A 72,089-nucleotide genomic window follows, 5' to 3' on the forward strand; every position below is an offset into this window, starting at 1 on the left:
GACACGCTTTCAAGACACAATCAGGCATTTTGGCTTAAATTTTTTTATATTTCTTTTATTTATTGAATAGGTTTATTGTCAAAATTAGTATAAAACTACAAATGGTTTGAACACGTATAATTAATAATAACGTTCCTACTTCTCTAATAAAGTGAAAACTCATGTTTAAAAGAGTTTTTTATTTATTTATTTAATTAAATGTCAGGTTCAAGTCAAAACCCGGCTGGTGGTTAAAGGACGACTAAATACACGTTAAGCACGACTGATCGTTTAGGCATGAGTTGAGTGTCAAAATTTTAAAGGGCTCAAGGGACATTACGTGTATAAACAGGTCGATAGTTTTATTTAAAGAAACCGAACCTGTTCCTATATTTACGTAAAAGCATTTTGAAGCAAAACATTTTTATATATACTAAATAATGTTTTATCTCAAGAGGAAACGCAGTCTTACTTTTCTTCATATAAACGTATTCCGTATTGTCTCCTTAGATTATGGCACTAGAGTATTGTTTTTTTACACACCATAGATATTTACTGCAATATTTAAGCCCAGTTTTATCTCCGTTTTTTGGGCGCACGGTATACAAATATAATAAATATTATTTATTTATTTTTTGTAATTTATTTTATTATTTATTTATTTCTCAGTCACAAATAACTATCGACGTGCTTAAAAACATGCTGAGCTTTTGAGCGATCACAACGAACAATAATGAACATGAAATTTCTTGGTTTAATTTTACTTTTTATTATTTTGACCATCGAGCGCTTTCACCGAAGTAGGCATCTTCAAGACTGGTGAAATGTTTACAACATTTACAGTTTGTATACTATTCTTAACATATTTTGGAGATAAGATCAAATAAGTATTTTAACAGGGGACAGAAACATAAATATTTACAACTAGTTTGCTAAACAGTTCATTTTTGAGAATAGTATAAAAACTGTAAATGTTGTAAACAATTCACCAGTCTTGAAGATGCCTACGTAGGCGAAAGCGCTCGTTAGTCCAAATAATAAAAAGTAAAACTAAACCAAGAAGTTTCATTAATGAGTTTATTTATAATTTTATCATCATCACTAACTATGGAGTTTTATCAAGAAATATCAACTAAATCATCAATATTATTAATAATGAATAATAATAATAATAATATTTGGCTGATTTATATCGCGCCATTTTTGTTAAAAATCACCTCAACGGCGCTTTACAATTGTATATCTAAACTTACATTCTAACTAAACTTAAGTGATACATTATATTTCCAGATTTAAAATTGAGGGTATGATAGTTTAAAGAAGTGGGATTTTAGTTGGGATCTGAACTGACTGGGACTGTCGATGATTCGTAAGTTTGAAGGCAATTGGTTTCAGGCAGAGGAGCCGGCGGCGGCAAAAGCACGATCTCCAAATCTAGTGTTTGGGGAGCGCCGGATTTCGACAAGTTTTCCTCTTCCTGAATCAAATGCTGACCTAAGAGTAGATTTTCTTTGACATGTATTTTCCCTAATACAAAGGTCCGATAGGTATTTTGGAGCCATTTCATGAAGGGATTTGAATACTGTCCAGCACAGCTTATATGTTATTCTCTCTGGGCTTTTTAACCAGTGCAAATCTCGAAGATGTTGTGAGATGTGAGAATATTTTTTTACTCCCGTAATAACATGCTTAAGTTATCGTAGTCATAAATCAACGCGTGTGTAATTTGTTTTTTGTTTTCTTCGTAAATAAATGCAGTTCACTGGCGAAAAATCGGCGTTTACTATAAAAAATTAAACAATATATTGCATTTGGAAAATTTAAGAAGTATCTAATACAAAAAAGTTAAAATTAAATTACAATTACTATGGAAACTACTTTTCTTGACATTTGGCTTGCCAACCGCCGACTAAATGCAATAAATGGCATGGTAAATAATAAATAAATAAAAATAGCAATGTTGGAATATTTTCTCGGTGAAATTAAAATATGTGATTGCGCAGCAGGATTATACGTCGCGAGACGTAAATATTTTAACATTTAATATCAGGTGTTCACGGATGTTGGATTATAATCGCGAATACGATAAACAACCATGGTGAAAAATTTTAATCACCTCGCTTATTAGCACGTCGATAGTTATTTGTGATTGAGCTACTGTTTATCAAAATTCGCTGTCACCGCATAGCCTCCCAATTTATGTAATCCGAAACATAAAAATGATAATGTAAATGTACATATCTAATTTTAATTGAATACAATAATTGATTTCAAACGGTCGATTGAGTTAATTTAATATATATCCGTGAGTTGCGGCTCATACGACGCAGCCTAAAAGTCAGAGAAAAGCGGTAGGCATATCCAACATAATTTTGGCTACAGTCCTCATAAGTAACTAGGCCTTTTTACTGTCACAGTACAAAACCACGATTTCGTCAATATCATCCCTTCCCTAAATATTCAATGCTGTTTGTATTTGACAGTCAGATAAAATATATATTAAGGGTTGTGTAAGAATTATACGGATATGATCTGCATTCGACATTATAATGACAAGTAAGAAATATTTTCAGAAGAAAAAGCCATTCGAATACATTGCATAATTATGTCTCTTTGCAATTTTATTTAACGCATATTCAGAGTATCCGCGAAATAATTTATACATAAAAATAATTTATTAATAAAAATTGTTTCATTTTTGTAATTTTTTCTTTATAACTGAAGTGTTAGCGTTCTTGTAATTTAAATTTGTTGCAACAGAGACGGAAAACATTTTTGAGATAGGAATATGGAAGTCTAGGCATTTACAGAGCTTATGAACTGTCGTTGGCTGGTTTAAGTGGCCACTTTACATATTGTGTAATATTCGCCATTCTGCCCATGTTTGAACATCCACATTTCCTCAGCTCTTCCATCTGTTGACTTTTGTGAAGTAAAAGAGCTAAAAACCTTTATCACGTGGGTATCAGGCAACGCTTGAAAACAATTTTCCAATTTTTGTACTTCTTCTTTTACCAGGTAGTTAATTCAATTTAAATACCTTGGTTACTTTGAATCTAGTGTCGCTCAAGCTTCAAAAACCTCCTACATCAATTATTTATTTATTTATTCATATTTTTTGCTTACAAACTATAATTAATAATAAAAATAATATGACCTCACTGGGGTTTCCCGTGCCGAGGACCCTTAACAATAAACTTTTTTTAAATTACATTTGAGAATAAACAAAGGAGACTAACTTAAAAAAACGAAGATAATTAACAAATATTCAGACAGTTTTAAAAACAAGGTATTTACATTTTTTACATTTTTCTTTTTTTGCACCACAACAGGCCAGGAGGCCTAATTACAGTGGTGAATTACATCACAGAGCACCCAGGCTTGAGAAAAATCACATTTTAATTTTTGTGTTCTCACCGGGAATCAAACCCGGAACCTTCTGTGCGTGAGTCAAGCGTCTTGACCACTACACCACGGAGGCCGCCATTTATGTACATCTATATTATTTATATTACAAAACACACAATGAAAATAACAAAAACCTAACATAAGCTATACACTTGTGGAGCAGTTGATTCAATATTGGTTATTATACCTGGCTCAGATTTGTCGCCTGAACATAAATATTTGGATTGAACATAAAATCGTGAAAGTTGGATATCTCTGTAAGGAAATATGATTTTATTATTCGTAACCCTGTCATACTGTATTTGTTAAAATCTTGTTTTAGTTGGTCACTTTAATCTATTGTAAAAAGCTGATTTCAGCTACAGATGAGCTGAACTGATTACCCAACGAAGAACACAGATATCTGGATTGTACATAAAATCGCGTAAATTGGATATCTCTGTGGGGAAATATGATTTTGTCATTCGTAACCCTGTCACACATTGATTTCCCACACATTCGTCTAAGAGATCGCAACCGCGTTCACTCGGCTTTCATCCTTCCTCTGCCAGTTCCATGTTTCACTTCCATTCACGAGTGTTGGGACTAAAACTCAGTCAAGCTTTAAATAATACAACAATATTTTGAGTTTGTCCAAATGTTTGTAGACAAGACTTAAATTAAAATAAAAATTTTAGGCGTTGCCTAGTATGTAGGTGATATAATTTTATCAAATGAATCTCACCCGCATAAATAAATGTTACAGCTCCTTAACTTCACAAAAATCAACAGATGAAGGAATATAGATGTTCAAATATGGGCATAATGGTAAATGTTACACAGTGTGTAAAGTGGCCACTTAAACCAGCCAATGTCAGATCATAAGCCCTGTAGATGCCTAGACTTATATTTTACATTCTCTAAAATGTATTTCATTTCCGTTGTAATATGTTAATATTAACAGCTCCCCAGGAAGTTGAATCCAGTCCTTGTCTACAAAAATTTGGACAAACTCAAAATATTGCAATAAAACCAAATGCTCCAAGAAAAAGTATAAAAATTAGAAAATCGTTTTCTGGCGTGCCTAGTATGTGAAATAATTCGTTTAGATGAATCTCTTCACAACAATAAAGTTTTCAGCTCTTTTACTTCAGTAAAATCAACATATAAAAGAATTAAAGAATTATGAAAATTCAAACATTGGCAAAATGGTGAATGGTTCACAGTGAATAAATTGGCCACTCAAACCAGCCAAAGACAGGTAATAAGCCCTGTAAATGCCTAGGCTTACATAATGAAAAGACAGGTATAATATATTTGTGTAATATAAGAAAGAGAAAATAAAATATTCTGTAAAAGATTAGAAGGTACTTTTTTTCATTTTATAGTAATTAAAAAAGGAAATAAAAAATATTTAAAAAAAAAACATAAAAATATTCCTTATTATTTAAGTACAACAAAACATATCATAGAAAAAAGGAATTTATATCTTATCTTAGTATGTAGGTGAAATAATTCCATTAAATGAATCTCACCCGCATAAATAAAGGTTTTGGCTCTTTAACTTCACAAACATCAACAGATGAATGAATTAAAGGAATATACGAGTAGATGTTGAATGAATATAAATATGGGCAGAATGGTGAATGTTATACAGTGTGTAAAATGGCCATTTAAACCAGCCAATGACAGGTCACACGCCTTTACTTCTATATTATTCTATATTAGGTGGCCTCCGTGGTGTAGTGGTCAAGACGCTTGACTCACCCACGGAAGGTTCCGGGTTCGATTCCCCGTGAGAACACAAAAATTAAAATGTGATTTTTCTCAAGCCTGGGTGTTCTGTGATGTAATTCACCACTGTAATTGGGCCTCCTGGCCTGTTGTGGTGGCAAAAAAAAAATAATTAAAAAATTAAAAATTAGCTTCTCTAAAATGTTCTTCATCTCTGTTGTAATATGTTAATATTAACAGCTTCCTAGGGAGTTTAATCCAGCCCTTGTCTACAAAAATTTACCTGGTCCACGAAGAAGTATAGAAATTTAAAAAAATATTTTTTTATGCGTTGCCTAGTATGTAGGTGAAATAATGCTATGAGATGAATCTATCCCGCATAAATAAAGGTTTCAGCTCTTTAACTTCACAAACATCAAAAGATGAAACAAATATGATTTAAAAAATACTCAGTGTGTAAAGTGGCCACTAAAACCAGCCAATGACAGGTTACACGGCCTTGACTTCTATATTACCTTCTCTAAAATGTTCTTCATCTCTGGTGTAATATGGTAATTAATACATATTTCTGATCATGCGGTTACCAGAGGAAATCCCAGCAGAATGCTCGTTCGAGGTTTTCTTGTTATTTGAATTATATTACCAAAAACACGTAGGACGCGACGTACGATCTAGAATTCGCGCATGTGTTGTGTATAAGTTTACATACGCGCGCGTGTATATCGGACGCCATCTGCAGCCGTTTCCCGCGCTCGGAAAAGTCTCGTTTCCTTGCACATGAGCGCAGGCCGTCCTGTAATATGGCAGTTAATTTTATCTACAGTTCAGTGGCACAACGGAGCCGGCCAGGGCGGTGTGTTCTCGAAATAGATCAGTTCTTGTAGGAGTGCGGACCGCGCTGCACCTCCCGCGGCAACTCGCGCTGACAGCCGCGAAGTAGAAAAAGGAAGAAGACAGCCGCCCGCATTACCGAACGCGCCGAACGTCAGTTCAAAAATCAAATAAAGTTTTGAAACGCGCCTTTGAAAATACAAAACCGCGCGTTCGCATGTCATAATCCTTTTTAAAAAAAACTTACATCTGTATTTCTAACACATTCATGTAAAAACCGGAAAATTCACGTCAAACAAACAACAGAACGCTTCTGTTTAGGCCAAGCCTCAAAATTTGCAAAACTCCACGTGTTATTTTTGTTTCAACCGTTTAATTTTTTAAACATTAATTCATAAATAAGTTTCGATAACGTTTTTAAAAAAAAAATAAACAGTCTGATTAAGCTACTGAATTTTAAATTAAAGTAACAATGTGATATTTATCGTTTTTACATGTGAGTTTTACAGGCTTTAAGTGATACGTTTATGAAGAAAAGTTTACAAACTCATAAAATATTTTATGTATATTAAGTTTTTTATTATAATTATAATGGATAACTTATACAGCGCTATTTTCGTAATATAATACCTGAAGGGCAATTTACAAAGTGATTATATAAAGAAATAAATTTAATTTTAACTTTTTTAATTTGTAATTAAAGAAAAACAAAGTACTTTGTCACCACATGCTAAAGATTTATTGAAATGATTTAGAGAACAAGTGGATTTTAAGTTTAGTACAATAAATTATTTAAATAATTTTAATTAAAGTTTCGTGAGTCATGTTTATAATATTCTAATTAAAAAGCTCAGTGGATTTCAATCAGATAAAAGTTATTTTATGTTTTTAATGGCGGAAAATATCGCCACGTGGATATGTTGTGTAGTCTCTGTTACTTGGTATTCAAAACCGAGTCACTATTCAAATATAAACGTTTGCTAAAAATGACTCAATTTATTACAAACTTTAACATAATCAAAAACTATCGGAAAGTTTTTTAATACAATTGAAAATATTATTTTTATCGTAACTTTCTAAACAATCGTTATGCTTAATTTATCTATAAAAAATACTATTTCAATCAAATTGTATTTAAGGTTAGGTCAAATAATTTATTCAACGGTGTTTTGAGATGTGTCTAAATGTTTGTACAACGTAAATTCGAATTTAAATTTAAATCTGTTGAAATATAATATTTTTTAGAAAATTTAATACGTACATGATTACATATAATATTCCTAAGGAGTTGTAAAAATTAGATATAATTTGTATCACTTTCGAACCATACTTAAAAATTAAAAAAAAAAAAATACTGTAATAATATACGCTATACTAATATCTGTGTCCAGGCGGATGAAGAATACATTGTGTGTGAAATTGAACCAAAACCGTGGACGAGTGTTTTCGGCTCGATGGCTGCTCTCAGGTAAAAATCCTGAATAAGGAAATTGAGTGTAAATAAGTATATCTAGTTGTGATAAGGTTGGCGCGTTCGCTTACAAATTTTAAGGCCCTGGGTTTGATTCCTGGCAGGGTGGACGTGAAATATTGATTTCGAAGGTGTTTCGAACTGCAATATTTTACTGCCCCTGAATTGGCACCTGAAGCGTAAGATTAATCACCTTACCTTCCTGTAACACATGATCGGTACTTTTCCAATGCACTCACCTCTCCATCGGGTGTGGATAAGGGTTTGATGATGATGATGGTAATTTAGGCAATGCTGTAACAAACTCCTTGAAACACTTTGGATTAGTAGACTCAAATCAGTGTTTGATTTTTATATCAAAAGTATTAGTCATTATTCCTATCTTGAAATAGAGTTATCTCTTAAAAGGATGTGTAGTGTCGGAGAACTTTGATGAATAAATATTTGGACCTCGGAGTAATATTACGCGACCCGCCTGTAAAGACGCCCATTCGGACGAAAACCATTATAGGATTATCAATCACGAAGTTAGCTACAGTTTACACATAGTTTTTCTGCCACTCTCTCACAGATGCCTCCCCGATATTGTGCGAAAGAGACAACTGCACAACGGACTGACCATGCCTAAGTAAAATCGACAAACAGATATTTCGTTGTCTAGTTTTCCGCACCCCAAAACTTTATCGATTTTAATGATTATGATAAAATAATAAATAAACTTATCAATGAAACTTCTTGGTTTAGTTTTACTTTTTATTATTTTGACCAACGAGCGCTTTCGCCTCAGTAGGCATCTTTAAGACTGGTGCCTACTACTGTTCAAGATGCCTACTTAGGCGAAAGCGCTCGTTGGTAAAAATAATAAAAAGTAAAACCTAACCAAGAAGTTTCATTGATAAATGTATTTATAATTTTATCATAATCATTAACTATGGAGTTTTGTCAAGAAATATCAACAAAAAACATCAATATTTATCAATTTTGTATTTGTTTTGAGAAAAAGTATCAGAAGGAAATTTTCTGTGTCGGAACTTTTTCCGTATTTTAAAATTAATTTTTATTATATTGTATACTGTAGGTTCGAAGACGGCAGATAAAACTAGGCGATTTTTTGGGTTTTCGGATGATTCTATCTCATACGAAACAATTTGTTAAAAAAGCAAAACGGTAAAGACGCTCATGATAAATATTTAATTAAAAATATTTATTGACAAACCTATTTGATAATACTACCAATAAAATAAAACAAGTGTTGAAAAAAAATCTTTTAGTTTCGATTTATAATAAAAAATCTTTGGGCCAAACATTAATAAAAAGTAAAGATCAGGTCAACAAATTTGAAAAAAGCAGAATATATGAATTAAGATGTACTTGTCCTGGTTCGAGTATAGGACAAAGCGGGAGAGCTATTAAATATAGACTGAAAGAACATTTAGCTTCACATAGATTAAATAACGATATATCAAACAATGCATGACATTTAAATGAGTTAAAATATCATTTTGACTAATCAAAAGATACAAAAAAATTACATGTAGGGCATACAATTCCAAAGTTAGATAGATTAGAATTTTTAGAAATAAATAGGATAAAAAATAATAGCGATAGAATTTTAATAAATCAGCAAATAGAATTCAAAAAGATACCCTTAGTTGGAACCTGTACATTATAATAAAACAATAAATGTTTTTAAAATAATAGAATCCTCTCTTACAGTACACCGCCAACACATGTTTCAATAATTTGTCCCACTCTGTTCAATTTTCCATAGAAATATTGCGTATTGTATCTCTTTCAACTTTTTTAAAAATGTGCCTACACTTAAGATAATATTTCGTTTTATACAAATACCCTTACACTGTAAAAAAATCACCAGTCTGAAGATGCCCATTTGAGGGTGATAGCGCTAATTTGTCAAACAAATAAGTGGAAGTGTACCAAGTATTTAAATTTTTTTTTATTTTTTTTTTTCCATATATTTATTTATTTATTTATTTATTTATTCACACTCTTTATCAAAATACAATTCCATATTCACTTTGCCCAGCTAACAAGGGTACATACCCCGTTCTAAGCTAGGCAATTTCATTTTAATATATTATAATACTTAACAAATTAATATAGAGCACAGACAAACAAAATATAAACTTATTCGGATACACATTTTGATTCATATACATACAGACATACACATATATACACACATGTATATATAAATATACACATATATAATAATGTACATACACACACACGTACATACACCCATGCGCATACACATACATACATTCATAAAAACATAGACAATTTATTTATGCGAAACTTCATGGTTGTCATCTATAAATATATATTTTTTAAATTATTCTTTATTTTTTATATTTTATTTTTGACATCCAGTAAGGTTCTCCAATCCGTGGCATGCATCAACTTGTCTGACTCCCTACGACCAATGTCATGAAAGAGCGAGGTCAACACCTTCCGTAACTTGACAACACTCCCGTCTTTCCACGATTCTGGCAAAAGGTTATGGACCTTTTTGCCTACGTTATAGTGTTGTCTCGATGCCAGAACAGTGTTGACCCCTTCACTTAGTATCAGATCCCTATTGGAGTATCTTAATTAATGACTTATTTGCAAATATAAGTTATTACATCATTAAAATATTTATAGTGTTTAAATAAAACCATGATTGTTTTGTGACCACGATGTTTACCATATTGATGTGCCATATATATGTTTTTTTAAAATATTTTTTTATAATTACTTTTTATGTTTCTAATCCTATATTTGTGGTGATATACTCATGTGTCTGTGTCATATAATTTCTCGTCCCATCTCAATACAGGACTTTTAGTCCCATGGAGTTGGGACTTATTGTCTCAAATAATGTACAAAAACCTTTTGTATGTAAATTAATAGACACATACTTCACTTTGCCCAGCTGTATGAAACAGTACTTACGATTTTCTTGTTAAATTACTTTAAAATATTTTATTATTTAAATTGTTTTTTACATTTATTCTAATTCTAAAAATTTTTAGGTTACTTTTTTTTTATAAATCTTGTATAATTTTTAGGTTAATTTTTTTTACATATCTTGGGTAAAAGGAAATTAATGTTTTCAAAAATATAAATTTTAGACCAAATATAATAATAATTATTTTAGATAACTTATATAGCGCCATTTTCGTAATATAATACCTCAAGGGCGCTTTACAAAGTGATTATATTAAGATATAAATTTAATTTTAACTTTTTAATTTAAGAAAAATAATGTACTTTGTCACCACATGCTAAGAATTTATTCAAATGATTTAGAGAACAAGTGGGTTTTAAGTTTCTTCCGAAACATCACTTCACTCTCACAGTTTCGCACCTCTGCTGGGAGAGCATTCTATGCCGTAGGGCCTGCGACCGCAAATGCGCGTTCGCCAAATTTAGTGCGCTGTTTGCGTAGATGTATAATAACTTTTCCTTTCGACGTTGATGTAGCTGATCTAAGCGTAAGACGTCTGTCAGCTAGTTCATCTGGAATGCAGAGTTCCCTTAGATATTCTGGAGCAGAGTTGTGCAGTGCCTTATACATAAGCCAACAGACTTTGTATTCCACCCTCTATGGTAAACGTAGCCAGTGTAATTCCCGAAGTAGTGGAGTGATATGACTGAACTTGGAGATTTCAAAAATAAGTCTGCGGCATTCAATACAGACTGTATTTAGTATAATAAATTTTTGTAAAAGGCAGATTTGCCGTTTATGTTAATTAAATAAAAAAACCACACTTTATGAATAATAATTCATTTATATAATTACTTGTTAATTAATTTTTTTAGTATGGTCATGCGTTTGTGAGGTCAGATTTTTCATGATTATTTTTTTTAATTATTGAGAACAAACGCGTGTTTAAATTAGAATGCTTATAAGAGATTTTATTTGTGTAAACGTGATTCGAAAACGTATGACGCCTTTCTGTGGTGTGGTATATTTTATTGACTTCGCTCGTTTTATTCATATTTAACAATAGCGTAAACATAAAATTCATAAATTATTAAGCTTATGCGATGTCGGAAGTGTTCGGGTCAGACATTTTAGTGTGTTATTTTCTTTACTTGTAGAAAATACATTTTACTGGGGTGACCAAGAAGCGCACATAAAACTGGGAATAAAGAACACGGGACCTAATGCTGGAAAGACGTCACATAGCATTCGCGGAGGACAACAAAATTATTAAAATAATTTAAACTTTACAGGACTGTTTTCTTTTTCGATCAGACATTAACTCTTTTAACCGATGGTGTAAAGTCAAAAGATTAAAACTAAATATTAAAAAATGCAAAATAATGTTATTTCATAGAACGATACAACCGATTTCCTTCTAGTACCTAAAAGAAAACTCCAAAATTGATGTAGTCAAGTCGATCCGAGATTTAGGAAATGTTCTGCACTATAAACTGACAAACAATGACCATATAGATATAGTTTAAGCTTTTCTTTTTTATGTTATTGTTTTATTATTTTTATTTAAATCTTAAAGTAGGGCGAAAAACCAGAAGCTTTTTTGCGCTTTTGTTGATTTGCAAAAAGCATTTGATCGAGTTGATAGGTAAAAATTATGGATGGTTCTATCGGAGTATGGAGTGAGTGACAACCTTGTCCGCGCTATTGCTTCTTTGTACAAAGATAGTGTAGCGTGTGTAAGGGTAAATGGGTCATTAACTTCCTGGTTTGATATCCCTAAAGGAGTCAAACAGGGATGTGTAATGTCACCGTGGTTATTCAACATATACATGGATAAATGTATGAAAGAATTGAAAAGTATGGATGTGGGAGCGAAAATGAATAATCTAACTGCCAGTTGCCTTCTGTACGCCGATGACGCAGTCCTCCTAGCTGACAGCGAAGAGGAACTGCAATCCTTGGTTACAAAGGTTTACGAAGTGTGCAAGGAGAGTGATTTGCTAATGAATGTGCAAAAGTCGAACGTCATGGTCTTTGAAAGAAATGTAACTATGACTGAATGTAAGATTGTAGTAAATGGAGATAGTTTGAAACAGGTCGAAGAATTTGTATATCTGGGTAGTATCTTTACTAGAGATGGAAATATGGACAAGGATATTGAAAGGAGGGTTAGTGCCGGTAACAGAGTTAATGGTGCCTTAAAGTCTGTCGTAGCAAATAAGTGTCTATCGCAAGAGGCTAAATTAGCAGTTCATAATGGAGTTCTGGTACCAACCCTAATGTATGGAAGCGAAGCATGGAGTTGGAAAAAAAGGGACGAAAGTAGACTGAATGCTGTTGAAATGCGATCCCTCAGGCGAATGTGCGGAAAAACAATGTATGATAGGTGCCCTAATGTCGAAATTAGAGCAGAATGCAAGGCTGAGTTAAGCATTATCGACAAAATTAAGAAAGGTCTTTTGCGATGGTTCGGTCATGTGGAGCGAATGAATGATGAAAGAACGACTAAAAAGATTTATGATGCGAATGTGTCTGGTTGTAGAAGTCGAGGAAGGCCGAGAAAGACATGGCATGATCAAGTACAACAAATTCTTGAAAGTGGTCATGTGAAAAGTCGGAATAATCGACGTGCGTGCATGAGAAGATGTATGAATGTGAAGGAAGCAAAGGAAGTGTGCCAGGACAGAGTGGTGTGGCGTTCTATCCTCTCTGCCTACCCCTCCGGGGAAATGGCGTGATGGTTAGTTAGTTAGTTAGTTAAAGTAGGGCACACATATCATACATATTGTTATGTGTGTTCTAATAATAACATTGCAAATATATTTAATTTATAAATTGTTTATCACATATGTTTTGACCATTATTTTAAATTTTGATATGTTTTTTTCTTCATAAATATTTTTTTCCATTTCGTAATACTTTTTAATTGCTTTAAATAAAATTGAATTTTATGACTTTGCCTTTTTCCTAAATGGAAGTCTAATTTTGTTCTTTTCTCTAGTATTGTGATCGTGTTCATGCTGGTTCCGATCTTTTTACAACAAGTGAAACATGCCTTAAATTAGTTACTCAACATAAAAGAAAAATAAAAATGTAATTAACCTAATTATCATCGTTAACATAATAAGCAATATATACTAAAATAATCATAAAAAATACAACAAATTCATATCGACCTGTAGACCAAATTTCATAAGCAGGACACAAATTTTTACCTATTTGGCTTGATCCACTTATCGATCCGTGCGCAACCCACCTCCACTATACATTTCTAAATAGCAATTTTATATTGCGAGTACTTACTAATTGTCCTTATGGATAATGGAAGTAGATTGTACACTTTAACCGAGTAGTAGGCCAATCGTTTGACCGAAGGTTGTATTAATTTTTTATCAGGGTGGAGTATCTAGTAGTAGTATGGAATTGAAAAAAATATGATGAAAATAGGGTAAATGCTGTCGAAATGCGATCCCTCAGGCGAATGTGTGGTACAACAATGTATGATAGGTGAGTAGAATTAGCTTTTATGTTTTACATCGTCAACATAGACTGTTTCACATTCCAATATACGGGACCAACCTGCCGATGGTTGTGCCTGTTGGAAGGGCTATCTCTGTGTTGAATAATATAACTTGAAACATTGATATTTTTTACATCTTTTAGGGAGTTTTTCGTTACAAGATTCTCTTACTTTTTTAACAGATTCTCAAGATATTATGTATACTGTGATATATTTTATAATGGGTCAGGTACTCACCATTCAATTTAGATTTACTTTATTTGCATGACAATATTTACGAACGCCTACCATAATTTCCCATTTTCTAATTGTGAGTTTTTTACAATGCTGTTCAAATTTCTGATTCTACTGCTAACGTAGAACTGTATTTTTCATCCGCCCTGACACAGAGAAAATACAAAATACAAGTATGTTTTAAATATCAAATTGTCTTTGAGCGATTTCCTGAAGCTTCCTTTACACTAAAAGCTTTTTTTACTTAATGAATGCGAAAATGTCAAGCTTGTTCGAATGTATTATGATATATTTTTATGTACAGGCGTGCGTATTTTTCAAATCTATATCTGTTCTTGTAATTAGTTTCTGAATTCGCGAACTTCACGCGCTGTCAAACGATTCAGCCATATAATTAAGAATAGTCCGGAAACCGCATACGCACATCAAACAGAAGGCGACTAAACTACTCATAAATGAGTAGGTTTACGTTTTGACCCATTAGTTTCTTTGTAGACGTCGGTCAGTACGCAACTCTTGATTCGAATTTGACCATGCCGTGTTGTGTCCTTTTCAAGTGTAAAAATACTGCTAGGATCTTAAAGAAACATGATGCAATCACATTTCATGTGTAATTATCAAATGAATGTGTTTGTCACAAATGCGTTACTTCAAAATTGAACTATTTTCCCATCTGTCAGATTGTCGAAGAAACAAAATGGAAATTTCGTTAGTGTTGCCAGGGTAGTAAATTTTTTTACCCCACTTTGCTCATATAATAAGAAAAATAATGAAAATTGAGCTTTGGATTAAACAACGCCGTGGTAGACATTTGGCCGAAATTATCTTTAAAACATAAAATATATGATATAAAAATATCCGTTTTATGTAAAATAAAATTTGTTTTATATTTTAACTTCAAAGTTCATTAGTTCAATTAATCTTATTAAATGACCCTTTATTTATCTACTCTGTAGTGTCAATCAATGTTTCCGAGTGCACAATAAAATTTTAGAAAAATTAACAAATTGTTTTTTTTTTTACCTTACATTTGTGTTATGGTTATATTCTTCGCGATCTGGCAATATTACTCGGTGACTTCAAATATGCGCGCGGCGAAAGTGTGTCTAAGTGAGGGAATTATTGGGCACAGTCCGATGTATTCAAGTATGATTCTACGCTTCTTCTGGACTATTCTTAATTCTATGGATTCAGCACATAACAGTATTTTGTGTTTTTTCTAAATATTTGTGACACGGACTGGATTTTACCACATTTGGTAGTTATCAAGAGGAAATGTGGTTCGACTTTTATTTATACGAACGTATTGCCGTATTTTCTGCCTGGATTATGGCACAAAAGCAGTGATTTTTTTCTCGAATATTTACCATTGGCGTGTCTCTATTAAAATATTACAACAGAGATGTAGAAAATTTTAAAGAAGGTAATATAGAAGTCTAGTCCTCTACAGCGCTTGTGACTTGTCATCGCCTGGTTTAAGTGGCCATTTTACACTATATAACATTTACCATTCTGCCCCTATTTGAACTCCTGTATTCCTTTTATTCATTCAGCTGTTGATTTTTGCGAAGTTAAAGAGCTGAAACCTTTATTTATGCGGGTGAGACTTATTTAATGGAATTATTTCAGCTCTTAAACTTCACAAACATCAACAGATCAAAGAATTGACGGAGTATAGATGCTCAAATATAGGCAGAATGGTGAATGTTACACAGTGTGTAAAGTGGCCACTTAAACCAGCCAATGACAGGTCATATGCCATAAGACAAGTCATAAGACCTTCTCTAAAATTTTCTTCGTCTCTGTTGTAATATGTTAATATAAACAGCTCCCCAGGGAGTTGAATCCTGTCCTTGTCTACAAAAATTTGGACAAACTCAAAATAAAGTATTTATTTTTACTGGATTTTTGGTAATACTAAAATAATATTAACTGACATTAAATACATTTTTGAAAATCGCATTAATGTATAAAGTGCACCCCTGTTGAGGAAAAGGGCCAAGTTTGACATTTGCAAAAAGAATTCTATATTTGGCACCTACTTATCAAATAAAGGTATTTTTCCAAGCTAATAGCAGGCAAGCCAACGTTCGGGCAGGACAACGTATGTCGGGTCCGCTTGTGTGTATAGAAGTGTTAAATAAATAAATTTAAAAAAAAAAATTTCAACAGAGAGGGAAATTTTTTGAGAAGGGGATATGGAAGTCTAGGCATTTACGGGGCTTATGACCTGTCATTGGCTGGTTTAAGTGGCCACTTTACACACTGTGTAACATTCACCATTCTACCCATGTTTGAACATCTACATTTCCTCAAATCTTCCATCTGTTGACTTTTGTGAAGTAAAAGAGCTGAAACCTTTATCACGTGGGTGAGATTCATCCGGCTGAACCAAATCACCTACTAGGCAACGCCTGGAAACAATTTTCCAATTTTTATACTTCTTCTTTTACCAGGTAGTAATTCAACAATGTTTGATTATGTCAGCCAGTCTGCAAGCATTTGGACATAATCAAACATTGTTGAAATAAAAAATCATTCAGATACTCTATTTTTTTAATCAGTTCAGTTTTGAAGTGCGGGAAGCAGGACAACGGAACGTCAATTTTGTATTGGGAGGCATTTGCAAGAGAGAAAAAAAATGTTCTACATTTATTTTATTATAATGAATACAAGATAATATAAAAAATAAATTTAATACCGCCCGGCCCCCGTAAGCCCCGTATCAAAACCAAACATACTATTTTTATAATTATGACGTCATGTCCGATGGTCTGTGACGTATTAATATATACTATAAAATGTATACATTCCTACCGTTTATATTTGTGTAGAAATGTTTATATTTCGCGTTGATGTGTTTTGAAATATAAACCAGTGGATAAAGAAACAAATTTATATACACACATTTAATTTACATGTTAGTAAATTTTCAGCTAATTTTAAACAGTGTATTTTTGCGTTACGTGTACGAGAATAGTACGAAGTGTGGTCTATGAAAAACCGGGATGAAAGTAGTCTGAATGCTGTCGAAATGCGATCTCTCAGGCGAATGTGTGGTAAAACTATGTACGATAAATGCACAAATGCCGAGATCCGTACATTACATAAGGCTGAGATATTATTATTATTATTATTTTTTATTCAAAAAACATAGTCATACAAAATAAGTATTAAAAACAAAAAATTTTTAACATAAAATAACCAATTAAGTTTTAATAAATTAAAAAAATATAAACATTAAATGTGACAAAAAAATAAAATAAAATAAATAAATTTATTTCAACAGAGAGGGAAAAAGTTTTCGAGAAGGGAATATGGAAGTCTAGGCATTTACGGGGCTTATGACCTGTCATTGGCTGGTTTGAGTGGCCACTTTACACACTGTGTAACATTCACCATTCTGCCCATGTTTGAACATCCACGTTTCCTCAACTCTTCCATCTGTTGACTTTTGTGAAGTAAAAGAGCTGAAACCTTTATCACGTGGGTGAGATTCATCCGGCTGAACCAAATCACCTACTAGGCAACGCCTGGAAACAATTTTCCAATTTTTATACTTCTTCTTTTACCAGGATAATCAAACATTGTTAAAATAAATAAATTTAAAAAATAACTTATACAGCGCCATTTCCGTAATATAATACCTCAACAGCGCTTTCCATAGTGATTCTATTGTTAAATAAATTTAATTTAAGCTTTTAAATTTGTATTTTAATTAAAACAATTTATTTTGCTGTTACATGCTACGGATTTATTCAAATGATTTAGAGAACAAGTGGGTTTTAAGTTTTTTCCGAAACATCACTTCACTTTCACAGTCTCGCACCTCTGCTGGGAGAGCGTTCCATGCTATTGGGCGTGCGACCGCAAATGCGCGTTCACTAAATTTAGTGCGCTGTTTGCATAGAGGTGTAATAACTTTTCCTCTCGCCGTAGACGGAGCTGACCTAAGCGTGAGACGCCTGTCAGCTAGTTCATCTGGAATGCATAGTTCCCTTAGATATTCCGGAGCAGAGTTGTGCAGTGACTTATACATAAGCCAACAGAGTTTGTATTCGACCCTCTGTGAAAAACGTAGCCAGTGTAGTTCCCGAAGTAGTGGAGTGATACGACTGAACTTAGGGATTCCGAAAATAAGTCTTACTGCAGCATTCAATACAGATTGTAGGCGAGTCATTTTGTTCATTGGTAGACCTGCATAGATACCATTACAATAATCGACTCTAGACACTACAAACGCATTTATTAATTGACGGGCTGCAGCAACCGGCAATTTTTTACGTATGCATTTAATTTGTCTCAGCTGGTAGAAGCATGAACTTATCGTTCTACTAATTTGAGCGTCAAGAGAAAGGTCAGAATTGAGTAAAACTCCCAGTAGTTTACGGGGGGTAAAGCGGTACTCCCTACATTGGGTAGAGCCGTATCCTGGATCAAATTCTGTCGTCTGGCTGAAGCCACCCATAGTTGTTCAGTTCAGGCAGTATCGACGAAATCAAGAAAGGAGCTCGGCGTCTCTGTGTTTTATTTTGGATACCTTACCAATTTTTAAAATTAGAGTATTTCATTGTACTACTTACAAAGTTTCTTAACATTTTGAGCACCGGCTGAATACACATAGAATTTACCCTGGGCCCATTTTTGTGAAATTTCATGCTTTGTGAAGGGTTTCTTAAAAGTGTCATAATTATGAAAAAACTGGGTTAAATCAATTGAAACTTCCCTTATTTATTTGAAATAATTAAATGCGTAATTTTTGTATAATGGTTTGCCCAACATTGGCCTTAATGGAGAGCCGCATTGCGCATTGCAATGTTCACACATATACAGGGTCTATCTTCTTTTTTTGTGCTTTGTATCCCGGAGCTGTGTAAACACGTGATTATAATAACCATGCGTTGTGTCCCGGTCCCGTGTTTGCACGTGGCTTACTAGCAGAAAAAAGGTACTAATAAAAGTCACTAGATGTCAATAAAATGCACCCTTATAGACAGCTGGTAAACCACGTGGAAACAGCGGCCTCCGTGGTGTAGTGGTCAAGGCGCTTGACTCACGCATGGAAGGTTCCGGGTTCGATTCCCGGACACAAAAAATTAAATGTGATTTTTCTCAAGCCTGGGTGTTCTGTGATGTAATTCACCACAGTTATTGGGCCTCTTGGCCTGTTGTGGTGCAAAAATAAATAAATAAATAAAAAAACACGGGACCGGGACACAACGCAAAGTTATATAATCACGTGTGCACGGGATACAAAGTGTTAAAAAACTGTATGAAAAAATAAACAAAAATACGTTTAATAAAAATGAACTACTTTTACACATCACAGGTTCTGGACTCAATTATGAACGCTATCTTCATCTGTCTATATCGAGACGGTATACTTAACTTCTGTTCTATCTGTATCTTACCTCAGTATGTTCTACCTACTTGTCATATCGACATCATATGATCGAAACAAACCAAAAAATGATCGCAACAATTTAATTCGTGTTCCTTACGTCATTAACATTTAAAATAGTACTCGCGTATATTTAAAATAGGCTCCTGTTATAAAAAGTGCTCACTTCAAAGCGATTATAAACTCCAATAAGTCCCAATTCAAGCAAAAAATGCTCGCGCGAACATGATTTTTGTATAACTTTGACAATTGGCAAGACGATATACATATCGATCGTCTGTATTTATCTACCGAGCGACTACAAAGCCGGTTCCTTTAATCTCTCGATACGTACACTCCGGAAGATAGTAAAACAGACTGAAAAAATATAATAACTCTATTTATTTACTCTATAAATTGGTAACATTTTACGGCTAGATGCTCTTGTATGTTAATAGAGCAGCATCTAGCTAGTCTAGCCACTACATCTAGCCACTCGTTTCCGAAACTGACAGTTATGTCAGAATTTAATTCGACTTCAAAATTTACTTATTTCTCTCTCATATTTTCAATATGCTTTTATGAAAAAAACGGCCGACCTTAAAACGATTAAACATTTAAATAAATCATAACTAAAGGAAAAATTGCTCGGTGGAACAAAATTTTTGACACTGTTAATGCGTAGATAAACGTATCGAGGGGTTCTAAACCCATCGGTATAAACCGATGTACTTACATCAAAACTTGATGGTGGGGGTATCGGTAGTGTACATTTATAGTCGGTCGGGAGACTTTAATCTTTAAATATGACGTCATACTGAAGCTATGTCATTTAAGAGCGTAGATATGTGTACCGTGGCGTACGCTTTCCCTTGTTTCATATCGATGTACCTACCCAAAACTCGATGGGGGGTCGGTAGTATATCTTTATAATCGCTATCTTCAACTATACCGTCTAGGTGAAGGTATGACGTCTTTATCTTCCCATCATAATCGAGGCCCTGGTCATCAGCTGTTAAGAATAACCAATCAATTATGTGTTTTAATAGATTTCCGGTTTCCGGGTAGTCATGTTCAGCGTGTTTTCATACGTACGTGTTCTCTTTTTTAATGTCAACTGAACTCTTCGATGACAACTCGTGACATCCCGAGCGGAGTAAAACTTAAAATTATCTTAGCGATGATAAAACGACACATAAAAAACAACAAAAAAATGGCTTAGTTTATTAGTTTAAACAATGTTTTTTAAAAAAGAAACACTTTTCTTCGTAATTTTCTTCCAATTTCAATTTTATTTTTTGATATATATATTCAATACAAAAATAAATATCTTAATTCATACGTATAGAAATAATTAAAATAATGGGGTAAAATTAGGCATATATACAAATAACACGTGTACATAGTATCCAGAGAATAATATGTTAAAAAAGTAAGAGAATCTTGTAACAAAAAACTTCCTAAGAGACGTGAAAAATGTCAATGTCCAAAGAGTAATATTGTTCAACATAGAGATAGCCCTTCCAACGCGCATAACCATTGGCAGATTGGTCCTGTATATTGAAATGTGAAACAGTCAATGCTGACGCTGTCTAAGGTAATTATCCGGAACATAAAAGCTAATGCTCCGCATAATTTTAGGGTTGTTAATAATACCGTGTAACAATTGAAAGAAGTGCGTAGTTAAATACACATTCCTTCTCGTCTTCAAACTGCTGTAACCGAGCATACCCTGGAGGAACTCAGTGGGATAAAATGTTTTTCCAAAATTTCTAAAATGTTTTTCCCAACGCTGGCTGATGCAGCAAACTTCCGTCATCATCACCAAAGTACTTTCGAAACGACCCAAATTTTTACCGGACACGGAGCTATGAGAAGTTATCTATATAGGTTTGAATTAAGGGATGATGACTATTGTCCATGCGATGATATTTCTTCACAGAGTATAGAACATCTGTTATTTCAGTGCCCATTTTTCAGTTGGCAACGCCATAATCTTGAAACAGAATGCAGGAAAGATGGAATATCCTTAACAGATATCCACACTGTGGTTAAAAGTAGTTATCACGCGCCATTGTTCTTGGACTTTGCAACAATGGTGATTGGACTCATAAAGGTAATAAACCAAAATCAGTGATCGAACATCCCATTTCCAAGACAAACAAAAACTTTTTTTTTCCGAGTACCTTGGCCTTGTACATGACACGTAAGGCTACTAAATACAGGGGTCCAAATATATATTTTTTTTAAATTAAAAAACTCAGTGGGATAAAGCCATGAATAATATCCGCACTCCCTCATGTAGAGAAACCGAAGAATTTTCTTCTGAACCCTCTCCACCTTAAGAAAGTACTTCAACTCACACCCCCAAATCATGGAGCCTCTCTCAAGTCTACTTCGCACCAACGAGTTATAAAGAATTCCCAGTGCCCAATGTACCACCGGGTGCGGATAGGAGTATGACGTAATAAGTATATTTTATTCGTTGTTCTTTATCGTTGTATCAATTTGGGTACAGTACAGTATGTATATAATAGACGACATATTTACCACAGAACCCTTTTCAAATAAACTTACAAACCCTTGTATTTTGATAAACATCTTAATTTGATCATTTAAATTTATTTAACGTAATATTATAGTTTTAAAACTACATAATTTATTCTGATGCTGATGTAATCTGCATCTTTAAAATAGTTAACGGTTTAATTACAAAATAATTTATATATTAGATGTTAAAATATATTGTATCCGCTTTTTTCAAATTAAAAAAAAGCATTAAAAGTTTATTCGCATGAAAATTTTCTAGTCTACAAAACAATGTGTTTTCTTTTTTTTTTCATTTATTAACCCTTACGGATTATTACATTCATTTTTTTTTATATAAATCTTAAAGTAGGGCACACATATCATACATATTGTTATGTGTGTTCTAATAATAACATTGCAAATATATTTAATTTATAAATTGTTTATCACATATGTCTTGACCATTATTTTAAATTTTGATATGTTTTTTTCTTCATAAATATTTTTTTCCAGTTCGTTATACTTTTTAATTGCTTTAAATAAAATTGAATTTTGTGACTGCCTTTTTCCTAAATGGAAGTCCAATTTTGTTCTTTTCTCTAGTATTGTGATCGTGTTCATGCTGGTTCCGATCAATTTTTTTCCAAAATTCTGTTTTTTTATTAGAGTTTATAATTTTATGAACAAATATCATTGTATTGTAAAATATTCTTTGTTTATATGTTAATAATTTCGTTTCATTTACCATCGACTTTACCCTCGTGTATCTGTTTTTTATCAAAATGATTCTAAAGGCTTTATTTTATTTATTTTATCATTTTACAAAAGATATTTATATTTTTTTATTTATATTTAATATATAACTCTGTTGTTCGTATTTATATTTTTTACTCCTTTCGAAAAGTTTGTCTGAGTCTTTTGTTTAGTTTTGTCTGGTAGTTTATTGTATAATTTTAGTCCCTGATTTATTAGTCTCGATTGTCCTTGTCTCGTTTTAGAATGTTGTATGTGATATTGTTCTGATATTCTTATATTATGTCCATGTTAATTACAAATTTTTTCAAGTTTTAGTTCTTTGTCTGCAATAATATCAGTGGCTAACTTTGAATAAATTTTAAAGATTCTAGATGAAAAAGTTTATTAACATTTAATTGTTTAGTTTATTTTAATGAGTTCTTTAGTTGGTGTTAGATAAGGGAGGTCATATACTAGCTTCAATATTTTATTTTTCTGTCGTTGTAGTCTGTTTATGTCATTTTGGTTTTCTGTATCCCATAGTTGTTACATATAACATATTTTATATTTGACATAGTAAGAATTTTTTCCGTTTCCAAAACAAAATTTTTGATTTTCGAAAATGAAAAAAAAGTATTTTAAAAATTGTTTAAGGGTTTTTTTAACGAATTTCGTCCCAGGTTGTGGTCATTATTGACGCACATTTCGTAAAAAAAACTTTAAAGATCTATTTCTGCAGATTTGTATTTTGGTCTGTAGAACATAAACGAACTGAAGCGACGATAATCTGTGTCCGTTTTTTTCCAAATGAAGAGATCAAGAGCACATTAAAAAAATTTGGTCAATAATGTATTCTACTTCATTATTTAACACCAAATTAGTCAATTATTCATATAATCTTCATTGTACAAAATGCAATTAAATAAATACATCAAATACCAACAAGATATTTGATGTTTGATGCCATATCTTCAATAATAAAAGTTATTATTTAATACCAATTTCTTCTTTCAAGAATAAGGTATGTTCACAAATCGTGAATAAAGTTAAAAATATTGTGATTTAATATAGAAATAAAAGACAAGTGATACTTTGATCCACAAATTTGAAATATCTAGTGACCGGTTTCATCGCTTTTGCGGTATCTTCGAGACTGGTATATTTATTATAAAATTCAATATGTTTTATACAAAACAACGGTAAGGATAGAGAATTCAAAATTTTATGACAGTTTCCATTCCAAAATATGAAATAACTAATTTTCAAATATTGAATTCTGATTGCAAATGTCAAACTTTGCTCTTCTCACCAACAGGGGTGGACTTTACTTAGGAATGCAATTTTTAAAAATGTATTTAATGTCAGTTAATTAAAATTTAATATTACCAAAAATCCAGTAAAATGAAATAAATGGGTAGAAATAATGAGGAATTTAAGGAAACAATCTGATTGGGATCCATAAAAAATTAACGTTGTTTGGAAACATTCAAAAATAAACTTTTTTTCCCCTTTCCGCATCTAATGGTGCATAGGGTACTTCATTGGTGCACCAACCACAGTGTATCCTGATCATTTTTGGTACATGAAGGTAAGTTGATCAGCCTTACGCTTCGGGTACCAGTCCAGGGACAACGAAATATTCTAGAGTGAAAACACCCTTTTAAATAAATATTTCATGTCAACTATGTTGGGAATCGAACCTGAGAGCTCTTGCATGGTAGGCATTCGCGCTGACCATTACGCCACGATAACCGACAAAAAAGGCCCAAAAAAATAAAGAGCTGCATTATTGGTGAATGCAGCCCTTGGAAACGGTGAAAAGAACATTGAAGATTTTAATAGCTATAAATATTATTGTGGCAAAAATCTACATTTCGCTGAAAATCGCACGTAAATCGGTCCAGTAGTTATTCAATCCATCGAGGACACATACGAACATTGCCTCTTATATACATATATACATATATATAGATAAATAAAATATTCTCTAAGACACAATTTTTGTGTCGTTTAATAGTGTATTGTGTCTAAAAATATCACAACTCTTTTCTAAAGACAATTTTTAAAGTCGTTTTATTCACATCCTATTAACTTTATAAATAAACTGTTAATTTTCATCAAATTTATGAATAACTGTTAAAATAATCTAAACGAACAAATATGATTGGCAAATGGCCAAATAATATAATTTAATATCATAAAAATTAGTAAAATTGGCACATTTCTTTACATGTTGTAAAACACGTTTAAAAACATATTAAATGTTAAATATATTATCGACTTCCATGAAACCGTTAACCCTTTCATCTCGGCTGTTCATTCAAATAAAAATATCGTTCTCACGCGGTCAGTCTTACGCTTCCGGTGGCAGTCCAGGAAGCATATTATATAGGCATTGAAAACATCCACCACATACCCGAATCCGTTTTAAAGACTAAATGCCTTTCTTCGGATTCACTCATACAAGCGAGTATTTTTTTTATTTTTACGAAATGATTTTATTTCCTCCTCTACTAACCAAATTCAGTAAGAAAAAGCGCGAACAAATATTTACATTTACAACTTTTATCGTCCCTTTTGCTGTCGCTCTAAACCCCCCCCCCTCATCGCCTACAAGGTAGGGACAAGGGGAAGTATAAATAAATAAATAAATCCATCACCCAGTTCAAACCCCTTTATGTCGACAGTGATAGAAAACGTTAGTAACTACTTTCTGGAGCATCAGAACGCCCCAAGATGACACTCAAGGCCAGTCACCCAAAAGCAGCAGACTTACCCAAAGACTGGTGGCAAACCAACTTTTGCCACCACTCATACATACTCAAACTTACATTAAATAGGCAGCTCGGGATGTTTCGGAATCACTCGGGCGCTTTTTATAATTCGACACTGTTCAATTTTGTAACACCACAAAATCGCCACTGAGTCGCGCCTGCTAACGTCACTCAACATAAATATTACCATTACAACAAGGACGAAGAACATTTGAAAGAAGGGAATATGAAAGTCTTAGCATTTACAGGACTTATGATTTGTCATTGGCTGGTTTATATGGCCACTTTATTCGTCCTCCACCACTCTCTATTCTCAGCAGCCCTCCTCAGCTCAACATATGAGTTGAGTTCAAGTCCTCGCACCTTTGTTCTTGATAATTCCTCTGTAATTTGTCCTCTCAGCCATTCCCTTCATTGCGTCATGCAGGAGACCCTCGTGGCGCATAATGTGGCTGATCCATTGGACTCGCCTTTCTGAGGTGGTTTTGATTAGGTGTCTCCGTTCTTCAATTCTCCTGAGAAGAAAAACAAGGCATCTAGTCTTTTTTTATCCCTTTCGGTAAGGCACCGTGTCCCACAACCCTACATCAATGTGCTCCATACATACGAGTATGTCTTGGAGGGTTACTTTAATTATTCTTAAAATATTTTTTATACAAATATACACATCTTAGTAAGATACAGTGTTGTGCGAATTAATGGAATAAGAGTAATTTTTGTCATTTTTTACGTATAGCAAAACTCATATGTCAATTTGACAGTTGTTTAGCGCCAAAAATTATGACTCATAGTTCATTAATCCTTTGGGAGCTCATATTGGTGTTTTTTAGTTTACTATCTGTTGTTTTTTTTTACATTTTCTCAATAAAGGACTAATTTTATTAATAGCTTGTATATTGAACAGTGTTTTGTGTTGGTTTAAATCATGGATATAACGCCGAGCAAAAGGGAAAAGATTATATCCTTAAATAAACATAAATCAATGACCCAGAAGGAGATTGCAAATGAATGTTTTGTGAGTCAAGAAGGAGTCGGCAAGATTATTAAGCAGAAAAGAGAAACAGGCTCAGTTGAAGCAAAGAGATTTGGGAAATGTGGAAGAAAGCGGAAAACTAGTGTCCGAGGTGAAATATCTTTAATCAGAAATAGTAAGTTAAACCCCAGAAAAACAAGTTACAAACCCAGGCAGCCACTGGAGTGATGATACATAAATCAACAGTACGAAGAAGACTCATTGAATCTGGAAGAAAAGCAATTCGACCACAGAAGAAAAAAAAAACTCCTGATGGCACGTATGATGAAGCAAAGGCTCATTTGGATGAGAAAATATATCAAATAAACTGTAGTAGACTAGAGAAGGGTGCTGTTTTTAGATGAGACCCACTTTCTTGTGCAGGGATATCGCACAAAATTTGTTAGAAAAAGTGGGGATGAAAAACTTACTGTGGCTCATATTGACCAAACGGTGAAATATCCTGTGAAGAAGATGTTTTGGGGCTGCTTTTCGTATATGGGGACCGGATCTGTGATACCAACAGAAGGAATGATAAACAGTCTAATGTATAAAGCTCTATTGAAGCAGCACTCGATTATGGAACTGTAAATGTTGTCCAAATGGTGGGGCTTTGGACAACATTTCAACAGAACTCGGCTCCTTGTCACAAGTTTATGCCTAAGTATTTCAATGATGAAAGATAACTCTTTTAGACTGGCCTGGAAATTCACCTGACCTTAACCCTATGGAAAATTTGTGGGTGATTTGTATATCTAGGATACAAAAATTGGACTACATCACCAAGATAAAGATGATAGAAGCTGTTATTCAGATGTGGTTTCGAGATAACAGAATAAAAGAAAATTGCCGAAGTTTAATTGATTCCGTGCCAAAACGTGTTCCGGCTGTTATAAAAACAAAAGGAGAACATAGATCTTATTAAATAAAAAATATTTTATGATTTTACGTCACCTGTAACTCAAAATATTAATAAAAAACGTATTATAAAGAATTTATTCCATCAATTCGCACAATACTCTCATTCGATTTTACTTTATAGACAATTGAAGGTAGCTTTGTCAACTTCCCATTGTAATCGGGGACCTGATACCTCGTGCATCGTGGCTAAATGTTAACCACTACAATACGAGACAGACAGACATATTAATATTTGTACCTTGAAGAAGTGTTCTAATTTATTCATTCTAATAGAGTTTTTATGATAAAATATAACAAATGTCTTGTTTTTCGCCGCTAACGAGGGGGCGTTAAAAGCTTCGCCATAGATTTTCCTAGCAGGATCGTCACCCTAATGGCTTTTTGTGGCTATTTATGATTGTAGCTCTTGTAACGAAATAATGGGATTATTTTGTTAAGAATGCGGTGGACTTTCACACAACGATGAAAATGATTTTCCTGGCTTCAGAAATCTGTGGTGAATCTACAATTAAAAAAAACACTTTTTGTATACCTAGATATTTTTAAACATTATTGCGTTGTTTTATTATTTTTTAAAACTATTTATTTATTTAGACATCAACGTTCAAAGAACCTTTTACAAAAAAATGTTTTGCAGAAATGATTTCAGCAGTGCACAATAATTAAATAGTACACAATATGAAATAATAGAATAATAGAATAATAATAATCGCTCTTTCATTACATTGGTCGTAGGGAGTCAGAAAAGTTGATGGATGCCACGGATTGGAGAACCTTACTGGATGTCAAAAATAAAATATAAAAAATAAGGAATAATTTAAAAAAAATATATTTATAGATGACAACCATGAAGTTTCGCATAAATAAATTGTCTATATTTTTATGAATGTATGTATGTGTATGCGCATGGGTGTATGTACGTGTGTGTGTATGTACATGTGTATATATGTGTATATTTATATACACATGTGTGTATATGTGTGTATGTCTGTATGTATATGAATCAAAATGTGTATCCGAATAAGTGTATATTTTGTTTGTCTGTGCTCTATATTAATTTGTTAAATATTATAATATATAAAAATGTAATTGCCTAGTTTGGAACGGGGTATGTACCCTTGTTAGCTGGGCAAAGTGAATATGGAATTGTATTTTGATAAAGAGTGTGAATAAATAAATAAATAAATTAATTAAAACAAAACAATTTAGTGAACATATAATATGAAAAACAAAAAAGTAAAAAAGAAACATAACATCTCCATATAAAAGATAACAATAACCATGAGAAAATCTTATGTTCTTAATATTGGGTTGTGTAAAAAATAAGGTTCTCAATTTTTTTTTAGGTTTAAGGCATTTTTTTATTTGCACTAAAAAATACATAATTGGAAAGCTTAATGTCTTAACTATTTTTCAACATAATCACGAGATTTTTCAATACATTTTTGCTGACGACTAATCCACTTTTGGAATTCAGCTTCAAAGAAGTCCGCCGCCATTTGGTGACCGTCCTGCTTGTTGAGTTTATGACTCGAGGGACCACAAGAAAGGCGTTAGGCTGCACCACGACAATGCGCGCCCGCACATCTCTCGCCAAACTGAGGATTTAGTCGAAAATTTTGGCTGGGACCTCGTTGAACGGGCTTCCTACAGCCCTGATCTTGCACTTCCACTTATTTCCAAAATTAAAGCAACCCTTGGGTGAACAACGTTTCGAGACTGATGAAAGAGCGCAGGAAGCGGTCACCAAATTCCTCCACGGACTGGCGGCAGACTTTTTTGAAGCTAGATTCCAAAAGTGGATTAGTCGTCAACAAAACTGCGTTGAAAAATCTGGTGATTATGTGGGAAAATAGCTAAAAAATTAAGCTTTCCAATGATGTATTTTATAGTTCAAATAAAAAATGCCTCAAACTTGAAAAAAAAATGAAAACCTTATTTTTTACACAACCCTCGTAAATATTACATAGTAATGTTGAGAATGACTAGATATTTTTTTTATGTGTGTGTATATATATGTGTGCATATATGTATGTAGTATGTATGTGTTTATATATATATTTAATTTTACTTTTGCATGTAACGTAAACTGTGCTTTTTTTTCTTCTCTTTTGGGCTATTACTATTTTTCTATTTCTTCAATATTATTTTCATATATGGGAAACATATTCGAAAACCATATTTGCCGCAACAAACAGGCATTTGCCCATATAGGAACCGATTGCAACACTAGGCATACTAATATTTCTGGCTTACCGACCCTTCATATACTGAGCCTACTCCTAGTGCAAGCAGAGTTTGCCAGAGTGTTTTTTGTGCCATTTTTGTAGAAATGTATGTATAAACGAATAAATAAATAAATGAAACATACAATATTAGTACTTGATAAACTATACGTTTTTTAGAGCAATAAAAAAAACTTAATTTGGTGAAATAAGTGAAGTTGGAAGACGTTGCCATTCGGCAATAAATGAACCAATGTACAATTTAAATTACATATGTCGAACACGTTAAAATAAAGAAATAAAAAATCACGTATTGTACGCCACCGTGTGGCACTGAAACTGAAATGAAACAATATATTAATAATGTATTTTATTTATTTATTACGAAAACCATATTACTTGAAATAGAAACGTCTCCCAAACATAGTTATTTATCAATTTATTTTTTCACAATTCCTGCATTGATTTAAAAAAAATAAAAAAAATACTGTTACCTGAAGCGTTAGACCACCATTCTTACCTTCTCACCTATCTTCGTTTCTATTGCGACATATAGCAATGAATGCGACACTGTACAAATACTATAATATGTACATAACGTTGCATATTGCACCCTCCCGTCTAGAGTGCCACAAGTCTAAATATATCAAACTGAGAAAAACGACGTTGAAGATTTGACATTTGCATTTGATTGACATTTGCAATTTTTGACCGCAGATCAATCTAAAACAATGTTAATATTCCATAACAACAGCTGTTTGATTTTTAAATAATACGTGTCATATTATCAGCGCGATTTTTTTTTATTCATTATATTTTTAGTGTTTTTTTACAATTAGTAAGTAAAACAGAATATTAAAAAATAAATAATAATAACATAGCAATTAAATACTTATTAAGGTGGTTTTAAACGAAAATATGAAACTAATTATTCATGGATGGCGCTTTTGTCATTTTCTATTTTAAAAATGCAATTTTTACGTTTATTTTCAATGGAAATTTTACAAAACTTGGTTTGCGGAAACTTTACACTATATTGATTGTTACAAATATTATAAGAATATAATTTAGGTATTTTTTACAAAATGGTGTACAAAACAATACATATGGCTTACAGAAATCTAGGCTTTATTTTACGCACCACTCAACCATTCAAAACAACCGCATCCCTCAAAATCTTATACAATGCATACGTTCGCAGCCATCTTGAGTTTGCATCTGTTGTTTGGAATCCTCGATTTACAATTTATATATCACAACTAGATAAAATACAGAATAGATTCCTTAAACTTCTGGATCGTAAATCTCTTACATATTTTGACTCGTATGAAGACTCTTCTTCCTTTCATAGTTTAACTTAACTTTAACTTTAACTTCATAGTAAGGGATTACTAAACGTAGAAGCATTTCTGATCTGTCTTTCCTCTTCAAAATTTTAAACAACTTCATCGATAGTCCATATCTCTCGGAGCGTATTTCAATCAATTGTCCCCTAACACGACAAGTACATTTTTTTTATATTTCATTGCCCAAAAAAAATATGCTCAAAACTCGTTTATTTATCGTAGCTGCTCCAAATTTAATTTGCTTTGTCCCCAAAATTTAGAGACTTCAAAAAAATTTTTTTGCAACACTGTAAAATGAAACATTTGTCAGTGTGTAATCCTTTAATTATGTTTATTTTATTATCATATCAAAATTTTGAATTGATCAACTATATTATGAAAATCCCTCTCCTCCACTCCTCCACTCTATTTCCTCATCCCTTAACCTTCTTACGAGCTCTTTTTTTTTCTCATGTCTTTTATAATATATGATTTTTATCTTTACTGTGTAACATGTTCTCTCATTATATTTGTGAAAATTTTTAACTGGATGTGTGTACTATTTTTGATATTTTGTATTCTTATATAACAACTGTTGTTTTTCCTTAATAAATAAAAATAAAAATAAGATAAGTTATTTTTTGTTTTGTACACCATTTTGTGATAAGAACCTTAATTATCGTTATTGTATATTGTTACGGTGTTTTTACAGTCAATATAGTGTAAAGTGTACAAATTTAAGACTTTCAAAGCTTTATATATGTGTAAAGCTCATTATTTCCGTACCAGATAGCGAGTGATTTAGATGGCAGAGTACTCTTTAGTTTCCCCTGAGGTAGATCAACGCATCGAATAAGCTTTTGTTAGGATCCTTTAAATTATTATCCTCTTTGCATTCAATTTCACCTCGTGTCAGGGCGGATGAAAAATACAGTCCTGTGTGTAAAATAGAACTAGCACCTTGGATGAGAGTTTTAATCGTGTCATTTTAATAGTCATGTTAGTGTTTATACAACTGTTTCATAATGTTTCGAGTCTTCTGTGAAGTTCAAACATTTTTTCATTGTTGCGAAAGGATGCTATATCTCGCTGCTACACGTTGAATAATACTGAACTAAAGTCACGCAATTCCTTAGCGAAGAGGTACACCGGGGAGTTAGAAAGGGGGAATATACGTAAAAATCAAAAGCACGAAATCCGGATTTTTGTGGTTATTGCTGGAAATAATAAGAGAACTAATAGCAAGAAGCACAAATTCCAACTGACCAACGCATCAAAGATTATTAAACTGTTTGGCGACGAATTGTAATGTTTGCAGTTTGCACGTGAAAAAACAAACACATGTAAATTTTTATATCAGTACATTTTTATATCAAGACACATGTAAATTTTTATATCAGTAATGTTGATTTATTCTTAAAATTACTGTACAAAAAATGCAATCGATATGACGATAAACAATTTTTTTATTTTTTTAATATGCTACCCTGGGGACCATAAACACCCCTTTAGGCCCCGAAGGGTTAGAAGTGACAACGTTGGAGTTGAGCCATATTATCGCATAGGTGCAGACAATTTTACTATTTTTGTTAGTCAATTAATCATTATTTTTCTTAATAATTTTCAACCTCATTTTGAGTTTGTCCAAATTTTTGTAGACAAGGACTGGATTCGAATCCCTGGGGAGCTGTTAATATTAACATATTACAACAGAAATGAAGAACATTTTAGAGAAGGTAATACAGAAGTCTATGCATCTACAGGGCTTATTTATGACCTGTCATTGGCTGGTTTAAGTGGCCACTTTACACACTGTGTAACATTCACCATTCTGCCCATATTTGAACATCTATGTTCCTTCAATTCTTTCGTCTGTTAATGTTTGTGAAGTTAAAGAGCTGAAACCTTTATTTAAAGTGGGTGAGATTCATCTAATTGAATTATTTCACCTACATACAAAAATTTTTTTCAGGCGTTGCCTAGTATGAATTGAATCTAGGTGAATTGGTTCAGCTGGATGAATCTCACCCACATGATAAAGGTTTCAGCTTTTTTACTTCGCAAAAGTCAACAGATGGAAGAGTTGAGGAAATGTGGATGTTAAAACATAGGCAGAATGGTGAATGTTACACAGTATGTAAAGTGGCCACTTAAACCAGCCAACGACAGGTCATAAGCCCTGTAAATGTCTAGAAAATGTTTTCCCTCTCTGTTGCAACAAATTTAAATATTAAAACAACTCCCTAGGGAGAAAATTCAGCCAGTTTGCAAGCATTTGGACACACTCAAAAAATTGAGAAATATTATCGGCTGTCGATAAATATCCTTGACATGGGAATCCCATTTCAGACAAAGAATGCTTCTCAGAGCTCAGTTCTAAAGAACATGTATCTTGGAGATCTTGTTTTTGTTAGCGAACCTTAAATACAGGATTAAATATTGTCTAGACATCCATATTCTTTGTCCCTCTCGAAACATCTGTCAAAGTAATTCAAATGTTGAGTAAAATTGAGTTAATCCAAGCGTCGAGTGCATTAAGGTTCAAATATTTTCTCTCTGTGTACTCGCAAAAGTCTGAAGACGCGCTAATTTGAATCGAATCTAAACAATACGTCGATAAGCTAATGCACATTGCATTTATTAGTGCACACAACATGTCAAAACTGACGTCTAGCAGATATGCAAATATTAATTAAATTAAATTTAGAAGGATTCAAACATCGCGAATTATTTGCAATGGAATCTATCCATCATTCCTCTTGTGTTATTTTTGATTTTTTTAAGTTAATTAATTTGTTGTTTTACAACTAGTGTAATTTTTTTTTACATTAAAGATAATGTTCTCGGGTGTCCCGAGGGAGACATTTTATATAATTTTGATACCTAACTCAAATTTTAAAACCTAACTCATTTGAAGCTATTGTACTGTCCTACCTAGAGATGCAAGGCGGTAAAATTACCGCGGTAGTTTACGAGAATTTTACCAGATTATGGTAAAATACGGTGTTTTTCGGTATTTTACTGTAATTTTCGGTAATAAACGAATATGGCGTATTTTTAGAAGATCTTACAAATACGAGTAGCTTTGTTTTAAGACACGTTACATGACAGTAAAAACCAGGTTTAGATCCATCGGGTAGTTGTCGAGATTTATTATATGTATGTACCTTTTTAACTTTTTTTGATAAAAAATATTATTATGTTTTGAAACTTAACAGGATCGGTGGACATAGGATCCTTAGTAAAATCTTTTCTCTTTTCTTTTACTTAGTAAAGATTTTCTGGAAATTTTCTAAATTGTCAGGTTGTTTTTTTATTATTACGAATTACTCATAAATATCTCTTTAATGGGCTTTGGTCTCTTGTCATCATTCTTTCCAATTCTTATACGTCTGAACGATGATTTTGCAGGTATTTTTAAAGCATTTCGGAACATCGTTTCTCTCGCGTCTGGGCCTAAGGGTAGGTTGATGAACAATGAGCAAGTGGGTAGTCGCGGCAGAATGGGGAGTGCTGTAAATAAGGCTAACAAGTGTAGACAGCGGGGCTTAGAAAGGAAAGACGAGGTAAGAAAGGAAACCATACGACGGAGACACGAGTGATTAAATGGCGCGAGGAACCTTGAGTAGGAAATATAACACCATGGCTGATCATCACTCTATTATATTTTACAGATATTTATTTACAATATTTGAGTTTGTCCAAATGTTCGTAGACAAAAGACTGGATTTCACCCCCTCGGGAGTCATAAAGATTAACAAATTACAACAGGGATGGAGAATACCTTACTTTCAACTAACTCTGGTCGCGATCTGCGGATTAGGTTTTAGATTTATCCGACTGTGCATCTAGCCGGCAATCGAAGGGTAACCAACCTCCTTGATAGTCGAGTTGGTGTATTGGTATTTGGAGAAGTGCACAGGTGCTAGGGGTAACCAACCCTCCGGTTCTGTTGCTCTATCACCAACGGGATAGGACATAGTTTTATAGGTTCCCTGACATACAATAATCCACTCCAAGCCTGCTTACCTCGGGTCGTCAAATACGACTTTTGGTACAGTATAGGGTTCTGGTGAAATTGACAAAGAGAATCACATTTACCCCGTTTATTCGGGGTAAATTGTCGGTCACCTCTCAGCTGTGGCCTTACGGTCAACAGTGTGAGAGGATCTTTGTCTCCTTTCCAACCCTGTCCCCAAAACGTCATTGACGAGATGTCTGGCGTCCCGAAAACGCCTCCTGGAAATGGAGATCCTTTTAAAAAGTCTTCAACAACACCTAGATCACCTATCAAACGAATCAACAGTAGTCCTGAACTGACAAAAACTGTCCAAGTCCAACCACAAACGAGAGCAGCAGCAAAAAAACCTGCTTCTTCGTCCTCCGTTATGTCACAAAATAAGGGGAAAAATGCCTCACAAGCTAAGCCCAATAAAATTCCATTGGTTTTAAGCCAACTCAATCCTGTAGTTGCAACTGAAATATCAACAATTAATAATAATAAAAACACTGAACTGACGCCACCGTTACCATTTAATTGTGCAAAAGATTCTCCCATTTCCGTTTCGCACTCACCCAGTAAAATTTCCGAATCTTTTTCAGATTCTCCTCTCCGAATCGTTATGGTTGCTTCCGAAGCACTCAAAATGGCCGAACCTCTTAAAGGAACAATAACCAAAGAGATAAAAGATAATATCATAAGCAAGTTAATATCAATAGTACAAGAAGGAACGGCTGTAGTCCAGAAATTCCATCAACTGGAAAAAAAGGTTTTGGAAATGGAACTGGCTTATACAACAGATTTACTCAAAAAAGAAGAAGAACATTCAAACACTTTAAAAGATCTCATAAAAAATGAAGTAAATAGCAGTATTAATAAAAATCCATATAACCAAAAATTAATGAGCTATGCGTCGATCACTGCGAATAGGCAACAAGAACCAAGGCACGCAGTGATCGTTTCATCGAAGGATAAAGACGCTACTCACGAGAGTATCACCAACTCGCTTAAGGAACTAGTAAACCCCTCAGAGCTAAAAATAGGAGTTAGCAGTTTGACTCGAGCGAAAAATAATAAAATTATTATAACGTGCCCGAAAAAAACAGATGCCATCAAGATAGTCGCCGAAATCCCGAAAGTTTCCAAAGGAATACTTTGCGCTGAAGAAGGAAAACTTAAAAAACCAATACTTGTACTGAAAGGAATAGGAAAAGAATATAAAGATGAAGAAATTCCTGAAATGATAATTCAGCAAAATGACACAATATTTGAAGCCATTAATAAAAAAAAACCGGAAGAATGCTTAAAAATAATAAGAACCGCCAAAAATAAGAACGAAAACTTAAGAAACGTCTTTATTATGGTTGATGCAAACATAAGAAAGGAACTGTTGGCAATCGAAAGAGTTAATATTGGCTACATGAGAATACATGTCGAAGACTCTTCCGCTCTTCTCCAGTGCTATAAATGCATGAACTTTGGGCATTCAACATCTAAGTGTCTCGAAAAGAAGGACAGATGCCTACACTGCGCAGGTGAACATAAATCAATGGATTGCTCACATAAAGATGATAAATCTATGACTAAGTGTTGGAACTGCTTTAAATCTTCGCGTGGCAACGAACATGTTACAAAACATAAGGCCAACAGCAGGACCTGTCCTTTTTTACTCAAAATGGAAGAAAGAGCCCAGCAAAGAATTGACTATGGCTTATAAGCTCCATACTCGTCCTCTTAAGATACTTCAATGGAACCTTCAACGCTGCAGAGCAGCTACTGATGAATTGTATGCTAATCGTAATCGCGTAGATATTGCATTAGTACAGGAGCCATACGTAGGCGCTTTTAACAACATGAAAGCACCACCAGGCATTGTAGTATTTCAAGCGCCTCAAGTCAGCACACGAGTAAAGGCTGCAATAATAGTATTCAAAACTGATCTTTCCATTATGATGCTAAGTCATTACTCAGGAACTAATGATGTTTACGCTGAACTAACGCTACCAAACGAAATCCTGGTGATTGGATCAATTTATATTGAACCGGATCGAGATCCTATTCCGTCACTAAATATATTGCGAAATGTGGTAAGAATTAATAATAAAACTGTACTTGCTGGCGGAGACTTAAATGCCAAAAGCTTGTGGTGGGGTAGCAATAAAACAGATAGAAGAGGAGAGGCTGTAGCAGATTGTCTTTCCGAATTGGATTTCTACATTCTTAACTCTGGCCACAAACCTACATTTGAAACGTTTCGTGGCACTCTTCACATAAAAAGCATTATTGACATAACCTTTTGCTCGACTTACTTCTTAAAAAGTGTTACAAATTGGGAAGTTGCTGATAAATTGAATTCTCTTAGCGATCACAATCCCATTACTTTCACAATAAATACCAGCACTAAAATACCTCACAAACAGTCTAAAATCTTCAAATATCCAACTAAAAATGTGGACTGGAATTTGTTTAAACAAATAGTACAAAAAGAACTATCTGACAGAAAAGTCTCAAAAACAAGTTTCAGTAGTGCATCTAACTCTCGAGATTTAGAAAATCAAATTAACAATCTTAATCAAGCACTAACCGAGGGATGCAATTCAAAAATGATACTAAAAAACAGTACAAAATATAGAGAACCCTGCCCCTGGTGGTCTAATGAACTAACTGCACTGAAAAAGAATGTGATAAAAGCTAAGCACAAACTACGGAATTCTGGAATAACTAGACGCGAAACCATTACGCTTCCCGCATATTTAAAAGCAAAAGAAAATTATAAGAAAGCTATTGCTGATGCCAAGATAGAATCGTGGAAAAAATATTGCTCAATACAAAACAAGGAAACAGCTTGGTCTGCTATATACAGGGTCCTAGCAAAGAATGACAACAAGAATCCTCCAATGTCTCTTAAAAATGGAGACACAGTTTTCAAAACTGCTGAAGACTCTGTGCAGGGTCTTTTGGAACACTTTTTTCCGGACGATGACGCCACCTCAGAATTAGTGCTGCACTCTGAAATAAGAAACGAAGCTCAACTTTCATCTATTGAACCAGACGACCCACTATTTACCAAACAAGAAATAGTTAATATACTACGGAATATGAGCCCCAAAAAAGCACCGGGCAATGACTACTTTACATTAGATATATGCACTAAGGTCACAGAACTATTTGAAAATGAAGTTTTAGAAATGTACAACGCATGTTTACGACTTCATTGCTTTCCTATCTGTTGGAAGTGCTCTAATGTTATTGCTATACCAAAACCTGGCAAAGTCGAGAAAAACGATGTTAAATCATATAGACCTATTGGGCTCATTCCAGTTTTTGGAAAGGTTTTGGAGAAACTTATGATTGAAAGAATTTCTTGGCATCTTAATAAAAAGCTAAGCCCAAAACAATTTGGCTTCACACCCCAGAAGTCTACCGAAGACGCCTTAAATGCAGCCATCAGCTCTATAAATGAAGGAAAAAATAGCCGCCAAATCGTCATAGCTGTCTCATTGGACATCCGTGGAGCCTTTGATCATGCTTGGTGGCCATTCCTAATATGTCAACTACGTCGAAAAAACTGCCCTAAAAATATTTTGGAACTAGTTATCGACTATCTTGAAAACAGAGAGGTCAAAATAACACACGCAGATATAACTAAACACAAAAAGACTTCACAAGGATGTATTCAAGGTTCAGTTTGTGGTCCAAGCTTTTGGAATATAATTTTGGATGATCTTTTACAAATAGATTTTGGAAATGGAATTAACATACAAGCGTTTGCTGATGATGTTTTTCTGACAGTCAGAGCTCAACTTATGTCTGAAGCCGAAGAAAGAACAAACTGTGCCCTTTCGACAATAGCTGATTGGGGAAAAAAGGTTAAACTTAACTTCTCAGAGGAAAAAACGAAAGCGATGTTAGTAACCAAAAGAAAAGAAACTCTTCCTAATTTATTCATGAACGGTGTAAAGCTAGCTCTTGCTGACTCTATTAGGGTATTAGGTGTAACTGTAGACAAGCATCTCAACTGGTCACTACATGTGGATAACGTCTGCAAGAAGGCTGCCAATCTTTCTGGAATGCTTGTGAGAGCGGCAAAACCAACATGGGGGTGCTCTCCTGCGGTAATGCAGCAAATATATTATGGTGCAATTGAACCTCTTGTTACATATGCGGCCAGCTTATGGGGTGAAGCGGTAAAAAAGAAATGCAATAAGAAAAAACTTGACAGCTTACAAAGACAATTTGCCATAAGATCTTGTAGAGGATACAGAACCATTTCACTCATCTCTGCTCAAGCTCTAACAGGATTTACACCGTTAGACCTTAAAATTCAAGAAAGGAAGGACATTTATAATGTTAAGAAATTTGGTAAGCTGTATTCCATTCCAGATGATCGCAAGTATCAAGGAACTGCAAACTATTTCGATTTACCTCACCCGTGCGAAAGGATTCCCGAAAATATTCTTTTACTTGACAAAGATATACCTCCTTATGCTCCCAACGAAATTAGAATCTTTACGGATGGTAGCCTGCTCGACGGAAAAGTGGGAGCGGCATTCGTTCCTTTTGAGAGTGATAAAGAATTACCAGGCAGAACATTTAAATTAGATAATTTCTGCTCAGTTTTCCAGGCTGAACTACTCGCAATACGAGAAGCTCTCGAATGGTTATTAAAGAAACCACCAGAGAGATGGGTTATTGCAAAAATATTATCAGATTGTCGTTCGGGCGTTCAAGCTATAACAGATACTCGGTCGGTAAATCCATTCATTGTAGATATTCAGAGTAAAATTAAGCATCTAAAAATAAGAGGGATGAACATTCAAATATGCTGGATAAGAGGACATGCTGGTATCGTAGGAAATGAGAGAGCGGATGAACGAGCAAGATCCGCAACTTGTAAAAGAACGGCACCTTTCTTCTCAGAATTTCCCCTTAGCTTTGCCAAACGCTGTATAAAACAAAATACGCAGCAGCGTTGGGAGGATCATTACCGCGCTTCTTCTGCAGGTAAAATCACTAAAATGTTTTTCCCAACGCTGGCTGATGCAGCAAACTTCCGTCATCATCACCAAAGTACTTTCGAAACGACTCAAATTTTTACCGGACACGGAGCTATGAGAAGTTATCTATATAGGTTTAAATTAAGGAATGATGACTATTGTCCATGCGATGATATTTCTTCACAGAGTATAGAACATCTGTTATTTCAGTGCCCATTTTTCAGTTTGCAACGCCATAATCTTGAAGCAGAATGCAGGAAAGATGGAATATCCTTAACAGATATCCACACTGTAGTAAAAAGTAGTTATCATGCGCCATTGTTCTTGAACTTTGCAACAATGGTGATTGGACTCATAAAGGTAATAAACCAAAATCAGTGATCGAACATCCCATTTCCAAGACAAACAAAAACTTTTTTTTTCCGAGTACCTTAGCCTTGTACATGACACGTAAGGCTACTAAATACAGGAGTCCAAATATATAAAAAAAAATAAAAAAAAAAAAAAAACCTTACTTAAAGGTAATATGGAAGTCTAGGCATCTACAAGGCTTATGACCTGGCATTGGCTGGTTTGAGTGGCCACTTTACACACTGTGTAACATTCACTATGCAGCCAATGACAGGTCATAATCCCTGTAAATGCCTAGACTCTCATATTCCCTTCTCAAAAATGTTATCCCTCTCTGTTGCAACAAATTTAAAAATGAACAACTCCCCAGGGAGAAAATCCAGCCAGTCTGCAAGCATTTGGACATACTCAAAAGATTTATGATGATATTAATTTAGAACATTATTGCGACCTTAAGCGTTAACCAAAACCACATTAATTTTTTTCCGTTTTTAAAACAGTTTTATGTTTGTCATTTCAAAGTTTTACATTTGAGGTTTAACCATCAGTGTATATGAAGCAAAGTGTAATTGCATGCAAAAAAGTAACATCCTTAAAGTGTTATAATTGCATCCCTCGGTCACGATTATGACGTGAATTTAAGGACGTCATACCTTCACCATGTCGGTTAGTCGAAGCTAAATTCTCTTGAGCGATAACGAAGATACACTACCAACCCCCCCCCCCCCTCCATCGATGCACGGGTCATTTCTGTAACTGTCCCAAAGCTTAAGTCTTATTTCTAGATTTTCTTATGAGAAAGAAAGAGAAGAAACGTCCCGTGCGTACATGAGTATCGGAACTTTTCGCCCAAAATTAGTTCGAACGCGGGCATTGTCCCGGGAGATAACAATATGAAACAAGGAAGATAAGAAAAAAAAATATAATAATAATATAGTATTGGCATTGGTCTAGACTAGAAAAGATACGATGATAAATGAATACCTACACTTAAAAAGGACGAATTCTTAATGGAAAGGATTAACATAAGCTTATATTTTCTCGTCCCTTTTTACAAGATTGAAATGAGCTTTGTGAATTAATATTATTGTAATATATTATTTCTTGCACGTGTCCATTTACCTAGTGTTTGTTAGGGTCCAGTTTCATATGCACTAAACTCATTGACTCGTCAAATTTAAATCCGGCACATTTTTGTAATTTGATTGTGTTTTAAAAGTTAAGTTTCTGTCTTAAAACAGGTTTACCTAGTTAGGCAGACTAAACATAATCCAGAGAAATCTATTACCCAAAACATGTAGCAGATAAGAAATGGTATTTTTTGTTAATAAACAGAGATATTAATAATAATATAAAATATACTAGTAATTGTTATTTGTGGAATAACGATGGCGACAATTGAAACTGAAAGATGTTTTTCGACGCTAAAGCGAATTAAGATTTTTTTTAAATAAACTCTTTGAGCCAAGGTGGACTCGCTTATATGATACACAAATTTACAAAATACCTTGTTAGGAATATTGTATATGTGTGTATCATATTAGAAAATTCTATGAGATATATTCATGTATTTTTACAAAAAAAATAGCGTGAAAATTATTATAAAATACACATGTACCTATTTAGTAAAAAAAATAACCCCACCGTTTTCAACTCCTTCAGCCGCCACTGCTCGTCATAACTCATAACATAACTCTTCCAGAATATGCCTCCGTGGTCTGGTCTCCATTCTATGTCAATCGCATAAATCACATTGAATCAGTCCAACATCGCTTGCTTCGAAAAGTAGCGTGGATGCTTGGACTAGAGAGAGGTAATTATTCTTATGCTGATATAGAATCAATTTTAAATATTTCTAGTCCACAAAAACCTAGAACTAATATTGACTCCATATATATATTCGGCATACTAAATGGTATAATCGATGTTCCACCATTACTGGGACAAGTAAAATTCAATATTCTGACTCGTAGGTTAAGAAACAATGAAGTACTGTTCATCGATCAGCATAGAACAAACTATGGCCTTAATTCTCCAATGACCCGTCTTTGTCGTATTGTTAACTCAAGACAAGATCTGCTCTTTTTTGGTTAAATAGTCCAGATCTTGTCTTGATGTCCCTTATGTTTGTCAATGCTTCTTTTCTTTTTTTAAATGTTTTAAAATATTATTTTATTGTAATATTGCCACCCTATAAATTGTATACATGAACAATGTCCGTTAATAAATAAATAACACTAGACTAGACAATGACAGAAATACTTTTCAAAATCTCTCTCTCTTCAATTAGCGCCTCATGTCTGTAGCTCAATTACAAAGAACTATCAACGTGTCAGTTAGCGACGTGATAACAATTTCTCACCATGGTTGCTTATCGTACTCGCAATCACAATGGAACATCCGTGAACACCTAATATTAAAAGTCAAAATATTTTCGTTTCGCCACGTATAATCCTGCTGCGCAATCACATATTTGAATTTCACCAGTGTAAATATGGAAAATATTCCAAAACTGCCATTTTCATTTATTTATTTATTATTTATTTATCAGGCTATTTATTGCATTAAGCCAACTTTTGGCAAACCGAATGTCAAGAAAAGTAGTCGCTATAATAATTGTAATTTAGTTTTCACTTTTTTGTACCAGATACTCACTATTTTGCGAATGCAATATATTGTATTATTTTTTATAGTAAACGCCGATTTTTCGCCAGTGAACTGTATTTATTTACGAGGAAAACAAACCGACACGAGCGTTGACTTAAAGATTACACAGACACACGCGTTGACTTACGACTGCTATTGTTCATTGTGATCGCTCAAATGCTTAGAATTTTTTTAAGCACGTCGATAGTTATTTGTGGCTGAGCTACTGAGGATGGTAACCACGCCTGACTACAGGCATGGCTCATCCGTGGACAGTCTCCTTGCGTCTGGAACGGTTTTGTACTCTACTGTAGGTATTCTTCAGCTATCGTTATAGACTCTATCTTGTCGGTTGACGTCCATGCGACCTTGACTCTTCGACATTTCCCGGGAGGATAGAAGATATTTTCAAAAAACGTTCCAGTTAATTTATTTTATTTAACAAATTTACGAACAGTGACAATTTAAACAAAGTATATAACGAAAAACTATAATATTACAGTAACAAATAATAGAAGGAATACAATAAAGCAAAGCAAAGACAAGTTAATACATAAGACAGGCATTATGGAATCCAGGTTAGTTCTACAAATATACAATTAAAAATAAAATTTTCTTCATCTCTGTTGAAATATGCTAGTAGATATTTATGTTCTCCCTTTTTTTCCATTTGACGCACTTTTATTCAGAAGTCTATGGATTTCATCTTCATTTAACGTTAAATAAAAGAGTTTAATTTAAGAGCTGTAAAGATCAAGGCGTATTCATTTGTTCTGTTTTAACTCAAACGTCATTTAGATGTGTGATTTATTAAGGATTTTTACTAAATATAACCCATTGAAGGGATACAATAAAATGCGATTCCAACTTCAGTAATAAATTTTCTTCCGCTCTTAAAAATATTAAACCCCGTAGAACTACATACTAATATTATAACAATGCCTTGAGTATGTTCCAATGTTTGCAGACAGGCTGAATATCCTCCCTAGGGAGTTATTTAGGTCTAAATCTTTGCAACAGTTGCAACAAGAGGGAAAACCTTTTTGAGAAGGAAAAAGTCTAGGGCTCACTTAACAATTTATTTACTTATAATCATTTCATTTTTTATTAACAAAACAAATTTAGATTCAGTAGTAAAATTAATTATTCACCAAAGCAATTGCAACAAAACTAACTGCGATCTTACATGTCCAGTACTTGATACAACAGATTATTATTATTATTATTTTTTTATTTTTTTTATTGAATATTTTTTTTTTACAAAATACATTTTTGAAATACAAAATAGGTAAATATACAGAAACATCTTATATAAAACGTTTCTACCTCTCTAATAAAGTAGATACTTGTGTTTAGAGAGGGAGTTCGTTTCACTTTTTTTTTTTTATAAACAAAGTAAATTAAAATTAAAAATAAACAAGGTAAACAAAAAATAAAAAATAAACATTCTTTGGTATGGAGTCTAGGAAGGGGTGAGTCTTAAATGTTTTTTTAATTTTAGTTTTAAGAGTTTGATAATTTTTTATAGATTTTAAGTTTTCCGAAAGTTTATTAAAGTTTTTTTTACCTATGTACGTATAATGGTTTAACGCTGCTGTTGTTTTACATCTGTGCAAAATTAAATTATTAGAAAATCTAGAGTTACTTGAATTTTGCACTTCAATTGTTTTTTCTTTAAAAGTTTGTAAGATAGAGGCTTTATTAAAAATTTCTTCAATTGTTGGTATATTAAGTTCTTCGAATACTAGTTTTAATGGGTAAGTTCTGGGCTTTTTAAGAATTATTTTTGCAATCTTTTTTTGAATAATAGAGAGTGATTTTAAGTTTGTCCTATAAGCTCCTCCCCAGCCTATAATTCCATACTGCAGAATTGACTGTATTAAAGCATAATAGACTGTTTTTATAAGTTTTAGAGATAAAATATTTCTTAGTCTAATGAATACATAAATAAGTTTCCTAATTCTTTTGACCATAGTGGCTATTTGTACTTTCCACTTCAAATTACTATCAATTTATCGCTTTTTTTAAATTAAATATCTCATTGTATACGTAGACCAAAACTTAAAATAGAAAGACTATATCAGTGAACTAGTTAAACGAATTAGAAAATGTATGTACATATTTATTAGATTAAGGAATATTTTTATTAAAATCTAAATCAACAATTTAAAAATAGCTTATTACTCAATTGTACAATATTTGTTACAATATGGTATTGTAGGGTGGGGTGGTTCATATGCCAATATATTAAACCCTCTTAAGATAGTACAAAGATTAATTATTGAAGTAATTCCAAAGAAACCCTCAACATTCAATACGGAAAGTCTATTTAAAATATTTATGGTTCATTTTATTTTATTTATTGGGGATATCAACAGTAATACATTTAACAAAAATACAACAAATAAAATATACAGAGAATAAAACCAATGACAGATATCCACAGAAATACATTAAATACACGTACAATACATACTAGTGTGTTTGTGTGAGTGTAAGTAAGTGAGAGGGTGGGTTTTATATTGGAATGAGGGTGGACATGTGTGTAAATATTGCACAAGTGTCAAGTGTCGAAAATATAAATATATTTAAAATAGATAAAATATAATAAAATAAAATAAAATAAGATAAAATAATACTTTATTATTGAAACTAAGTATAAGACAAAAAAGTATGTTTTAAGACATCAAATGGATCAATAAGGGGAAAGTTCAAATTATATTCACTAACAAAACGTATAAGTGGAGAGTTCTGGGCATAGTTCGTACGAACTGCTGGCAGATGAAATAGAGAGCTCGACGTGTGACGGGTGCGGTAGCTGGGGACATTTAATGATAACTCCGACAAAAGAGCCGGACTATCAAGGCGTCCACTAAGTATGTCATGAAGCACCCCCGGTACGGTAGACACTCTTTATAATATAAATTATATTATGCAAATATATAAAAGCAGACGGCAAGCAAACCGGAAATCTGCAATAACTCTTATCATTGGTTGATTCAAATGAACTAGTGACGTCGTTATTTAGTTCGTTTTTATTAAAATATTTTTTAATGTTTTTTTCGTACATTTTTAAAAAACTTTGCCGAACAATTGAATGCTCCAAGTTTTACCGCGCGCGAGGAAACAAAATTTGTATAAATGAAATACTTCGAACGACCGACGCTACTATTTCTCCGAAATCAACCAATGAGAGTTTTGTGATACATTTCCGGTTACTGAGAAGCCAACCCATCAATCAGGACAACTCACCGTAGAGAACTTGTGACGTCACAGGCGGAGTAATTTTAAAATGACAAAACTTTGAAAAATCATCAAACGCTGATAAGACGATACGTATTTGTTTATTTTTTTCACTTTGGTTCAGTTTAAAAGTCTTTTAACAAATTTATTTTCTTTTGAAACCGCTGAAATGCCTTATTAATAGAATTACGAATAGTCCAGAAGGAGCGTAGAATCATATTTGAATACATCGGACTGTGTCCAATAACTCCCCCACTTAGACACACTTTCGCCGCGCGCATATTTGAAGTCACCGAGTAATATTGCCAGATCGCGAAGAATATAACCATAACACAAATGTAAGGTAAAAAAAAATAATTTGTTAATTTTTCTAAAATTTTATTGTGCACTCGGAAACATTGATTGACACAACAGAGTAGATAAATAAAAGGTCATTTAATAAGAGTAATTGAATTAATGAACTTTGAACTTAAAATGTAAAACTAATTTTATTTTACATAAAACGGATATTTTTATATCATGTTAAATAATATTTAATATTTTAAAGATAATGTCGACCAAATGTCCACCACGGCGTTGTTTAATCCAAAGTTCAATTTTCATTATTCCTCTTATTATATGAGCAAAGTAGAATAAAAAAATTTACTACCCTGGCAAAACTTACGAAATTTTCATTTTGTTTCTTCGACAATCTGACAGATGGAAAAATAATTCAATTTTTAAGTAATGCATTTGTGACAAACACATTCATTTGATAATTACATATGAAATGTGATTGCATCCTGTTTCTTTAAGATCCTAGCAGTATTTCTACACTTTAAAAGGACACAGCACACAGGCATGTGGTGAAAAAGTAATATAAAAAGTACATTATTTTTCTTAAATTAAACAGTTAAAATTAAATTTATATCTTTATATAATCACTTTTTAAAGCGCCCTTGGGGTATTATATTACGAAAATGGCACTATATAAGTTATCCATAATTATTATAATTATAGCACGGCAAGGTTAAATTCGAATCGGGAGTTGAGTACTGAGCGACATCTACAAAGAAACTAATGGGTCAAAACGTAGACCTACTCATTTATGAGTAGTTAAATCGCCTTCTGTCTGATGTGCGTATGCGGTTTCTGGACTATTCGTAATTCTATGACCTCGTTGCTTTTTTTCCTCTATTCGATACAAGCAAAAAACGTTTGAAATTTATAATTGAATACATATATCGGTTCATTGAATTTATACCAAATGGGGACTTTATTCGCGTGCTTCTTAATTGCTTGTTTGTGGTCTCCGGATTAGGTCAGGCAATCAACTTGCAACCCTTTTAACAATAATTATTATACATTTAAACCAATTAGCACCCTTACGAGTATGTATCCATTTGAACGCCGCACTAACGTTGATTATTAAGAATTAGCCGGTCGTTGGTCAAATTTCAAAAGTGAAGTTAAAAATACCATAAAAATCCTTTGGCCGAAGAAAATTCACAGTAATAAAAATTTACCATCCCCAATCGCGCACCTTTTAAGCTAGGGTTTCCTAGGACAGCGGTGCCCGTATCTTAACGGCCGTAGTGAACGGTGATGCGGTGGACAGCCGTCGTAACGTCGACTAGAGAGGGGTTTCCTAGAGAAACGGTGTTAAATGGTGTTGATAACACCGTTTTCCTAGGAAACCACTCTCTAGCCACCGTTACGACGGCTGTCCACCGCATCACCGTTCACTACGGCCGTTAAGATGCGGGCACCGCTGTCCTAGGAAACCCTAGCTTTACCGTGCGCGCGCACAGTTAGTTGAAACTTGGTCGGCTCGCGAAGTGCAGATCGTCATTGTTCTCTGCGCCCCGTGTAAACATTTAAATGTTAACAAAGGTACATTTTGTAATTTCCACCTAACTTTTAAAAATTATTGTTATGGATTTGAATGATTCAGATAATAATTTATATATCTTGATACTTTTACACGATTTTTAACTTTATTTTATACTATTTGTAGAACGAAAAAAGGTTATTTTGTAATGATTTTTTTATTTTGATTTTCATGTTTATAAAACACTTTGTTATATTATCACCTCTTATCGCGTGGTGTTTGTTATTGTGCTGTATTCTTCATATATTAGGCTAAATAAAAACATAAAATTTTAGTGCGGATAGCTGCGGATGGCCAAGTTATAGGTTTCTTTTATGATGATATAAAAAAAAACAACTTTTGTTTAAAATGTAATGAACTGCGATTTTAATTTATTTAAGGTACATCTGGTACCTCGGGTACAAAAACAGTGAGCTGTAAATATCTTTACGATAAAATACAACAGCAATATTTGCATAATTTTTGTGAAAAAGGTAAATACATATATGGAACCTAATACTGAAAAGTAAATACCTTTTGTCAAGTAACGGTGATACATCAGATAATTTACGCACTTTAAAACAAAGATTTGTGTACTTTAAAACACCGATAAAAGAAAAATGGTCTAAATTCCACAGAAAAGAAGCATTCTTTCTCAAAACCAACGAAGCTCGGTTAGAAGGAATAATCAAAAATGCCTGTAAATGCCTTGAATTCCATATCCCCTAATTTAAGGTATTCTCCATCCCTGTTGTAATTTGTTAATAATAAATTTAAAAAATAATTATACACACAAGAGTAGAGAGTTAAAACAAAAGTTAAAACTAATCAATATTTGAATTTTTAATTGTTAATTCTTTTTCAAAACACAGGACTTGATCACCAGCGGCGTGGTGTAAAATAAATCTTAATCATCACTGTATTGATTTGCAAGCCGCTGCATGCAAATAATTGGTGAATTCAATGAAAATTTTGTACCATGATGATGACTTTAAAATAAAAAATTAAGTCTTGTTGGTCTATGTGGAATACAAAAGTTTATTAAAGTTTACAGTTCTGGGCAATCTATTTTATTATTTAATAATTTATAAATAAACAAGAGGTCGTTTATTGTCCTCCCGCTTGACAGTAGTGGGTGTAAGCGTGAGCATCATTAAATAGCAAGTGGGAGCGTATCGAGCCAGGTATTTATTTTATTTTATTTATTTCGAATACAAACAGATGTACAGGTTAAATGAATATTTAAAAAAAATAATTATATAAAATGTATACATAGTAGGGCCTGCCATCCAATTATATGTATTCACTAAATAATACTGTAATAAAGCGACGACGCCTTGAAGTTTAAACTATATAAATAATAAATATACTATATATTAAAATAAGATAAATATGGACAAAACAAGGAGATCGTGGAAAGGAAAAGAAGGAAATTGATAAGGAGTGGTAAAGGATGATTGAAGGAAAGTGAGAGTGGAAAATTGCATTTGATTTAATGATTAAACGAATTATGAATGAAGAGCATGAATCAAGCCTATTAATTCTCTTCTGTACATATTGTATGGAGTGTTAAATATATCAAGACTATTAAATTTTTTGTTAAATGTTTCACATATACGAGGGATTGTAGAATGTTTCCGATGATTAGTTTTAAATTTACGAATATAGAAAATATCAGAGAGTCTAGTTGGCCTAGAGGGGACACGGTAAGCAAGTAGATTAATGAGTTCCGGGGAATCAAATTTATTATTGACAATTTTATAAAGCAGGATCTGATCAAACATATCTCTTCTGTGTGCTAATGAAACAAGGTTATAAAATTTTAATGAAGCTAAATAATTTGGAAAATGCAAATGAAATTTGTATTCTAGTTTTTTCAGGAATTTTTTTTGAACATTCTCGATTCTATTAATATTTAATTTATAAACAGGAGACCAGATAGCAGTGCAATATTCAAGATGGGGGCGTACGTATGTTATGTAAAGCAATATAAATGAACCTAAATTTTTAAAAGATTTACACAGCCGCATGATAAATCCAGTCATTTTGTATGCCTTGTTAATTATAGTTTCTATATGACTATTGTAATTTAAGTTTGAGTCCAAAATAATTCCCAAGTCACGTATTTCGTTTACTTCTCTAATTGTATTTTCATTTATCATATAGTCATATTTTATTTTATTTTTATTACGAGTGAAAGATATTTTGTAACATTTAGACACATTGATATAAAGTTTGTTTTCAACACAGTAATTCGATAATGCATGTAAATCTTGTTGTAACTTTGCACAATCATCTCTACACTTGACTTTAAGGTAAATTTTTTTATCGTCAGCATAACAAAGGTAATGGGCATTTTTGAAACATAACTGAATATCATAAATATAGGCATTAAATAAAAGTGGGCCAAGGTGTGATCCCTGTGGTACACCAGACGGAATGGAGATGAAATCAGATTGATATCCTTCAATCATAATTGACTGAAGTCTATTATCTAAGTAAGAGATAAACCATCTAGATATAATGAGTCTTAATTTATTTAAACAAATTAAGGGGCATGTTAAATGTCAATCGATTAAAAAAAAAAATTATAGTTTGAGGAAGAACGATAGAGAAAAGAGTGTTATGCATAGTTAGTGCTACAGATGTATCGTCTTCTAGTCGGTATAGTTACCAAGATCCCCGCGTGCATAGTAACGTATGTAGATTGTAGGTCTCAGTTCGTGTTATGTATTAATAGCCGATACGTTTTCAAATAGTGCCGCAGAATATATACACGGGCAGTCCATTAGTTCCGATATCTGTAAACAACGCAACTTGCACGGGCGTTGCATTCTCTGGTCGGCCGGTGTCAAGTCTCGACACTAATTGGCGGTAAATTGTTGGCTGGGGAGGAGCGTGCCGTTTCACTAAAAACGTAACAATCTTGAAAGGGAAACATATTTGAGAAGGGGCGTGGAAGTCTAGGCATTTACGCGGCTTGTGACCTGTCATCGGCTGATTCAAGTGGCCACACTGTATTTAACCTTTCTCAAGCTTAATACCAACTGCAGTGGTGTAGTGATCAGTATTGGAGTTCCCAAGCACAGCTGATACAGTGGGGTTAAATATTTTAGCAACAATGTGGTCGATACAAATTTTTGCCTCATGTGTCTCTCTTGTTGGTATTTTTTTATTTTTTTTTATTATTTTTTTTTTCTTTTATTCAGGAAACATACAGTACATTTCAACAAATATCTGAAGTCTCTTTTTGTGAAGAGTTACTGTTATAACATTTACTAGATCTATAAAGTAGATTTGTATAAAAGTAAAAAAAAAAACGTGTATCATTTATGTAAATATATTGATTAACAAAAAAAATATATATAGACACGTCAAATGTCGGAATGATCGGCGCGCGTGCACGAGAAGATGTATGAATGCAGTGGAAGCGAGATCTGTATTTATTTTATTTATTTATTTTTATTTTCTTTTATTCAGGAAACATACAGTACAGTTACAAAGTTTAATATTTTACACAATTAGACTTAATTCTAATGGACCAGTGAAGTTTCCATATTATAAAGCAATTATATGTAAGGTTAATTATGAAAGTATAAAAAAGAGAAGGAAAAAGAAAAACATAAATGAAAGTTGTTTAAAAATTAAAATTTAAGTGAAAAAAATATATTTTAAAGTTTGTAGTTTGTAGTGAGTATTTACAAATGGAAATAATATTAATTAATTTTATAAATCCACAGTGCGCAAGAAGATTAGTGTATTCAATTACATCAGATTTTTCGCTTATAATATTTATGTTGATATCTCCGGATGAGACAATTTGTTTTGAATGTTTCTTTTCTTCTAAGATCTGCTCGAGAGATTGTAAAAAGGGTGCCTTGTTTGCATAGCTGTGACTCCATAGTAAAAGATGTAATAGTGATTGATGCTTAAAGGATGTTCTAGATATTAAAAAATATATAAATCTATGTTATTAGCGTGTTTAATATGTATGATTTGAGAGTCATCTGTTTTTCTCGAGAGTCTTCTGTTTATTTATTTATACAAACGCCCAATAGGCATTTTTAAGGACATATATATATATTTTAATTTTTTATTTATTTTACATATTTATTACAGCAATATACAAGTAATTATTTATACAACAAATTAATTCAGTAGTAAAAGTAAGCATACATATTTTTTATTTTTGCTGTTGGTTCATCTAAACTGCCTAACTAGGGATAGCTTCCCCGTTCTAAGGCAGTAAATTATGTATTTTATAATGATATTTAAAAGTATTTACAGTTTTATTATAATGTGTGCTTTTTCAGTCTTAAAGGTAAACAATGAACAATTTATGCATAGACTTGGTGGGAGTGGAAGTGGGAGAGAGGTGTTTTAATTGAATTTGATTCAGTGATCGTTTGAAAGAAGACAACTTGCTATCGAAGAAATTAAGGCTGGTATGTTTGTTGGCAGACCTAAGAATTCTGGACATAGGGGAATGAAAACCATAGTTAGTTCTATGGTTATCGGTATGAAAGAGTAAGTTTTGTCTGAGGTTTCTAGTTGGGATATTTAATTTTATTGAGCTCAGTTCAGGCGCTTTGATGCGCCGAGAATTGAGCTGAGAATTTTAAATAAGACTAGAAGGTCGGATTTATTTTATTATTACTGTTTTCATAAAATTGCCATAATTTTAGGAAAAGGCGTCAGGATTTTTCCATTTTTTATACAAACCGACAAATTTTAAGAATCTGAACATTTATTTTTTACTAAAATTTCAATTTTACTTTAAAGACAATGAAGAAGTTCAGTGGTTTATTTTTATTTTTTAATTTTTTAATATGTTTTATTTTTATTTTTTTAATTTTATTTCATTGGAAAGCCAACAGACATTTATACATTTATAAGAATCAATTATACCATAAATATATATCATAAAGTCCAATTAGAGGCTTTCACATAATATTGTTATTGTAAAGGTTGTCAAATAAAAATTATACATAACATAAAATAACTAATCATACAAAACTTATAATATTACTAGAAATGTAAATGAATATTGGTCACACAGTTGCACATTACAATAAATAATACAACTATAGTTGACCATACAGTGTTCATTTATTATGTGCCTACATACAGAACTGCACATCACCTGCATAATATAGGCTGCGGATTCAAGGCGCAACATCATAACTTTAATTATTTTTGGAAATTTTACTTTTAAAGGAAGTTAAAGATATGTTATTAATATCAATACAATTTAATTTTTGATTACACATATGGCAGGTTCTATTTACAAATGAATTTTGAAAAGATTTAGTTTTACATTTAGAAAATTTAAAAAGAGATTGGTTTCTGGTCTGCGTTACTGGGACTCTAAAATTAATAAGTGACAGAATCTTAGGGCAATCTATCATGTTATTCAAAGTTTTATACATACTACCAAAAAGATTTTTATTAATTTTTTTGGTACATTTTCGAGAAATTTCGCAGTACAATTAAATGCTGTAATTTTTACCGCGCCTAAGAAAATATTGTTTATGTACAATTTTTCGCAGCACCGAACTTTCTTATTGAAGATAATTGTTTATTTAATACGGACCTTGATAAGTTTTTAATGGATTAATGAATATTTTTAAAATACGACGTGTATTTGCTTTAAATAGCGCGGGCAGTCAGAAATTACAATCGAAAAGATTTAATTATTCTGAAAATTGGCAGATGCAAGTGATTAGCAGCGGGAAAATTGGCAATTTAACAATGAAAACTCTTAAACAGTACAGTTTCTTAACGCTGTAGTCCGAATACACGGGCAAGTTAGCCGGGCAGTTTCAAACAGTTCTAAATTTAGGCCGGACACCGCGTGTCTGTACCGACGCCTTTTTACATTTTCTGTTTTACTGCCTACCTGATGTAAATATTATTTTAAGTAAAACGCGTGTTCAACTCGAGAAATTGTCGTAGGTATATTGCGCGATGTTGTAGTAACAGAACGGCCTAGTCTAAACTAGGCCGTTCTGTTACTACAACATCGCGCAATATATCCGTCTAAACGGATCGCGCACACCCACACGGCAAGCCAACTCTCGTGCGGCTATGATGTCACATGAGTCAACGTAAAATACTGGACTCATAATGAAGTCGAATTTTAATTCTAAATGAGGAACAATGTTTTGAGTATGTCCAAATGCTTGCAGCCTGGCTGGATTTTCCCCCCGGGGAGTTGTTCATATTTAAATTTGTCGCAACACAGAGGGAAAACATTTTTGAGAAGGGAATATGGAAAATAAAGGTTTCAGCTCTTTTACTTCACAAAAGTCAACAGATGGAACAGTTGAGGAAATGTGGATGTTCAAACATAGGCGGAATGGTGAATGTTACTCAGTGTGGAAAGTGGCCGCTTAAACCAGCCAATGACAGGTCATAAGCCCTGTAAATGCCTCGACTCCCATATTCCCATCTCAAAAATGTTTTCCCTTGCTGTTGCGACAAATTTAAATATGAACAACTCCCTAGGGAGAAAACCCAGCCAGTCTGCAAGCATTTGGACATACTCAAAACATTGTTGAATCAACTTTATGTTAATTTTTCATGGTGGCAATAACTTTACCAAATCTCAAAGGTCACGTGGTCTTATGCATGCACTCGCATAACCCCCAGTTTTTAAACCGAACAACTAGATGCTTCTGTATGTTAATATAGCAGCATCTAGCCGTTCGGTTTAAAAACTGACAATTATGTCAGAATCGAATTTGCGCTCAAAATTTACTTTTTTCTCCATCGTATTTTAAATAGACCTTTGAAAAAAAAGTGGTTACCTCAAAACGATTAATAATTTTAAAAATCATCCACTTTTCTTCACTTTTAATGCGTAGATATCTGTACCGTGGGGTACTTGAGAGCACATATGATAAACCTACCTCAAAACTTAAAGGTAGGGGGTCGGAAGCGTATCTTCGTGATCGCTCGAGAGAATTTGTTTTCAACTATACCATCAAGGTGAAGGAATGACGTCCATAACTTCCGATATAATCGCGAATCGCGACCCAGGAAGAATGAAATGTTGCAGTTTAAACAATCTTCGATATAAATATTTTACGTTCACCCTGCCAGGAATCGAACCCAGGATTTCAACAACGGTAAGCGAAAACGTCAACCACCACCCCGCGAGGCGGACTCAAATTCTTTTTTCAGTGGCCTTATGATGTATCTAATTCGTTTCGTTAATCTATTCGTATCGTACGAGAAGAAACGATAGCGATTGCGAAAGAACGAACTAACGAAACGAAATTGCGACAGAATAAGCCTGCGGGATATTTACCTGAGAGTTGCCATCGATTCGAAAACACTCGTCCAAAGACAAAATAAGATGAAAATTACGTTTTCGCAAATAAAGCCAGTTTTTCACAAAGTAAACATTCGGAAAACATATTTTTTAATTACTAATTGATAAGTTACAAAATAGCTATCACTTGTTGTGTCTAAGAGCAGCAAAATTTATACTTCTTTGGATGCATGAAATAAATTAAACGAATTGAAACATGAATTTGGAAATTAAAAGAGGTAGTCACATGTTTCGGGTGTTTTTTTAAAATATTCTAAGAGCCTTTATTGCCTTTTATTATAATTTTTATCTGTTTTGAACATATTTCTTCGTTTATTAAAAGCAGGAAAACGAATCAAAATCGACATTAAATATTTTAAAATATCAACATTTTTAAAACTAGAACTAGATAATACAGAACTTAAAAATGGATAAAACAATGAACATTCCAAAAATACATAAAAAGAAGAAGCTGAATTGTTTATTGCATTTTGACGACACATAAATAAAAATGCGAGTGGACACTTGAGTGAGTGGATGAGTTAAGTGCTAAAGGAAAATAATGGACAGAATGCAAAAACTGTGAAAAGTTTTTCTAAAGTGAATATATAAATGAATGGTCAATTTTACACAAAAAGTGAAGTGTCTTTCAAATGATAAGTGCCTTTTTGTTCTGATTTAAAAGCGGAAGCACATTACGTACGAAATAAGGCAATAATTTTAATTAGTGTCTTCGTTTTGCTCATTTGACTAACAGTACAAATTTGCCTTCAATCTACAGTGCCTAAAGATTCTTCGTATAAAGACTGATAAAAAAAATGCTTTACAAATATAACACTCGAAGTTATCGGAGATGAGACACGAAGTCTGGATTAGTCCAGAAATTAATACAGAGTGAATTTGAAATACTTGAAAAGATGTTTCTTCTAAGATCGATTGGGTAAACTTAAGGTTGACAAAAAGATATTTTCTAAATGCAAGTGATTTGAGATTTATAATGGGGATAGATTTTCGATTGATAGAGTAAAACCAGCAATAATTGTTAGAAACTACTCTGGAATGCATTTTTTCAAGCGGTCAAAGGTGCAAGGGAGCTTTCAAATATTGATTCAAAAACCAGATAAATTGACGCAAAGTGCTTATTATATCTTACACAAATGTCTTTCTTCTGTAAGGAGTTTGAGATTTATGGAAACTAATTCTACAATATGAACATTGATTGGATACGCCTAAAACTTGAGAAAAAGATCTCTTGAAATACTTGCATCACCTCGAATGGTAAAATGGTCTGATGTTTAGTTTGAACCCCGTAAAAAGGGAGTTCGTTGCAATATTTGGTTGCATCTTTAAGAATTAGCTTCGTTTTGCATGTTCATGGTGGAAGGGTCGCTATGTTGGTTCCGGGATCGGCCCCACCAAAAGCAGACTTCCAAATCGTCGCTTTAAGATGTTGGACGTATTCCGGGGCTTGAAAAACTTAATCAAAGTCAGTTACATCCACATTGACTCGCCCGTCTTCAGACTGCACTATTCTATAACTGTGATCATCCTCATCGCGTTCAGTCTCATAGTCACCACGAGGCAGTACGTCGGCAACCCCATCGACTGCATCCACACCAAGGACATCCCGGAGGATGTCCTGAACACGTACTGCTGGATCCACTCCACCTACACGCTCAAGAGCTTCTTCAATAAGAAGGTGGGCGTCGAGGTCCCTTACCCGGGGATCGGGAACAGCAGAGACAAGCAAGGAAAGGAGGACGTCAGCGATAAAAAGATTTACAAGTACTATCAGTGGGTTTGCTTCTGTCTCTTTTTTCAAGTAAGTTAATTTGCATTATATAATAATAGTTTTTAATATTCTAAGGCATAAACACAGTACACTTATATTATACTATCTTTTAAATGTTTTACAATTCGTGTGGCGAGTATAACGTCTCACAAGGGTGTGCTATTACGCGTAAATATATGTTTTTATTGTTTATACATGAAACATAAAATACTTATTTTTTTTACAAAGAATCATCTTCATCAGTCCCTTTCCGCACCTAACGGTGCATAGGGCACTGCACCAATCGAAGCACATCTTGACCATTTTGCTACATGAAGATAAGATGATCAGAATTACGGTTCAGATGCCAGTCCAGGGACTATGAAATACACAAAGAATGATACATATGAATTTCATTTCCAGGAGTTACGACAACTCAATTCGGGACTTAAACAATACTAATATTGAAAAAAAAGCCCAGATTAAAAATTGTTGTTTTACAAAAAGGACCAATTTTTAATTATTATCTTTTTGCATCAAGAGGGTTAAGTTTAAATTTTAATCATGGCAACACTTTTACTTTTCGATTTTCTCTTTTATTTTTGGTAAGTGTTCGGGACCAACTTTTGATTATTATTTTTGGTGAAAAAACGAACTCCCATGCTGATGCGAGGCGCGAAATAGCCATTCAACTAAGTGGACTGTAATTAAATTTAATGAAAATAAGTGGATACCCTCGACATGCGGTATTCCGGGTCAATCGGTCACAACCCCAGCAAATGAAATGGATTAGGAAGGGATGCCACTAACCTGGCTCTCGTTCTTGATGGACTTTTCGGACCCAACTTGACACTTGTGGCGGCACTAACACGAGAGCAGGCCCTGATCAGGGGCTCAAAGCTGGTGGATGGTGGGAACAAAGATTTATAATGCGGCACACGCGCTCAACGAAATAAACGCGCGATGTAAGACACGAGGTCATAATGTGGCGGGTAATCAAAGGATACTGAGGTGGGAAGTGAACAGTGGTTGTGGGTAAAAGGATGTAGAAGTTGTGACAATACTTGACCCATGCATACCCACATAATTCGCTACCAATTTTTTTGCATCAGGAGAGTTGTTTAAATTTTAAAAACGGCAACACTTCAACTTTAAGATTTATCATCTGAATTATTACGATTATGTACAATTAATTACCGGCCGACCGAAGTTTTGATTTCGACCAATTTTTTTCCGTAGTTATGGTTTCGACCAAAATTTAACCGAAACTTTGGCTCAGCCAAAACTTGCGGTCGGGATGTGTCGGATTGCGTTCGGCTGTGCTCGGGTGGGTGCATCTTATGCCTCGTAACTCGGCCGCGTGGCCTGCGACCTTAAGTTTGTTTCGACTTTCGGCTGGTAAAAAAAGCCGGTGTTGAGGAATTGTTACATATAAGTTATATATATCCTGCAATGGTAGCCGAAACGTCTGAAAGAATCCCATTTACACGGGTGATCCAAAAAAGATACACATTGATGTATAAAAACTGTTTAAAAAATGGAAAAAAAACGACGCACGGTTTGGTCAATTCAAGTTAAATTACTGTTAATCTAATGTTCTAGATGAAAATCATCATCAATGTTTTAAGTGTGTTCAAATGTTTGCAGACAGGCTAAATTTCCTCCCTAGGGAATTATTCAGATCTAAATTTGTTGCAACAGAGAGGGAAAATTAGTTCAGCCGGATGGATCTCACCCACATGATAAAGTCAACTATATTTAGAGTTTGTCCAAATTTTTGTAGACAATGACTGGATTTAACTCCCCGATAAGCTGTTAATATCAACATATTACAACAGAGATAAAGAACATTTTAGAAAAGGTAATATAGAAGTCGTTTGTCGGCCTCGTGGCGCGTTTGCCTACCATACAAGAGGTCCCGGTTTTAACTCCCGACATGGTTGACATGAAATACTTATTTCAAAAGGTGTTTTTACACTAGAATATTTCACTGGCACCTGAAGCGTAAGACTAATCATCTTACCTTCATGTATGTAATATTTTAAGTTTGTCTAAATTTTCGTAGACAAGGACTGGATCTCACCCGCATAAATAAAGGTTTCAGCTCTCTAACTTCACAAACATCACCAGATGAACGAATTGAAGGGATATAGATGTTCAAATATGGGCAGAATGGTGAATGTGACACAGTGTGAAAGTGGCCACTTAAACCAGCCAATGACAGGTCATAAGCCATGTAGATGCCTAGACTTCTATATCGGCGGCCTCCGTGGTGTAGTGGTCAAGATGCTTGACTCACAGACGGAAGGTTCCGGGTTCGATTCCCGGTGAGAACACAAAAAAATGCAATGTGATTTTTCTCAAGCCTGGGTGTTCTGTGATGCAATTCACCACTGTAATTGGGCCTCCTGGCCTGTTGTGGTGCAAAAATAAAATGAAAAATGAAATGAAATCACCTTATCTTAAATGTTCTTCATCTCTGTTGTAATATGTTAACAAATGATAAAGATCTCGGCTCTTTTACTGTACAAAAGTCAACAGATAAAAAAGTTGAGGAAATGTGGATGTTTACATATAGTCAGAATGGTGAATGTTACACCGTGTGTAAAGTGGCCACTTAAACCAGCCAATGACCGGTCATAAGCCCTGTAAATACCTAGACTTCCATATTCCCTTCTCAAAAGTATTTTCCTTGTCTGTTGTAGCAAATTAAGAAAATCATCACGTTTGATTTTACATGTTCATATTTATTTGACGTTAAATCATCAGTGTGGCCATATATGAAGCAAAGTGTAAACTCATGCAAAAAATGAACATCCCCAAATTAATCACTCTCTAGGGGGTAGAGAAGATTCAGAATAGCACTCCAGGGGGCAATTAATTACAAAGGCTATCTTCATCGGTACATACCGAGACTGTATACATAACTTCTTTACTATCTCTATCTACCTCGATATGCTCTACCGACGTCATATATATGATGGAATTTAACCAGTAAATAATTCCGAAAATTTACTCCGCGTTCATTACATAATTAAAATTTAAATATTTCTCATTAATATTATCAATAGTTTACTCGATTTACCGGATTACTCGATTTAATAAACTCATATATAAATGTATCTACAACTAACTACAGTGCACACTCGCCTATGAGGAGAATTCATGTGTTAGCAAACGAATACGTAAATGATATAGATATATTTAATACAACACTTTTGAATTTTAAAAGGCAGTGTAACAATTTATTATCTCCAAATTTAAATTCGTAAATAATACTGTGTTGTTTTATATTGTATACCTTTTATTAACTTATATCTGTATTCTTAATTATTATTTTTCTAAATTCTTCTAATTTTAAGATTCTTTTAATATAACCGATAGAAAAAAATTAACTTCTGTTCTCTCTACTGGAATATATGTATGTATGTACTATATGTAAGATTAGTTTTATATATTTTCTTTTTCTTATTACTTCATTTTCAATTTTTCGCTACTTTTGTGTAAAATATGTCTGTTCTTTATTTATAAATATTTGTAAAACATGTAAAAGCCTACAAGGCGTTTAAATAAATAAATAAATAAATAGGCTTTTATAATAAAAACTTACCATTTCAAAGCCATTATAAACTCAAATTATTCTCAATCAAAGCAAAAAATGCATGATTTTTTACAATTACCAAGACGGTATAATGAACTTTCGTCAGTATTTATCTACCGAGGTATTACAAAGCTAGCTCTTTTGACATCTCGTTACATACACTCTGAAAGATAGTGAAAAATATTTTTTTAAAATACAATAACTAAATTTACTTTTTATGATGTAGATGTTTTTAGGGCTAGATGCTTCTATATGTTGATAGGACAGCATCTAGCTACAATATATCTGCATATCTAGCCGTTCGGATTCAAAACTGACAGATGTCAGAATTTAATTTGACTTCAAAATATACTTATTTCTCTTACGTATTTTAAATAGGCTTTTGAGGAAAAAACTGGCCACCCCAAAACTATAAAAAAACTAAATTAAATGTAATTAAAGTAAAAATTGCTCGGTGGACTATTTGTTTTGTCAATTTAAATCAGTAAATGTGTGTACCGTGGGGTAAATGGGGTACCCGTCGGCACATACCGATGATACCTACCTCAAAACTTGAAGATGAAGCATCGGTAGTGTATCTTCGTAATCGCTCGGAAGAATTTATCTTCAACTATACCGTCATGGTGAAGTTATGATGTCCTAAACTTACTATGTCAATTGCGGCCCAGAGGTGATTTTATGAATCTTCTCGCGGGGGTAGAGAAGAAATAAATTTGATTTATTTTATTTTCTGCATGCGAGTACACTTTGCTTCATATATAGCCACACCGGTGATTAAACGTCAAATTAATGTTAAACTATGAAATATCAACTATATAACTATTTAAAAAAACACTTTTTTCGTTTCCACCTAATTACATAATATGTTTTTTGGGTCACAATAATGTTCTAAATAAAAATCATCATGTTTGGTTTCACGTGTTCATATTTATTTGACGTTTGATCATCGGCGTGGCAGGGGCGAACCGTGTATAGAAGCAATTATGCGCAGCTTACCAATTATATTTGACTAACCATAATAATGTTTTCTGTAACCTTATTTACAGAAAAACAGATAAATAATTACCATTTATTTTAAATAATTTCCACCGTTTGTATTTGTATCCTAATATAAATATTAATATTAATAAAGCGCGCCGAGAAACTAGCCGATTATTCCAGCTTATTTTTTCATACAAATAAGTATACTATATTTTGAATGTCTTAAGCCCAGTGCGGGTATTTTCTCCTAGATTAAACTTGCCGATTACACAAATTATTTGAATATTCTTGATTTGGAAAACAGTATTTCAAACATTTTTTCTTAAGGGCTATTTTTCTTTAAAATGGTACTTTTGACATAAGACCATAATTGCTTTCATGCGTCATATTGCAGGACATATAGCGCTCGACGCGGCCGTTTTTAGCAGTTTTAGTTTCTAGAACAATCCGGCCAGTTGACATTTCAATTGAATACCTAATATCGACTGAATTCATAGTAATATTTTTTAATTTATTTTTTAATGAGTTATGTATTAAAGTAATGGATAATATATCACAAAGTTACATCGAGTTGATTTCATGTATGAGAGTTGTTGTATCACACAGAACCACAGAAAAATATCAATTTATTGTAAATATATTACTTACATTATATTATGTACCTTCTATGTAGGTACAAATACATGATATTTTTTATAGCCTACCTGTAAATAAAATCACCATTCGCCACTGCAGTGTGGCCATATATGAAGCTAAGTGTAGTCGGATGTGATTTTTTACTTAACTGTAATCAACATACGTACATACACAATATTATTTTTGGTATGTGTAAATATATACATTTAACCTCAATATCAAAATACATAGATGGCGCTCCAAACGCGCTAGCGAAAGCTTTCCTTGTTTCATGACATATATACAAAAACCAAAAATGTCACCGATATGGATATTCGCTAATAAGCGGAATGGGGAATGTTGTAGTATCTACATAAAAGTGGCCACTTGAACCCAACCTATGACAGGTCATAAGCCCTGTAAACGCTCGAATATCCATAATCTTGAAACAAAAATTCTACCCATCTCTGTAGTGATATAAATAAAAAATACGTACATACAAACCATTTATGCGTTTTCAAAAATTAAGACATTTATAAATTATAAATTCAACATTTTAAAGTCTCATAAGGCTACTTGGTGGCATTTTAGTGAATATTTGACATTTTGTCACCCACTCGACTATTGTCGAATGGTTATCTCGGTTGCTTTTCTTGAAACACCTGCTGTTACTGGTAAAGATGCTTTAAATCTTTATACAAATATGCACATTTTCGTTTAGAAAGTTAGATTTTCCTTTAAAGACAATAGAAGATTAATCTGTTAACCTTCAATTGTAATCTCCGCCTAAAAGTCACGAAAAACTTCAGTCGGATATAAAATAAGAAAATTATACGATTTTGCCATTTTAAAACGCCGCTTTTTTTTTTTAAATCGCACCATCGAAAAAATTAAGCAAGCGAACGAAAGAAAACGAAATATTGTTCTATTTCTTATAAAAATATAATTAAAAGTTTTGCGTAACTAAAACTATAATTAATTTTTGACCGGAAGATTACGCCTCTTAAAATTTTATCAAATATACGTTCATCGGTACTCATATAAAAACGGTTTAAAGATAATAAATTGAATAAACACGTATTGTAAGCAAATACAAATTTATTACATTTTAAAAGAAATATAAGTAAAGTGACCAACATATTTTTATCAAAAAGAGCAAATCATCTTCAGAAGATTGGGTTGGAATAGTTATAATTTGATTGATTAATGTATTTTGTTATTGAATAGCAGCATAGCTGTAGTAGCATTTTATTTTTATCAAACAAAGAAAACATAGATAAACTAACTGTATTACAAAATAAAGCCTTTAGAATCATTTTGAAAAAAAACAGATATACGAGGGTAAAGTCGATGGTAAATGAAATGAAATTATTAACATTTAAACAAAGAATATTTTACAATACAATGATATTTGTTCATAAAATTATAAACTCTAATAAAAAAACAGAATTTTGGAAAAAAATTGATCGGAACCAGCATGAACACAATCACAATACTAGAGAAAAGAACAAAATTAGACTTCCATTTAGGAAAAAGGCAAAGTCACAAAATTCAATTTTATTTAAAGCAATTAAAAAGTATTACGAAATGAAAAAAAATATTTATGAAGAAAAAAACATATCAAAATTTAAAATAATGGTCAAGACATATGTGATAAACAATTTATAAATTAAATATATTTGTAATGTTATTATTAGAACACACATAACAATATGTATGATATGTGTGCCCTATTTTAAGATTTAAATAAAAAAAATAAAAATAATTTCTTTAAAATATATATGTATGTCAAGTAATTAATAATGTGTACAGTACGAGTATATTAATATTTCATACTAGATTTTTTTTAAATATTTTTTTTAAAGCACTCTTTATACCACATATATGTAAATGGCAGAAATGCCGTATATAAATAAATAAGCATTTTAAATTACATTTTTTTTGGGATTTTCCTTAAATTCTGGGTTAAATAATACCAATTGATATTTTGTTTCAAACGTTCTTCTATGGAATTTTTTTAGATAAAAAGAAATCTTTATATACCCAAATATTTAAATTTTTGTGGCCATTTTCAATGAGTTGTAAATAACTCACTATTAGAATTTTTTAAATTAAGTTGTTGTAGAGTGGGGTGCGAACCTCGTACCTTTGATCCATGAGTCCACGGCAACAGCCACGGGACCACAACCCGAATCGTGTATATTTTATTTTATTTATTTATTTGACACTTTATATACATATACAATAAATATATGTACATATAAAGGCGGGCATATTGCCTTAAGGCAATTTCTTCCTACCTACCCAAACCGTTCAGTTTGAGAAAATTATAAATACATGGACATATTGAATCTTACAATGTTATACAAAAATTAAAAGTCAAGATTAACAAAAGAAATATATATATATTTTTAAAAAAATAACACTTTACTATGAAGAGAGGAGAGGGGATGGGAAGGAAAGAAGAAGGATAAAGGAACAATTTAAATATTTAGATAGTGACATTTCAATCTTGACTTAAATGTAAATAAAGAAGGGGCGTCTCTAACATTAGTGGGTAGATTATTCCACAATCGAGCGGCTACTACTGTGAAAGAGGAGGCAAAAAACTAGAGCGATGACAGGGTATTAAAAGGGTTCTCTCGTTACTAGAACGAAGAGATAGTCCGTGTTGTGAAAAAGGTTTACATTTTTTAAGATAAATGTTTCGGTTGGTAAATGTTTCATTTCTAGAATTTGATTTTGGGAAATTTTATATTCCCATCGGCCGTCGATTGACCAATATTTTTACTATAATTTACGGTTGAGTTTGTAACAAACTGTCGAAACTTAAAGTTTTTTTTTTCTGGAAATCACATCTAATTTTTTTAGATTACAACAGAGGGGTTTGGAATTATACGACACATTTGTCTGAAATACGTTAATCGTACATTAGATAAAAATATAAACTTTGTGATTAGTGATAACGAAGATATATGATACTTTTTTAAAAAGTTTATAAACTATTAACGGTGATATTATCAAAAACATTGTGCCTATATAGGAAATAATTGATCAAATTAACAAGTGTTCGTAGATAACTGTGAAAACGCATAGGATAAGAAATGTTCCCATAAACGTATAAAAATGTTTAAGATGGTGATAAAATCTTGCGATCTTGGAAGATGTGAAGCAGATACAAGATGGATGAAGAAACCAATAGAAAGGTAAAAAAGACTTTTAATAATTTTGATTCAAAGTATCAAAATTTGAGTTGACCAAGAAGAGTCGTCGAATACACCTTTCCCGTAAGATGTTGGAGATATTTCGCGGCTTGAAAAACTTGCTGAGATCAAACTACACCCACTGCGATTCGCTCGTGTTCAGGCTTCACTATACCATCACCGTGGCCATCCTCATATCGGCCAGCCTCATAGTCACCACGAGGCAGTACGTCGGCAACCCCATCGACTGCATCCACACCAAGGACATCCCGGAGGATGTCCTGAACACGTACTGCTGGATCCACTCCACCTACACGCTCAAGAGCCTCTTCAACAAGAAGGTGGGCGTCGAGGTCCCTTACCCGGGGATCGGGAACAGCAGGGACAAGCAAGGAAAGGAGGACGCCAGCGATAAAAAGATTTACAAGTACTATCAATGGGTTTGCTTCTGTCTCTTTTTTCAAGTAAGTTAATCTGCATTACATAATAATCGTTATTAATATTCTAAGCCACTGTTTTTCCACTGTGACATATGACACTAATAATCTCAAACTTTGCCTTTGCCAGCTCTGGATATTTTTAACATTTATTTTATTTATTTATTTATTTATTTAATTTTACAATACGCCCAAGGGGCATTTACAAAAAATATACAGTTAAGTACAAACATAGTGCGTAAAAATTTAAAAGATAAACAATACATTTTGAAACAATAAGAAGCATACTGCCATGCAAAATAAAAAGTGAAACTTTACATAGTAAAAAAGAAAAAAAAAATTTTATATGGATATAATAAAAGTAATTGAATTAAAAAGCAAATTGTAAGTAACTTGTAAAGAATTCAAACAAAAAAATAAATACATTTTCATGTACTTATAAGTATAAAAATAAATATACAGGTAACTACAAACAAAGAAAGTAATAATTTTATAAATACACAACACATTAAAAGAAATAAAAAAAGATTTTATATACATATTACAACAGAGATGAATAACACTTTTGAGAAGGGAATATAGAAGTCTAAGCGAATGGACAGCGAAAGAATGGCTAAGAACATTTACAATACGAATGTTGATGGACGCAGAAATAGAGGAAGACCCAGAAATACATGGCATGACCAAATCCAACATGGACATGTCAAAAGTCGGATTGATCGGCGCGCGTGCATGAGAAGATGTATGAATGTAGAGGAAGCGAGATCTGTATGCAAAGATGGAGTAATGTAGCGATCTATTCCTTCTGCCTACCTTTACGTGGAAACGGCGTGATGGTTTGTTCTTTAGTTCTATCTATAATAAATTGCAATGAACTTTCAGCAAAAAATTTCACTAGCTAACTTGAATGTTAAGGATTATAATAAATATCAATTCACCTTAATTTTACCATGTCATGTGATTTTGAACGTACGAAATGGGCCGTATTCTTTATTCGTCCGGACACGAACACGTTCTTCAATAAACTGCCACATTATTAGTCGATTGCTGTTTTGAAAGAAACAATTATACATACCATAAAGTTTGATGTTTTTTTTTCGTGTGTTAGTTTCTGGACCAAATCCAAGTTCTGTATCAACTGGTCAAATCGGCTAAGGAGATTCCGTGTTGGACTCTCATTCATGAATGTAAATTAAAAAAATGCCATCATATCTTCTGGTGCCATCAGACATCTTTGACAAGAGCTTAAATAATTTATTTGCGCTTTCAAAAAATATATTTATAATTGAAATAACTCGGCTTAATGTAATGACAAAATCCCGTAAAATTTTTGATCAGATATATAAATAATAGTTTTTCTCTTCATAGGGTTTTTTTGTTATTGTAATCATGACCCATATGCGTGTTTTCGCTTGTTTAACTCTTGTGTGGCTGTGATGTCACACTGTCGACATCGGACACAAAACTTAATGTATCTCTCTAATTTTTTTAAATGATGAATTCGTATTTTTCGTAATCTTCAATTGGACATTTTCACACCCGATTTAGAAAGTAAAATTTGTATGACTATGCTAAATGTTAATACAAAAAATATTAATCATTGCCACGCAAGTATGAATCTCCGCTAATTCAGCAACACATCTATACATATACCTTATACAAGAGAGAGCACGAAGATAGAAGTCGTAACAAGGCAGACAGAGACGTTGCCCTGCGGCGAGTGTTATCTAAGAAAGATTCAGTCTTCAGTCGGTTAATGACAGTGATGGGGGACGCACGCGCGTAACTTGAACGGCGTATTTTTAATTTTTAAATTATTTTGCTATAACAGGGCTAAATTATGTGTTTATTTGCATAAATTATAGAAAAGTAATTATTAAACAGTATGTCTCCATGTTTTTTTTTCAAATATCTGAACTTAAGAATATTCTGTCTTTTACTAGTAGTGGTAACACGATGTTACATCACCGCGCGCAAAGAGATTATTTACCACAGTCTTTTAAGAGTTAATATTTGCGTATGTATTTTTTTTTATTATTGTTGAGGACAACGCAATATTTGTTCAATTAAAGATGTAGTTTATTTATTACGTATTTATTTATTTACGGACTTATTCAGTGCGATCAACACTTTTCCTCATAATACATACAAGTACAAGTACAATTATAAATTGTTGTATAAAATTATAAGATTCTGTTAAAATATGTCCAAATGCTAGTAATTTTCTCCAACTGAACGTTTTGAGTAGGTAGAAAGAAATTGCCTCAAGGTAATATGCCCGCCCTTATATGTATATAAAGTGTAAAATAAATAAATAAATAAATACAATTGAAATAAAATACAACTAAAGAAATTAAAGCTAGGACAAAAAATCTAATAATAATTACTACCTCGAGACAAAATCTGGTCTATCTCAGTGATTGTTTAAATCTGGAAAGCCTTACGCCAAAAAAGTTCCGATCTTGCCTCGAGTTTACAATGTGATACAATCGGGACATTAGAGCATGCAAGCTGTTTGTGCTGTGCAACACATTGTTCGGAACATTAAAATGCCACTTATCCTAGTAACGATCGTACATCAATTAAGCCATTTAGTAAATTCAACATGAATATGGACTCAATGTGAAATAGTTGGCTGGGGAGGTTGTGCGACATCCATTTTAAAGCCTCTCATAATTTCACAGAAATTATTATTGATAATAATATTCCGGCGCCCTCTAACATACCCGTCAGAACAATACACAAAGGTACCGGATATGAGACAACTGTACCTAAAACTGTATAAGGAGATATCTCAGCAAAATGCTCGTACAAGGTTTTTCCAGAGCACGAATTATGTCATACCTCAAGCCCGTACGACTTTTGCTCAGAGAAATCTCTCCTTTATCGCACCGAGAGTGTTTAATATTTTGGAAGAGCGTGTTGAGCTCTCAAGGACAAAAACCATTTTCAAGGGAGGAGTTGAGGGCTGGATTTGCCTTAGTAGGAGGAGTTGAGTGAGAAACTCCTTGATGATTTTCCGAATGTTTGAGTTTACTATTGTCAATCACAGCGTATTCTCTTAAGGGTTTCCTGAGACATCTTCATCAGGCCCATGCCAAGTCCACCGGCGAACCCTCAAGACGCTGCTTAGTATTGGGAATAAAATCGAACGAGAATATATGAATATTGCATATGATACGTAATAAATAATCTTTCAAGCATATGTATTTTATTTTTATTAAAACATGCGAGTTTAAGCCCCACACTTGACAGTAGTGACATCTGTTGGCGCGTAGAAGATTTAGTGCACTTTAACGACCGACCAAATATTATATTATCGTTAGTGGGGAACTGTCAACGGAAATAACATTAAGAACATAAAGGTGACAATCGATAAACACAGGCGCGCTGTAGAATCGGTAGGAAATAGGTTTATTAGACTTTAACCTATTTAGCACATCGTAGTAAAATCATCACCTTAATTTTAAATAGACAATTTCGTTGAATTGAGATGTTGACTCTAGCGTGGCTGTGATGTCACACTAGTCGACATGCGAAACAAGACTTGATATATCTCTCTTATTTTTTTAATTACGGGGTTGTATTTTTGTAATCTTCAAATTGACATTTTCACACCGGATTTGGAAAATAAAATTTGTGTAAGAATTTATTTATTGTACGGAAAAAGTGCCTTTTACAATATAAAATATAATGAGTTAGTGGATGTACAAAAATTAAAAACTAAAAAACCATATTAAAACATAGGTATAAAAATAGCAAGAAATATATTTATACAGGGTGTTCTTTAAACCCTGTCACATCCGAAACCACGATTATCAGTATGGGCAAAAAGACATATTAGCATATTCAAAAAAATATTTAGAACAAAGATTTTTTTTTAAATAAAGTATTAAACAAAACAAGTGGTTGCTTACTTCTGCAGAGGAGAAGCGAGGGGATCGCGGCCGCGCGTTTTTGGCGTATCAGACTCCCCCTCCCCCCTCCTTGTTTCTCCCTTGCAGAAGTCAGAAACCATTTGCTTTTTTTGATATTACATTTTTTATAATTTTATTCGTTCTAAAATTTTATTTTCATGTTCCAATATGTCTTCTTGCTCATCCTGATCATCGTAGTTTTGGATGTGACAGGGTTTAATGAACCCCTGTATATATGGATTGGGAATATTTTAGAGAAAGAACTATGGGAGCCTAGATATTTAGGGGTTTATTTCATTTTTTTAATTTCAAGCCGAGTGAACGTGGTTGATATGCGATCTCTTAGACGAATGTGTGGGAAATCAATGTATGACAGGGGTACGAATGATGAAATCAGGCGAGGGTGTAAATCTGAGGCAAGTATAATTGATAAGATTTAGAAAGGGTTTCTGAGATGGTTTGGTCACGTAGGACGAATGGACGACGAAAGAATGGTAAAACAAGTATATATGGCGAAAATGAACGGCAAAGTGAGACGAGGACGACCAAGGAAGACGTGGCATGATCAGATAAACCAAAATCTTAAGTCTGGTCATGTCAAAAGCAGACAGAACCGAAGGGCATGTATGACAAGATGTATGAATGTGGAAGAAGCTAGGATTGTATGCCAGGATAGACGTGTGTGGCGGTCCATTCTCTCTGCCTACCCCTACGGGGAAATGGTGTGATGGTAGTGGTAGTATTATTTTATTTACGTTTACGTACATTACAAAAATATTTCAATGCGAAACAAACACGAAAAAATTCAAACTAAAATTTAAATATACAAAGATGGTAAAATAAAAATACCCAGCAATTATAGAAAAGGGATGCTCTCCTCTCTGAATTTTTATTCACTTATATGAAAAATGTCGATATCCGAAGAGATACGGTTGAGTAAAGACATTGCTAACCTGTAATAGGCTTTTTTTTAATATGGGAGTTCTTTTTTAATTTGTGCAAGGTTTATATTTATAGGAATAGTTAATTATTTGTTTACTTATGTGCTGGACAATGTCCACAGATCGATGACAAACACACGTGCCAAATAATTTTAGCATGAAACCTAGAGCGACGACCCAAGAAGCAGCTCAGGAGCCTTATGCTGGAAAGGTGTGACATTTTGTCACCCACTCGACAATAGTCGATTGGGCATCTCGATTGCTTTGTCATAATGCTATTCTTGAAAACCCGCCGACAATTTAATTACAAAAACGAATGCGAAAGTGGCAACACTAACGAATCCGTATGTATCTATGGCTCTTTTGCCACACGTAAACCTTTATTATGTCTTGTCAGACTTCTTTCGTTAAATATTTTGTGTATGGAATATTATAAAAAAAATATAAAAAAATGTTTTACTGAGACACTGCAACATTGATAAATATTATTTGCCTTTGATATAACACACATCTACATGTTATTAGAAATATATCGTATTAATTAATGGATTTTAAAAACATATTGTATAATATATTTCTCAAATACGTATTTTGACATTGACGAGCAATAATAATTTTGAAATCATGTTTCTAGTGAAACTTCATTTGATAATGGATTACAAATAAATACAATTATATTTGTTGCAGTTTTTTTTATTTATTAGGGATATCAACAGTAATACATGTAAAAAATATAACAAATAAAATATACAAAGAATGAAATCAATGACAGATATCCACAGAAAAACATTAAATACATATTAGTGTGTTTGTGTGAGTGTAAGTGTGTGAGAGGGTGGGTGAGTGGATGTTATATTGGAATGAGGGTGGACATGTGTGTAAATATTATTGCGCAAGTGTCGAAAATATAAATATATATTAAATATTTAGAATTAGAGATAAAATAAAATAAAATAAGAAAAATAAGACTTTATTATTGAAACTAAGTATAAGACAAAAACGTATGTTTTAAGACGCGCATTTTAAATGTTATTTTTTTACAATCAACGAGCAAAACGTATAAGTGGAGAGTTCTGGGCATAGTTCGTACGAACTGCTAGCACATGAAATTGAGAGCTCGACATGTGACGGGTGCGATAGCCGGGGACATTTAATGATAACTCCGACATAATAGCCGGACAATATCAAGGCGTCCACTAAGTATATCATGAA

The 72,089-nt window shown here is 33.2% G+C and overlaps 2 long non-coding RNA genes and 2 pseudogenes across 2 annotated transcripts; 3 read left to right on the forward strand and 1 right to left on the reverse strand.

Moving 5' to 3' along the window:
- Positions 1-5,973: 5,973 nt before the first annotated feature.
- Positions 5,974-56,646, forward strand: LOC148283844 (uncharacterized). Its single transcript, XR_015825491.1, has 2 exons — positions 5,974-6,084; positions 55,758-56,646. It is a non-coding gene; the product is annotated as an uncharacterized LOC148283844 (long non-coding RNA).
- On the reverse strand, positions 47,172-48,796 carry LOC148283845 (uncharacterized). Its single transcript, XR_015825490.1, has 2 exons — positions 48,023-48,796; positions 47,172-47,777 (listed from the first exon to the last, which is right to left on the reverse strand). It is a non-coding gene; the product is annotated as an uncharacterized LOC148283845 (long non-coding RNA).
- Positions 56,647-56,779: 133 nt separating the features above from the next.
- LOC148283846 (innexin shaking-B pseudogene) lies at positions 56,780-57,242 on the forward strand (annotated as a pseudogene).
- An 8,429-nt stretch (positions 57,243-65,671) lies between these two features.
- Positions 65,672-66,046, forward strand: LOC148283847 (innexin shaking-B pseudogene; annotated as a pseudogene).
- The last annotated feature ends 6,043 nt before the right edge of the window (positions 66,047-72,089 follow it).

Source organism: Micrasema longulum, unplaced genomic scaffold (genome assembly GCF_059751315.1).
Source record: "Micrasema longulum isolate JH-2025_06_02 unplaced genomic scaffold, ASM5975131v1 h1tg000190l, whole genome shotgun sequence".
In the NCBI taxonomy this organism is placed as follows: Eukaryota; Metazoa; Arthropoda; class Insecta; order Trichoptera; family Brachycentridae; genus Micrasema; species Micrasema longulum.